The 65,491-nt window shown below is 32.5% G+C and overlaps 1 protein-coding gene across 1 annotated transcript; it reads right to left on the bottom strand.

Annotated features, from left to right (window-relative positions):
* Positions 1-18,779: 18,779 nt before the first annotated feature.
* On the bottom strand, positions 18,780-33,397 carry LOC129000267 (neuroligin-2-like). The gene is made up of 13 exons (XM_054427228.1): positions 32,769-33,397; positions 32,252-32,421; positions 31,967-32,122; positions 30,011-30,193; positions 29,201-29,461; positions 28,085-28,283; positions 27,863-27,983; positions 27,411-27,512; positions 26,112-26,263; positions 21,043-21,152; positions 20,570-20,718; positions 19,627-19,945; positions 18,780-18,814 (listed from the first exon to the last, which is right to left on the bottom strand). Exons 1-13 carry the CDS (start codon positions 33,395-33,397, stop codon positions 18,780-18,782), a joined length of 2,586 nt encoding a protein of 861 aa, XP_054283203.1.
* Between the last annotated feature and the right edge of the window lie 32,094 nt (positions 33,398-65,491).

Here is a 65,491-nt window from a genome sequence, read left to right as displayed (position 1 = left end):
TATATTATAACAAATGGTAAACAATTCATGCACTTACTCAATTATCTTTAAACTTAACTCAATCACAATACAAGCTAAACAATTACAATATTCTGAAAATATCATAAAGCTACACTGACAAAATTCAAAGCTCAATGCAAATTAAAATTAGATTACTCTGTTTGCAATCAAGGAATGCCAATTGTCTTAACAAAGTTTGGAAACGCCTTGACTTTATTTGAATAAAGCTTAGAGGAATTAGCCAGACTCAATAGAGAATACAAATTCTTTTTCCTGAGCAGAAGACTTAAATGCAGCTGATATTTATCTCAATTAATATTCATCACTTCTTAACTCTTTTCCATTTAAATCACCTTGTTCTCCCGTAAATGCATGGATTTTCAGCTGCACGCCGTTTTCCATTGTAATTATATAAGAAGTTGTAATGTTATGTTCAAAAGAGCTTTAAACTTTCCTTTAAAAAGGTGTATTCATTTCTTTTTACAAAGAGTTATTGAAATTATTGAGTTTTATTGAATGCCCTTTACATTTTAAGCTATTTAATAAAATAAAAGACGTGTAAGGTGGTCTATGGTCCCACACAACGGTAAATACAATTAATAAGTCTGATACTAGATAATATAAATGCACACTGGGACATTGCTTGAGTCATAAAATAAGTTTTGGTTACATGGTTGATCATGCGTGATAGCATCTAGAGCAAAATAATTATTTTATAAATCGCTCAGAGGTTTCAAAGGATCGTAAGGATTGTAATAAAACACTGTTACCTTAGTCATATAACTGTAACATATATGTATCTGGGAGACCATAGGGCTCGCCTCGTAATCATAAGGTCTACGGTTAACAAAACCAGCCTAAAGAAAACCTCTGACTTAAGAAACAGCTGATTTCTTATTAGTCCACAAAAAAAGGAGCGAAATTCAATCACAACTTTCTACACAACAAAAAACTAATTTCAGCTTAAAATGTATACAAAAACTACCCTGATTTGTTAGTAAAGTGATGAATTGTTTTCAAGAGGATTCCCACAGTGTTACTTTGGTTTAGTGTACAAGCCATTCAACCTTATAGTAATCAACAAAGATGTTTTACAATCCCCCAGACGTATGAAGCTCATACAAGACTCCAAGACGGTTGTATATACTGTGTTATAAAACATACAAATATAAAATATAAATAATTTACAAATTTACTCAAGAAATTTGAAATAAGGTGGGCCTGTAAGTAGGCCTTTAAAAAATAAACTAATAATTTTTATACGAAACAAATTTGTTATTTGTAACCAGCTCATAAAAAATTATAACATATTGTTTATTCATGTCGCCTTGAAAATGTCTTTAACATTTATGTGGAGATTGAGAATGTGCTTATTATGTTTAACAAACAACTTTACTTTGTTTAAATATAAAGCACGGCACTTATCACAGAATCATTGCTTTTTATCATTTTCAGAGTTGGTTACTTAATTCCATCGTATTATCGTAAATTTTAGATTACGTCCAGAAGCAAACTTTCGTTGGATACAAACCTAACAGTACTTAATTACGTCCAGTAAATCCAGCAATAGAAAAACGTTATGTTTTACCTTTTTTTACCTAAAAATCATTATTTATCAACTTGGTAGGCGGTCATATTGTTAAAAATCTCCACAATGATCAATTTAGGAGAAAGGAACAATCCATACATTGTGCTAAGACAATAAAGAGTATTTTGAAAGAAAACAAACAATGGATGTTTTTCTTGTACACACTGGGTTTGTAGACAAATAGTCTTTGTTTGAGCGGAGATTTTACACGTCCGACAGCTTCAATAATGGTGACAACAATCGATTGCCTGTCATTTCAGTTGAGTTGTATTTATTGCGTAGCCATGCATACAGACTCATGACGCACATGTAATGTGGGATTCAACATTAATCAAATGTGAGGCAAAAGCTGGTGCAACATGTATAATCATTGTTCTGAGTTACGATGAAAATATGAAATCAGTAAAGGACCTACTATAAAACAAACTTGAACCTTTTCCTTCCTCTTTGTATGGTGAAGCAATTAATTAGTAGATTGTAACTAATATTCATACATAGTAGTATTTAACTTTCGTTATAGTACGTGTTCACTTAATTCCAGCGCTGATACTTCAATTTTATTTGATTGATCTTAATTTGATTTAGTTTCATCCATCACTTTGTTTAAATTCTTCTCTATTAGCAGATTATATTACATATATTCAATTAATTACAGTTAATTTTGTATTCATGTTAAGGTCATTTTTTCAATCAAAATTTTTTTTAAGTCGCAAATACAAAGACATTTCCACACGCATACGAACGGTCTTAGTTTTGGTTATGGTGCCTTTGAGCTGTATTATCTTCGACGTGTATTGTATAACAACTACTCGCTTCATAGGGAATTTAAAATGCTAAATAAAAGTGTTCTCGGCATTTTTTCTTAAAACTAGAAGTTTTTGAGTAATTTCAGTTAAAAAAATAAAATTGCCGCCATTTTGGAATTTTTAGTTGATCAAGATTATTTTTTTCTAACATGGGGCTCTTCTACCTTAACCTACATACCAAGTTCAATAAAGGTCGGTTGAAAAAATCCAAAAATAAAAATGTTTATGTAAAAAATACAAAATAGTGGATATCTGGCTAACGAAACGTTTTTGCAAAAAAATTATTCTTGATTTTCTCTTTATTTTGACCCATAGGACCATTTCCCGGAGTTTAGCTGTTTACTTACGGTACAACCTGTATATACTACTATATAATATACAAACTATAGATGGAATACAAAACTAAATTCAACTACACGGTACATATATTTCATTTTGTTCAGTAACAACATAAACTTGCAGTACACAGAGAAACACTAGTTACTGTGACAGTCACGTTTTGCACATAATGTTCTTTCTAAACGTAGCCTTGATTTACGCTGTGACTCGCAAATACCACTGTATTTGTGTCGTTACTGTTTAAAAGAGTCCCCTAATAAAATGCAATGATAAAATATAAAAAAAAATACTTGTACGATTTTAGTTGCAGAATTTTTTCTCACTCAATGTACCTGAACAATTTTGTGTCCGCTGTACAACCTGCGTTGGACTGTCTAGAAAGTGAACGGCTTCGTATTTAATCTGTGATTTTATTTTTTATGTTCTTGTTGTGTCATGCAATTATGAAGACGTATTGTTACATACCAACTGTCTTCAATTCTATGTAAGATTTAATAGTGGGTCACTTTACCCGATACTACTAATCATCTCCTTAATAAGACTGAGCATGGACACAATTCGTAAATTGTCTAATAAAAGTATCTACGCCAATCCAGTATACAAGTTTAGGCAAAATCAAAACCTTACCCACAGAATTCTAAGATCCTGAAAAACATGGTTTTTTGAACAACCATCTATGAATTTGTTAGACTGTAAATTCATACAACCTACTACTACTAAATAAAGCATTGAAGGCCCCCTTTTACTTTTCCCCCTTTTACTTTTCAAAGGTCAAGAACCAAACCATAAAGACAAAAGAGTAATTTATCTACCTTAATCAGGTTGAAGTTATAAAAAAAGTGGCCTATTTATAATCTATTATAATCTACTGTTCCATCTGTATCTTGTTCAATCTAACTGTGGTTAAACTGAAGGATAACCTGCAGCTTGATAACAGTTCATATTAGTCAGTTTTTAAGCACGGTATGTTTGTAAGTGGAATAATTGATACGCAAAAGCGGCAAAGCCCTTAAGGAAATTACCTTTTTCGTTCCCATTCGCACGATCATAAGCTTTAAAATGACTTCAAATAAAATTAGCTCATAACCTCATGAAAATCGGCTAAGTAGGACAGCTGAAAAGAGAATGTTACGTATAAAACCTTTATTCCTAACCTAAAATTCCTAAACGATCAGTCAATTATTTTCTTTAAATGCTTATCACTGCGTATCAGGATAAATTAAAGATGGATAACGTGTACAGAGGGCTGCAAGCTTGTTTATTTGTTTATTTCAATAGCTTAAACCGATATTTTTTTTAATATTTATGGATTTTAACATACTTCTTTTCACAAATTTTTGGATAACCGAATTCATCACAATACTAGAAGCCACTCGTTCTCATAACCACAGTATTATTTTTAACATCATAAATCAAAGTATTTTCTTAAGAATATAAGATGTTGGGGAGGGTTAAATAAACTATTATATATTTTCAATTTAAGATGAATTCCGAGGAATTACACAATAAGCCTTTTCTATGCGAAAATGTAAAAACAATTCGTAGAAAAAAAAGGAAAAATAGCAATTTAAAAAATATTATGAAAAAACATAACGAACTGCGTAATGTTTCAATATAAAAACGTTTAGACAGAGGTTTTAAAATAAATTGGGTTTAAAACCTTATTCTGGACTTGAAACTAAGTTTTCCTCCCTTGTTAGCACTTGACGCGGAAAAACTTGTCTGAAAAGTTACTCAAATTCTGATTTTTCAAGTATCTAATGAGTTTTTTTTATTAAATTCACGTTAACGCGTATTATAGACATTGGAAAACGTTCTGCGTAAGATAAACTGTCAAACAAATTATCACCATTTGTTACAAGTCTGTCTACCTTAGTAATTTTGTATGAAATATTAATCAGCATACAGTTTACTTTTCAAATTGGTTACTTGTTTTTTTTCTTTCTAGAAACAACTCATTTTGGAATTAGGAATTAATTACTCATAAGCTTCAAAGCGGATAAAATTTTATAAAGACATTGACCATAAGTTAATTATACATTGCAGGATTATAATAATATAATTTAATTGTTTCATCTTTACATGACTGACATTTTTGAATATTAAAATAAAAAACATAGTTCAACAAACTGAAATAATACTTCGATGAAAAAAATGTTGTGTGTATATTGTGGGTTGGACTTTGTTTAATCAACGTGTCTACATAGCACAAGATATTGTATACAACACAATGGAGATACAAGGCTAATTTATGACCGCTGTCTTAGACATGAGCGGAACTGACAATTAGTCTCCTTGTAGGCTTACAAAGCACTTAATACACATACAAGTATATATGAATGTATATATATATATATCCATATACATAACCATTTACATTTAAAGTACTCTGACATGGTAATTAATTTAATATGATTTAAAAATATATATTGCAGATGTTCTATAGCCTATACACACTTACAGTAGCCATTAACAGATATGGGGGAACGAGCTGGTCTAGTGGTTAGAGCGCGGGATTTCGGTCCAAGAAGTCCCGGGATCAAATCCCGCTCATCACCAATGGATTTTACCCAAGTGATAATGCCGCAACCCCTAGTTCTAGCTTGAAGTAATATAAATAAAAATCCCAGGCTCGTGCCTAGCGTCCTAGGACAAAAATATGTTTCATATGTTCCAAAGAGAATCGAATGCAGAGTTCAAAACTATTTATGTAGGGTAAAAATATTGAGACCATATATTTTTAAACTGCTTTATTAAACCCCAAACATAAATAACAAAAAATATTAAAGATTTAAGTTTTCAACCAATAAAAAGATGATTTTTTTAATAGGTTATTTATGAGATGTAATATACAAACAGATTACTATAGTTGACTAGTATGTATATTGGCTTTGTAGTTGAGTTGAATAACATAGTTTAGGTTTAAAAACACCACCACTGTCAAATGCTTTTGGTTTAATCTTTAACTTATTGTGTTTATTGCTGGTTCATTTAGTTTCAAACTACTTTAGTTTTGTGATTTGCCTTGATTCGTGTTGATACCAGTGCGGCTAATAACACTGGTGAATCATATTACATGTGAAAATATCAGGTGAACCATGTGAACTATCTAAACCAATAACATTAAAAACTAATGCAAATACTTGTTTAGGCAAAATTGTAGTTTAAAAAATTCCCCGTGCCGTAAAGCTGTTTTTCTGATACATTGAGTTCTTATCTTAATATCAATGGCATGTTTGGAAGATAACTTTTAAAACATACAGTTCCATTGCCTTAAACATCTTACTTTCATTACTGAATCTACCATGTTGACCGGGGGCACATTGTTACAATATCTTTCAGCGGAATGTTATTTATAAATGTGAATTTAAACACATACTAATAGAACAGAAATTGTGAGAACTTATTCCAAAAGAAATATAGTCCCATTTTATGAAATAACAGATCCTAAATATCCTAAATAAATATCAATTTAAATATCCTAAATTGCATTTGAAATGGAAATACTCAAAGATAGATTATACAATACAGCTGGGAAGCTTGGTGAAGTTTGCTGCTGCAGCGATTATTGAGTAATCTAATCAATTAGCACAAACCTTGTAAACAGTTTAAGTTATTAACAGCGTTACTGTATTAACCACGGTCCGGCGTTTCAGGGAAATAATGGTGGAGGTAAAAAGTGTTTTTGATGGTAAAATTTAATGATATATCAATCGTGTAGTTTACCTGCTATGGTTAATTGGTTATTAAATATTTTTGTAGAAGTAAACTAAACATTTAATTGGTCTATTAAGGTGTAAAATGAACATGAATCAACTAGGAATGTTTGGCAGAGTTTGGTCTGACATTCAAGTGATTTATGATCTTTACTGTTTATTCACAAACATCATCCTTCATCTGAAGAATTATGAATATTACAATTTTATTTCACAAAAAAATATAACCCCTTATTACGACTTATTTTCCTAAATCTATCATCATCATTAATGTTGGGATATATTATGCCTACATGGTATGGACCTGAGTAGTCATAATAATATGCTGGTTATATAAATTTTATCAAGATTCTTATTAGTTTACCTCAAAATTTGGTCTAATATTTGAGTATTAAAATAACAGAGCATGATCAAATCTTTGTGGAACTCGTCAAAGGTATTTTTGTTATATTTATAAGACATTTTTAAGTGCCTTACGATGGCATCCAAGACCTCTTTAAAAATAATTTTAATTTCTTATAACTAAGGACATACATACATACAAACCATTGGTCAAATTTATGGCTGTTAGGACGGAAAGGGTAGACTCTAAATATTTATTCGGGCCATAAAGCTTGGTGGCAAATTTAATGTCGGGTTTTTGTCAATTAAACACATATTCACTACATTCTATGGCATTTCATCTACGCTGTTATGTTTTTCTCGCAAACAAAAATAATCTAACTGTTGAAATCATACTCAACTAATATTTTTAACTACAAGAACTTAATTCACATTTTAAATCTTAACAGGGTTATACTCGAGGAAATAGTTATATTTCACGAGTACTAATAATTGTTCAAGTTGGTTATTTCGAAATTAATAGCTTGAGAATTGTCACGTAAATTCAGGGGGGGGGGTGGATAAACTGTATTCTCATAGCAAACTAGGATACTAATCGGGCTAATGAATGCAAGACCATAGTTTTAATTACGGTGGCTACGTTAGTAATTTAACCGATAGCTCAGAGCTATAGAAGCGATAAGGATAATTCAGCAGACGCTCAAATGGAGCAACATTAACTCACTCTTGCAAAAGTGTTTTGATAATTTCGCTTAACTTTTGGAACTACTTTGTAAGTCCGAAGTTTATTCTATCTGACCAACTACTCGTCTTACTCTTCAATGTATCAAGTAAACAGTGCCAAAGGGGGATAATTGCATGGTGGTTTACTGGAAAAAGATATAAAATTATTGGTATTGTTTAGTAGTGCTTACTGCGTTGACACCAATCTTTTAGATACTTTTTTCCTTTATATTTTTCTACTTAAGCTATCTTTAACTCTTTAATTCCTATTGTTAGGGAATAAAACTTATTAAGAGGGCTATTATTCACATTGGTTTAGTTCATTGTTCAAAATTGGGTTTCCTATAGTTTAAAAATCAAACAATCAAAAACATTTATTGGAAAGATAACCTATGCGCCCTCTGTTGTTTGGGGCACATTTGAAAGTTTTGAGTTATTTACCGATAGCCACGACTTATAAATCTAAATGGGTTCAGATAAATGAAGACTGATAGTTGTGCTATCGATAAACGTTTGTTCAATTGACCAATTAGATATTTTTTAGTTAATGTTATCATCTTAACGAATCTATTGTTTTCATTTATTTTTTCAGAAATTAACGATCTGGTATAGTATTATAGTTCTCAAATAAATGCATAACTTACAGGATGGATTTTCGATTGAAATTCCTTGTGTGTGACATGAAAAATACTCTCTTACAGTTAACATCCTTATATAAAAGCTGAAAAGGTGCCACACTATGTTTCTGTCAAATTTATACAAGTGGTGTTTTGTTGTTTACTATGTACCTATATATTTTTATTTTAACAAATTTAAACCTATGTATAGCCAACAATTTGTAAATTGGACATACAAAGTCTTATAAAACAAGACAAACATAGTTTGTCGTTTACAGTGGACTAATACGTAAAAATATGAATGAGTCGTCAAAACAGGCTTCATATTTTACAAAAGGACAATAGGTGTTAAGACTCAAATAAAAGATAATAATTTGATGTTGACACTCTAGAATAAGCTATAAGCATCTCATGAGTAAACATTTTCTTAGATCTATAATTTAATAGGTTTTAGAATTAAAAACTTTATCCCAATCCAAAGATTAGTGTGCTCAATTGATGGATGCCTTCATTGAACCTTTACCACTTTTGGTGAACCAAAGCAGAAAAAAATTATCTGAAAAGGTGAATCTTCTGATACAGAGGAACACAGATTGGCATACTTTTTTGTTAGATTTGTATGTATTTTAAAATTGACGCAACTCACACTACCAACCACTCATAAACATAGCTTACACACCAGTCACTCAAGCCACAATCTGTTTGAAGCCAAAGTTTAGAAAGCAAGACGAGTGAAGTGATAACATCAACCTAACGAGCGTGTCAGGTGAGAATGTGTTAATGAGTTAAACTTTGTTGGAATCAGTTTATCTAATCGTACATGTAGCTAACAGGCTGTCAACAGATGAATACATTATAAGTAAAATATAAATCCCATTCATTTTCAATACGGATAACTAATATGTTTTTATCACTCTGTATACAAAAATTGCTCGTTTTCGTATAGGCGAGCTTCAAACAAATCGTTATCAACAAATATGAATTTGCTTTCCCTAAATATATTTTTACCGTCTTAAATAATAATTTGACTGTCACAAAACATATCCCTTGATTATTTGTCAAAATAAACGAATCAATACAATGGATGCTCCGAAATTGAACACTGTTAGGACTAGGAGTGAAAGATACTATTTAAATAATTGATTTTGAACCAATGATTAAAACTAATATAAAAATTAATTCGAAATAATAACATGTATTAGATAATTTTTCTTCCGTTCGTTTAAAGTTGCAGAATCCCTTTTTCTACCACTAGATACTCCGCATAGTGCATTTCTTACAAGAGAAAGCTGGCTATTTATAATGAATGATTGATGTTTCAAATCTCTAATCGTTTTCCAATAATTTGTTTTTCCAATCCAGAGTGTCTTCTATTTGTTCTTTTACGACTTTTGATTGTTTTGCGATGACTAATAAAAATACTTCACCATTCTGATATAAAAGTCGGGTTTATCCTCGTTGGGGGTTTTTTACTTTCTTCCAAGCATAAATCTTGCACAATGCTAGGCAGATTTCCAAGTGAACACAATAAATATATATTTTAAATAGCCGAGCCAATTTTATCTTTGATTTCTATGTAAATATATTGCCAACACATTTTTTTGAACCCTGATTCAATAGGATCAGGTGCCTTAATATTATTTAAATTGCAGAAACTCATAGGTAATCATCAAACGAATCTTTTCCAAATTAAATATTAAATAACGCTTTATAATAACAATTATTTACAATGACAAATCACAAATTTGTACCTGTAGTTGTAAGATGTAGATCATCAAAAGCCTTCGATGTGAGAACGCAATCTAATTACAGCACTCATGTTGCGTTTTAGACTAGATCGGCGCTTCACTAGTATGACTTTATTTATTCTACTACCTCGTCACTATACATTATCCACATTAGATCATATGGTTGGTTAGCTAAAATAATACAAGTTGACCAAAGATTTATCATTTAGAATTTTGACAGTAATATTTAGTAATGGCAAACCAGATTAATAAATTATTTAATTGTGCTTTGTAATCTGATACTTTCGTGCATTATTATAAAAATGTAAAAAGTAACTATACTTTCATACATCATTATTCATATAACTGTCAATCCAACTAACTATTAAGAGATCACATTTACTTTCAAAAAATGCTAAAGCATACTCGTTTTTTCATCGTTTTACAGATAGAAAAAGTAAATTATATTAAAGTGGCGTGACTTAAGGTCTACACATTTCAGAGACACAATTGGCCCATAATGTCAAAAGACAGTTTACTAATTATTCATTCAGTGTAGCTTAAGATGTTTTTTATTTAGCGTTGTTGTATCAGCAATAGAGTTATACTTTGCTCTAATAATAATTGTTCATAGCACGATTGAACTGTGGGTATTTGAAAGTGGTATGTGCAGTACAGTATAGTTAATTAGGGTAAGCTATTGTGGTTTGGATCTGTCATATTTAACTGGTGAATGGTTGTTCGCTGTACATGCCTGATTTCTGACTGACAGTGACATAATGTATGTTGCACAGTGACCAAAATTGTCTTTTGCTAGAGGATAACCGTTTTTTTTTTTATACAATATAACACATTCAATGAAAATCATAACTCGTGCAAGGATTTTAATGTAATAGCAATATTTGCTTTACTTTGTTTTATAAAAAGACACTGGCGGTTTTTATAGAAGTGGTTGTGTCGTTATTTTAGATTATGATCTTATGTAAAGCGATTAGAAGATTTTCATAAGCGAAAAACTGATAAGGTTTTTTGTCGAAACGAAATACTACACACTTCGTCGAATAACACAATCGTAAGCCACCAATGAAATTCACAATTTTTACCAGAGTTATTTAAAGTAACAGTAGACCTATGCTCAATTACGTCAGGGTATGAGAATATATAACGTCTCAATGGTGCATAGTCAAAGTACATAAAATATTAACTGATATACTTGTCAGTTGTACTCAAAGTAATACTGTACAGGGCAGCGTGCATAATGATAGTTACTCTATGAAGTAACTGTGTCGGTGACTGTAACATACAAAGACAATTATTCACCTCATCATCAATGCATTGAATCCACACTATTTACATACTAATTGTGCAGTTTATCATTTGACCCTGGTAAATTGCATTAAACTGGTTTAACATAAAGTTTCAATTACAAGTTCTGCCAGTTAGACTTTTCTTCTTTCTGCAAACTATTTTGTCATTAACAAAACATATTTTTTAATAAACACATAGGAATAGTATGACATAGTTGATTAAAGATATTCGGTAAAGGAGTTGTATTGATTCCTTTTTTTAAATATGATTTCAAACTCGCCAACCATCATGTTATCAGAAATAGTCTTCGACAACTAAATCAGTTGACTCCGATAGTATTGATGCATTTTTAATAACCTCATTTTTTACCTGGAAACGTATGAATCAATACAATGTTAGATTCATAAATTAATAAAGTTCTCTCATTCATAAAGTGTAAAAGTTCCCTAATTATGGCTCTCAAGTTATATACAGATATTAAATGCTAAGTATGAATTGCTGAGTGAGTGGCGTTTGCTTCAAATCTATAACTACTCAGTGTAATAAAAAAAAACATACAATATATAATATTTAGTTGTTACACTTTCTGTAAAAAAATGTCTATAATATTAACGTAATGAACTATAAATTGCGTTTAACAAATGTTATACTACATGTCGATAAAAAAGGTTATATTTTTTAATATACTACATGAAATGGATTGGCAAAACTTATCACATGCATTAACAGCTAATATAAAGCCATACCATAGTTTACAACTAAGGCTGCAACTGTAGTTTATGCTTAGTATTTCTTGCTGTGGATTGCTTTGCAATTAACTATTCATTATCCAATCAGAGATTTTACCCCTATTCGATTGCAAAGTCAGTTTTGACGATTTTATTACATCCACAAATATTTATATTAAAAATGTACGTGTTCTTAGACTTTGTGACTAGAGAGCACCTATATCGGGATAATTGGGCAATTCGGTCATTTAATAATAAACAAGGGCATCGTGGTGTTTAAAAGAATGACTATTAATAAAACTATCTGTTCATGTTTAAGACTGTTGAAACCATAAGCTTAGTTGACCCAAGCAGCGAGACCCCGTGTACAATATGTCTGTTCCCCAAGGCTTGCTTTTGTATTCATTGCAGCGAGCGACTTTTCCTCTGCTTTTTCCTGTTAAAAGATTGAAAACGGAATACAAAATCAACGTTACCAATGCTACATATCTTGCCATGATGCTTTCTTAGAAGTTTAATTCCAAAGGTTAAAATTCCATTATTACCCGTCTCGTATTTGATAGAAAATGTTTATTAAAATTTTCAAAGTCGATAAGCCTTCATTTACACATAAAATGAGGTTACTAACCTGTCGTCAATCAGTCCTATAGTTTCGGGTAGTATGGGGTTAAATCCCCATTTTCAAATCTTCTCCTCAGTCGTCACATGTCAAACATATTCTCTTACACAAGCCGTCGTCAAAATTACTTCACTTGTTTGACATATGACGACTGAAGAGAAGATTTGAAAATGGGGTTTTAACCCCGAAACTATAGTCATCCACGACAATATAGGACTGATTGACGACAGGTTAGTAACCTCATTTTATGTCAACAAATCAATCCTGGAGGCAAATCATGTATATACTTCATTTACAGTTTGGAAAAACATCATCTTTCTCTGAACACAAATAAAGCCAGTAAAAGGAGGCAAGTTTAACTGCTGCCTTTGTTCAAAGCGATGACAAATACGTCCATTTGCTGGCTTCATATTTGCTATCTTCTTTATGGCCTCCTAAATATACTCGGTTGGTTAGGACTGCAATAAAGAATTTCTTCGTTAACAGTGCTATTGTAGGTATAATTTGTATTTTTTTATATCAATCAAATGTTACTTTTTCATTTTATTATATTGTATTGTTTACATCAAATATCAAAAATAAAATAATGGAATATTCAATGGTACACGGTGTTTCATTTCCTTTATGGGGTTGCATTTTCTTCAAAGAAAGGTTTTAAATTGAAATTATTTTAATTTTTGAAAATCTCACAAGGTGTATTACGGGTTCAGTCGGTAACGCAACGGACTACAAATCCATGATCTTTTATATGTAAAGCTCTCTTTTGTACTGTACCAGTAGCCCCTTACTTTGCTGGACAGGTCTACGTTACGTTCCCGTTCCTTTTGACATACTCGCTTATCTACGCGGGAAAATTCAGGGTTAAAGGAAAATTATTAACCGCTTTTATTTGGAAAATTTTTTTTTTCAATATAATAAGTATACTAATATACTAAGGTAAGTAAAGTTGTTTTTAACCCTTTTGCAGTCTCAAGAATGATGTTACTAATCGAATACAATTTTAAAACAGAATTAAATAAAACCATTATAAATTATAACCATGTACAATCTTGAAAGAATGTAACATAGCAACCTGATCACAAGTGGCCGTATAACACGATTTCGTCTTGTAAATCTATTTACGTTACATTCAGTTAGGACCAAATATAATTCTGACCCTTCCTGACATTCGTACGTGATTCTTCTCTATCTACTTCGTCAACGTTGGGTTTGTCAAAAGTATGAGTAAATATTCTTGAGGCTTTCAGATTCGTAATTACATAAGTGGTGAAGGAATTATAATAAAATGAGGGCTAATCATATATATTCTTTGTCAAACCTACGAATTAATCTTCAAACTAATATACAATTACCAATATACAAACCAATCCAACCGTGATAGTTTAAATAATAATTTACTTAAAAAATATGCATAAAAAACAATCTTGCACGAGGAAATAATAAGAAATATTCTCCACATACTGTACTGTACTGTACTGTATTACTGTAATACAAAATAGACAAAAGCAACGAAGTTTTATCAGCATACAAACTTACATTTTGTTGGTTCTTCAAACAAAATATGGGTTAATGAGCCCTAGCTTATATTGTCTTGAAAACGATTATGGTTGTGTGCTTTGAAAGCAATGAACAGATCGACAAAAACAGCCGCAAAACAATATAATATCATTTTTAAGTGCTATAAGAAGCACATCTCGTCATAAGTGTCTGCTTACAAACGTATCATTGCGTGAAGTACGTATTTAGTTTTTAATAATCATTACTATTTTACAATTTTCCTTTTTTACTACTTTCATAGGATTTAATATTTTTGCTAGTAGTATAAAAGGTTTTGTTGCATTATGAATTTCAATGAAATAAATACATTAAAAATTGGCATTCACACAATCAGTTATTGCACAAGATTGGGTAAACTCTGTACACCAACCAAATCGTAGCCTATTCAAAATCTTTAAAGTGCAACTCTTGTGGATTATACATTCTATTTTAATTGTTTAAATATTATTGGCGTATTCAACAAACATATTTTTAAATAGTCGCTAGAACGTTATAATTTACAGGGGGACGGATGTAGGGAAACGAAGAAAGAAAAGGAGAGAAGAAGGGAAGGACTAGAGGACGGGAATGTCCCTGGTGAAGACTATTCGCTGTAACTGAGTTAACGTTGAATGAAATCAAATCCAAGATCAAATATCATTCGTGTACGGATGTCTATTAGATACGTGCTCTCAAAACTTACAATCTACAGAACAATACTGAATACAATCTTAATTCGTGAGTTCTTCTTGCTTAATTTAACTCAATTATAATACCATATTTTATAAAATTCTCTTTGATATTTGGTGATTTCAATTTTGTATAGACTTATAAAGATAAAAAGTAAATTTGTTAAATTGCATCTGTGTAACAATTAAGAATGTGGTTTACTTCATATTTGTAGCGTGCGACTATGGAGAGGTGCTGACATTGTTCGTGCATTTTTTATAAGTCCGAAACTAGTAAAATACATTTTACTAGGTTGCCATTTGGATTTTCCCATATTAACATGGGATCCTTAAATCAGATATATTTTTATTTGTACGATTGAATATTAGTGTATTAAATTAAAACCAGTTTGTCATTATAACGTATAAAATAAAAACAAAATTAAAAAAAGTATATACACTTTAAAATAAGTTATATATAAAGTCTAAGGTGCAAATTATCTTACCTCTTGGTATGATAAGAACATGTTTGATTTAAGACAGTAGGTTGGCACACCTGTGCTCAATCAGCTGTTGATGATTAATTGTTGGAGAGTCTTACATTACTCTTGATTCCTTTCCAGTCGAGTCTTGACTCTGTTTGTGGAGATCCAATGTGCATTAGTGTAGGCGTTTGGTAAACAGGCAATGGTTGTATTCAGTGACATTATTGCAAGGCTTTGATTAATTTAAAGGGCTAAATTTATTGAAACTTGTATGCCATTGATATTTTTAAAAAGTGTCGTGAAGATAAAAGTTTAATTAATCACAATAATAAACCTCTCATAACCTCTTGTAAAACACATTCAGCTATCAATAAGTCTTACCAAAATGATGTCTTTGTTAAAAAGTAAGTAGAAACTAACTCAACTAATAGTTATTTGATTTTTTCCTACTAAGCGTTTAGACAAACACAATTGTGTTCAAATTTGAATTCACTCATGAGACGCCTGAAATGTAGAATAGGCTACTTTGAAAATCACACTGTTGCGTTTTAAATCTAGCTTTACTTCATACTATTTCATTACTAGTATTTCTAGCTAGGAACGAAGGGAATTGTTACACATTTATGAAATGGAAATACGGATACAAAATATTAAATTTGCTTTTTTAATTTAAGTTAGAACATATCTATTTCGTTCATATATACTGTAAGAAAATACCCATTGTTAATTATCTTTGTATTGGAATTTATCTCATTAGAATTTGTTTGCCATTCGGTTTTCAAAGACTATTTCAGGCATTTAAGTGCCGTTGTTTTCTTCCTGGTTGCACTTCATTCGAGTCTGCCGTGGACATATGACAATTACAAGTGAAATAAATTGGCTACAATGGTAATTTACATTATTTTATATAATTTTAAAGTTGTATACTTCTAAATAAAAATCCTCTTTTTTACGTTAGAACTGTAAGTAGTCCTAGCAATCCCCAAAATTCCAATGCGCCTGAAGATGCAAACATAGTGTGCCTAAATATATCACCTTCATACAAAAAATGTATTTAACACAGAATAATTAGTTTGACAAAAACTGTTTCCTTTTGTTATCGGAAGGAATTAGATAAAAGAGGTCAGCGAAACTTTTGCGTTCAGCGAATATTTTATTATTTCATGGTATAAACCTTACTCAGTAGAATCGTGTATTCAGCAGAACCAATTAAAACTTTTATCTGATTTAATTCAAGCTGTAGCACGTGTCTTTTATTTACTTACATCTGCAATCCAGGGCTTTTTCATTTAAATAGAAACATACATTGTAATACTTGAATTATAACATATTACAAAATAAATCAAGGTTGAGTTTAAACTTTTTGTATAACTACCTATATTAATGAGTTTGACTAAAAGTTAGACAAATGACATATTTTGTAAAGAAAATTATTTTATATACATATTATAATCATTGTTGTGTTTTAATCAGGTTTTATATGATAAAATAATGACATTACAGAAATGTTCGGAAGATTTACATAAAAAAATTGACTTGTTTCACTCCTAGCTTTCCTCAACAAGTTTCCCCAAAAACGTCAATTACTAAAAGCGAATTATAACTTAACTGTGCTTAAAATTTAGGATTAACTAGTTGGTGGAAAAATATAAATTCAATTTGTACACTTTATTAATAAAAATTGTGTTTTTGTACAAATGATAATTATTATGTACATTTCAAATTTCTTATTGCAAACAATGTTAAGTGCATTCTAATTTATTCTATGTTACATAGCACTAGGGCTTATAAACTAAACATGATAACAATCCTCTCAAAAAAGTACTAAATAATTGTCAATTTTTTAGGTTAATTACTTGGAACACATGAATGGATATTTACTAAAACAACTATATTTAAATATAAATTAATAATTTTTTAAACAAAATTCTTCTATAAATTAATACATTTAAATTATTTCCAAAAATTTATTTTTGAGTATGTTAACTCATAAAAATAACAAATCATAATAACAACTGAATTGGGATTTTCACATTCCTAACAGTCGCCTGCTATACTCTCAGTATCTCCTCGTGACCTTGGCCTTGACCTTGGCTCAGATCTGTGATAAGACCATCAGATAACAGGGGCAGTGTCTCGTTGACCCCGGGCGTCTTCGTCTTGGATGTCTTGGGTGGCAGTGGAGGAGCCACATCCGGTATCTCTGGAACTTCCGGTGGTTCCAAAAAGATCTCTGGTGATTCGGGTGTCAGTGGACCTGTTAAATTAAGCATTGTTATATAACAGTTACTCAAAGCATAAGCGACAGGTAATAACGTTGTTCAACATAGTAAGTGCTCTAATTACAAGCTTAGATACATTTTTTGGAGTGCAATTTTTACATACTTAAAACTATGAATGTTTGAAATGAAACATTTTTGCTAACACACAGTCTTATTTATAAACACTGAATTATCTTGAAATATAAGAAAACTATTTGTTTTGATTGAAATAAACATATTAAGTTTTCAGCATGCATGATCTAGAGGTTTTATTATTTCATTGATAATAAATCTTAATTGGTGTTCTGGTATATGTGTCATCAATTTTCGAAACTTTGGAGCAGTAAGTTAGTTTTAATCTTTTGGTATTTGTGTTATGTATAGAACCTTATAATTTCTTATGTGTTGCCACTAAGAACGTCAATAAATCCTCAATATAATGTTTAAACCAAATAAACTCTTGATGGCAACGGATATTGAGTGGTTGACAATATTTGATCACCACTCACCCTGGAATGCTTCAGGCGCTGGGAGAGTGAAGCTTCTCAAGTCTGTGAGAGAATCACTCAGCACGGGAGTGAAGGTGAGTCTGGTCTCTACTGACGACAAGTCTGTAGCACCTGTCACCACAAATGTATTAACAATACCCTGCTGTACCACCAATCACCCTAGGTCAAATAACTATCGAATGCCCATAAGTTGAGGGATATTTTAAATAGTATGTTTTCCTTGCCTGTGAGACTTTATATACTTTCTGTGTAGGTTAACATCCAGCTAAGGTGGACCCAAGTGAACGTTTTTGTGTTTTAGATCTTCACAAACAAATACGATTTGATGCTGATTCACCAATTTTTGTAATTCAGATTGAACGTGGATTAAGATTTAGCTTCCAGGAGTAATGAAATTGTTTGACGGTCTTAATTAATAAGTACGATGTCTGTGGATGGTATCAGTACTTATGGTAGTGAAGGAATGAAAGTGTGTGGTTCTTAGTTGTATTAACACCAAGTTCATTACTTTTAAATACTATAATGTTATTTAATAGGCTAATAGATGCTGTAGCGCTCTTTTGAATAGTAAAAAGAAGATAAAAACGTAAACGTTACAGTACCACATTGATAATCTGTAGCCAGTTACATAAGAACACCAAGTAGAATGAGCAACTCACCGAGTCGTGAGTATGTATACAAGGTGTAAAAAAGTTCTGGGGCAGTTAAATATTTCAAATAATAATGAAGAGAGAGCTACAAAACTTGGTACACGGTAATCGGGCATTTAAACTATTTAAATACATTATTCGGTAATACGCTACCTCCTCAGGGGGACGGCCCACTGGGAGTCAGAAGTAAGTCTTAAATGTAGGCAGAGGTTTATTTGCATATACAATTAAAGGGCTTTGATATTAAAGGACAATGCCGTAAACCCGAACTCAAACGGTCAACCAAGTCAAATGTGACAGCTGTTAAAAGATTTCTTGAATTTTCAAAGCTAGATGAAGAAGGTTCATCCAGCTTCCACTAAAGGTCTGAAGAAAATAATTAGGGTAAGCATAGGTCGATATGCACATCAAATTTAAGGTATTAATTAGTTGAATACAATTCCGAAAATATGAGCTTAAAAGAACAACCGGGTACAAAATGGCAGCTGTTCAAAGATTCAAAATGACAGATTCAAAAAGTCATTGAACGGCTGCCATTTTCGACTGGATTGTCCGTTTGAGTTTAATTTTGTGACATTCTATTTTACAGGTGAATATCTTTAATTAGATGTGCATATGAACCTATGTTTAAATTTAAGATTTTCTTCAGACCTAGCGGAATGTCTCCCTAAGTGGGTAGCGTAGGCCTATCACTGAATTATGTGTTGAAATTATTTTAATCCTAGGTTGCTTCTTAAAAAAGTTGTGTTTGTACCTCTAACTTTATTATTAGTTGAATTTATTAGCTGTTCCGGGGCTTTTATCCATTCTCTATATTTGATTTGCTTGATTAACAATTCAGCCTATTGTGATAGGGGATATGACACGCGTTGTAATAAAAAACAGCATCACATTCTTTCAATGTGTTTGGATATACTTTTGGTCTTCAATAGAATACTGTTAAACAATTAGAAAAGGTAACGTCATTTTCATATTGTCCCCACATTTATTTAACCTAGGCCTACCAGAAGTAACACAGATGGTAGACATTGGTCCGCCATTCTCCATCTTATCGCCAGACGCACTAGAGGAGGATCTTCTCTTGTACTTCACTCCTCGACCTCTGCGGTAGAAGACGAGGAACACGATGATGTTGAGCACCAGCAGAATGCCACCTACGGCGACGGTGGCGCGCAGAGCGGTGGGTGCGGTGAAATGCGAGGGGCGGTGACCTTGGGTGGACCCCTTGGAGGCGGAGGACGCGACCACGACAGGTGGCGGGGAGAGAGGGACGTCGGAGTCACCGGGGGCTGGTGGAGGTCTGGACGGTGGAGGCGTTACAACCTAGGAGACCTCATAAGTTTTAGTTAACTTCATGTTACGGGGGAATTTGTTGTTCGCTCATCCAAATACTGTACCAATGACCTTCAATTTATACCTTACGATGAACTGTTGGATTGACAACACCAACAATCCAACCATAAACAATTTCTCATGTAACTTTTGTTGTACTATTAAGTGGATCACTTAAATATGGGGGTTCCTTTCACTCAAACGTAATGTTTCAGATTATCTACTCATAACTAGAATCCTTTATTATTGTTTCCTTTCATAATTGGTTTTACCCATCACAAAAACCATACCGTTTTTTTATACCATCGCAATCTAGGAAATGATTTATATTTATAGTTTTTAAATATGCTCTTAAAAAGAATTTTTCCATTCACAAAACCAAAAAGATTGTTAAACCTTGAACCTAACCAACTATAACGAATAAAATTTTGTTAACACATCGATTAATCTACATTTACCTTCGTACTATGATCATACCAACATTTGTGATAAATTCACACTGTTTTGTTTTCTAAACTTTAACCCTGAGATTTGACGAGGCAGAAAACGAAAGTAACCCAACGTTATGGGCCATTCCCCAATGATGACATGCAATATTGTGATTACGTAGTTTACCTTGTCCACCAGCCGCGGACGCTCGTCAGGGTCCAGCTGATGATGCGAGTGAGGAACGTCACCTCCAGGTCTGTGTAGATCAGGCACCAAGTTGAGCCAGAACGACAGACGATGCGCGCGGTAGTGGTTCTTCATCTTGGGCTTCATGTCTGGATAAAAGACACTTTTCAGTTACCATATGTTCACCTACTTTATGTGTACATCGGAATTAACAGGACATTTGTTTAAATCATTAAAAATTGTATTGCAATCAAATATTCTAAGGGAGTGGCCTATAAATACTTAGACATCACATTATTTAATGGTTTGAAATTAATCTGCGTAAAATTTATTTACCATTTTTGTTATTAACGTCAACGGGATTGACTGAGGTACGACTGTTTGTAGAGCCCACATCAGGATGTTGTTAACGCTCTAAATTACAGATCATACATCAGTGTATATTTGCACACACTGTTAGTTACAACACTTACCCAAGTTGAGGTACCGCTTGTGGACCTTGTCGTATGTCTGCCACTCTAGCATCTTCCCTCTCTGCCGCTCCAGTCTAGGAACTTCAGTGTCGTGGCCGGTGTTGGGGCTCCTGGACAAGTATTGCTTTTCAATATACAATAGTCGAAACTTTCATAAAGGTCAATGCTAAAAACACCTCCATACAACTTAGTATGGTTAGAACCTACATAAGACAAATTTGTTTGTGACATGGGCTCGGACTGGTTAACCTCTATACAACGAATATTCTTATCACAAAACCTCTACAAGATGATTGCGACCTCTATAAGACGAATTTCTCATGATCTTAACCTCCATAGTAAGTAGTTTTCAAAACAAACAGAAGCTTGTCTCAGCATGAAATCACCACCCATCATTCTTCCTTCTTCAGTCATTTTTGGTACGTGCCTGAGCATAAAGAAACCTTTATAAGACGAATAACGGCAGTATTAAACCTCGATAAAACGAACCTCTTTATTAAGAATACCTCAATAATACGAATTTCCCCTACCCCATGAATCAAATCAAATCAAATCAAATCATTTTTATTCCATAGACACAAATTGTGAAAAGTACAATAGTGTATAGGCTGCGTCAACAATATAATACAACTTAAAACTAATCTAAGGTTGAGGCAAAATAATCTTCTATTTTATAAAAACAGTTTTTTAGAAGAATTCTCTTGATGGCTACTTTAAAAACATTTAATGGTAACTTTTTAACTTTAACTGGTAACTTGTTGTACAATTTGGTAGCGGTACCTATATTTGAAGCTAGCTTGAGTGGTGGCATAAAGGCACTGATCTATTCTTAAATTATTACAATTCCTTGTGGCATACTTGTGCACATCCTTATTATAAAGTAAAATATCACAGTTGTTTTTAACATATAACAGACATTGAAAAATATAAATACAGGTTAAGGGCATCACAGACAATTTCTTAAATATAGGCTTACAATGACTACGTGGGGGAGCATTACTTAACAGTCTAATGGCTCTTTTTTGTAAAACAAACAAGATGTTGGCATGGCTACAATTAGCCCAGAGAATGGCACTATATACTAAATGACAATGAACATAACTAAAATACACAGTTAACAATACATCTGGAGAAACAATTGATTTTAAATTTCTTAAAATAAAAATTCCTTTGGAGAGTTTTGGAGCGATAAAATCAATATGGGAAAACCATTTTAGGTTGCTCTGTATCATCACACCTAAGAATTTGACTGGAGTTTGAGAATTCTTAGAGTTACCATAGGTCATTTCCAGATTTTGAGTTTTGTTTACGTTAAGAGACAGCTTATTGGCCTTACACCAGTCGGACATTGTTTTAACAGACTCAGAAATTACACTGTCCTGCATACACTTAGTAGACTTGATATTCAAACACACGTCGTCTGCATACATAAAACATGAAACATCATTACTTTGGACATTAAAAGGTAAGTCATTAACATAAATAATGAAGAGCAGGGGGCCTAAAATGGACCCTTGTGGCACTCCGTGGGGAGTGTGTTTAAGCTCTGACAGTGAATCCTGGAAATAAACAGCCTGGAATCTGTTGCTCAGATATGACTCAATCAAAGACACGGCATTATCACAAAAACCAAATGACTTTAGTTTGCCTAGCAAAGCACTGTGAGACACAGTGTCGAAGGCCCTTGAGAGATCAAATACTACTACTTACAAAAAAAGAGTTAAAATTTTCTGAGTTTAAAGGTGAATCAACATCTGGTAATATAACATATAGGCGCTCATTTGTTGAGATATTTTTTCTAATAATATTCCACATTACCCTGGGCTTGTTGCAGGCATTAGAAATATACTACTACTAACTGTAATAATACTAATGTAGTAACTACTACATGAGTTATTGAACAATAACTTAGCTTTCCTTTACTTTCTTATTATAGATCTTAGTTAATAACTTGTACCTAACCTTAAAAGCTTCACAACCAGTATCTTTACTTAGATAAAAATAATTCAAACATTCTTCTTTTAACTTCCTAAGTTCACCAGTATACCAATTACCAATGTGTTTGCGTGGTTTAGCAGATCTAGGCCTAACGTAAGGAAAACAACAATTTACAAAAATAATGACTAGATTAAGAAATAACAATATCTTAGTATTTACATAATCTGCGCTGTAGATTTCATTCCAGTTTATATCCTTGATATGATTACAAAAAACCCCAGCGTTAATGTCTGACACCCTGCGCCTGGACTGTGACGCACCCATGGACCTCGGAGGATGTGACTGTGTGGAAGCAGGAGCCAAGTCCAAACACATAGACGAACTTACGATGTAGTGATCAGACGCCGTAGTCGGAATAACAGTAGCCTTCCACCTCGAGGGATGCAAATTGGTTACATAATTGTCAATGCACGAACCATCAAGCATATTTAAAAGGCTGGGTCGAGTTACTTCGTCTCTTAGCATAATGTTGAGCCCAAAACTTGTAATTAAGTTACAAAAATCTTGACAGACGTGAGACGTGAGACACAGAAGTTCGTCTTATATAGGTTCACAAGACAGTTCACTTGCAGAGAGGTTTGGAAGGACGCAATTAATCTATGTGAATAATGCTAATGATGACGAGAAAGGTTAACTGTTTTATTAGTTGGCCTTTTTATGTTTATGATCGGGTGATCGGCGCGTTTCTTGTTGTATAACATTTTCGTCTATAAAGCGTAATAGAAGCTAGTGTACATACTATTTGTAATCAACGGCTTTAGTTTTTTTGGGTATTCACATTGTGTACATTATTTGTACTTTGTAGTGGCCATAGTTGTATTTGATTTGATACCCAACTCGCCTAGTTGTACAATAATAAAAAAAACGTCATATTACATTTACTTTCTTGACGAAAACCTAAATTTACATTATTTTTTTTTTGGTGTTGAATTATTTTTTTTAGTGTTAGTTTATTATATTTCCAAACATAGATACCTATTTATTATTATTGTTTGGATTTCAACTTTTATTATGTTGATTAAATTCCTCGTCAGATCTTTGTAATGCATTAAATGATTTAGACATTTTCAGTAAATATCTATTCCTTTTTTCATCCGGACAAAGACCAGAAAAAAACTTAAAATATACACCACTAGTGAGTTAAAAAAAAATATATTTTTGTTGCATGTGTTTTCTCCAGTTCCCGGCAAATATTTCTCGTTTCTTCACAGTAATTTTATTCGTCATTAGTTCAGAGAGAATCCAGGGTAAATATCGAAATCCCTCAAGTGTATAACACTGACCCACACAGCAGAGTCGTATTTCACACAAGCCGAAAACAGAGCCATTCCAATTATGAGCGGCGGCGGAACGTACATTACAATTTGCCAAACTCACTCTCGGACATTGTTTTTCTCCATTACTGTTGTTGACGTTCCAACTTTCGCTCCGTTGTGGTAGTCACTGCCATGTTGTACTTGATATTGTACAGACATTGATATAGTCTTATAAATACAGTAACAGGATAGACATGTAAATTGATCTCCCTGACAGATATAAGTAATATTAAAAATTTAAGATAACTGAATACCTTAAAGGTTTTTTGAAATGGGTTGAGTAATTTCGTTATGGTGCATAACGAAATTACTAAAAAATTGGTAGAATAAGGTTAAGCTAGTAAGGTTGTACTTAATTTAAATGCCTTATTGAAACAAATCGTGATATTTAGGCTATTTTCCATTCAAACATTTAAACTATGAATACACTAGATTCATAGGACATTTGTAATGCACAATAACAATTGTAATTGCCATTTTTGCTTAGAATCAGCCATTTTTTCATAAATACTAAAATCTCCCGGCATTTTAAATTTAAGAGTTGGACCAAAATAATCTTTTTTTCTACTAGGATTTCTTTTACCTTATACATTTATACATATTAACATACATATTGGTATACATTATTAACATACATACAAAGTTTCATAAAGTAAAGATAGTTTGGTACAATCTAGAGATAAAAATGATTATATAAAAAAATACTCTTGGTTAACAAAGCAATTTTTGGAAAAAAAATTATTCTTGATTTTCTTCTTATTTTGATCCAAGAAATCACTACGTAAATTATGTCCCCATATTTTTTGAACACCCTAACCATGTTATTTAATTTTCACAACATAATTTACAAACCAAAATCAATCATGTTTAAAGAGCATGGTACATAAAAAATATGCTTAACAACCAAACTAAATTAAATAATGACTTATGCATAAACACACACAAATAAACTATAATGTGCTCAACTTGGCAAACCTAGTAGTTCTATCTGTTGTAATGGGATATTGATATTGTATAATCGAGTAACATTCAATGCAAGACCAATACTATGGTAATGTTTCTCAGGTGCAACAGTATCGAATCATAATGGCAATGTATATTGCATGGTTATGCTAAACCTGGGCTATCTAGAGGGATGCAGTCGGCGACAGCTTTAACGGATTATTCAGTTAGATTTTCCTGATTATACCCAAACATCCACATCAAATTTATTGCGATTATTCTTATGACTAATCCTAATTTATTTTCTTGCACAGGTCTCATTCATGACAGTTTCAGGAACAATTTAAATAATTAATATCTTAAGCGTGTAAAAAGAACATAAACACCAGAAAAGTTTTAAGTGGTTATTTTACCTACCTAAAAAACGAGCTTTTGCTCGTTTATGTGCTGTCAAACCCGCAAATACTATTATAGCAGGTGTATCATCAGTTAGGAGGACTATTGTGTCAAAGAATCTTTGATACAACTAAGATTTCTAATACAATAATGTTTTTACTCTGCAGAATTATGTGTTCTATTTTTTACTCAAAATGATTAATCAGTGTTTACGTGTGGTATGGGGAAACAAGAATTCGTAGTTTTAACAGATGCGTTTTGGAAGCTCTTGTCCTTTTTTTCTGCAAATATTCCTCGATACAGGCATTCAAGCTAAAACTACGGCACTATTTTAAACTAAAATTTAGATTTTTATATTAGATAAATTCTCTAAAGAAAAGTTTTATTGAAGTGTTATTTGAATAAATTGGAACCTACCCGGTCTTTATGAAATTGGTCCAGTAGTCCATGGTCATCTCAGCTAGTTGCACTTCAGTTTTGGTGAAGTTCCGAGGGAAGTGCATCATACTGGAGACTAGCGGAGCCCCAAACACGTAGGGAAGTTCCTCTCCATGAACGCAGCCTTGCTTCTGTCACAAATAAGTTACAACGTCTGTAATACTTAGACTCTGAGTTATGTAGTTGACTTTGTACTATGGTTAACATTCCAAAATGACGAGGGTTCTATTTACGTTACAAGTACCATTTGTCAGTAAGTACATGATCATGCCGCTAGCAACAGCGGAAGCAGCACCGGTACAGTTACGTTATAAAACGCAAATTCCTAGGAGAAATTAAATTTTATTCTCAGGAAAGTCTAACGTGATATGGGCAGTATGGCAGGCATTTTAGGATAAGATTGCTGGTACAGTAGCGTTGAAATTTTTCAGCTGCAACACCTGATAATAATTGTATATCCACTAACAGGGCCTGCTAGTCAAGTTAAGTCTTTTGGGGTCTCTTTTAGGCTGATATTTGATTATAATTAGCAGCCTTGGTACAAAAGAAGCGGGGCTTGACAGGAACATAATTGATTAATTATTAAAGATGATGCTGAATTATCCTACTTGTTTCATCCTAGGTGCAAAAGTCCAAAATGAGCTTGGTGATAAGCATAAAATGTCAGGAATTTAATTTATACAAAGATTCGTAGATAATAATTATCTTAATATGTCTTTAGTTTTTACTACAAAGTAACGAGATAGCTGGGAATTTCCGTTTGTAGCCTCATTATACAAGAATAAAGTTAAAATTAACCTTAAAATTACCTAAATAGTATTTATCTCAATTTAACGATCTGTCAAAAATTATCCAAGTTTTAAAAAGAAGCTTTATTACTCGCTCTAAGTAATTTTACTTTAAAACTGTTTGAAAGGGAGGAAAAGAGTTTGGACAAGGTTAACTAACTAACTGGGGGTAATTACCTCTGACGCTTGACCCTTGGATTACGAAATTATTCAACCCAAACCCTCAGGGCATTTCACGGTAATGTGTTCAACTACTTTATTTCATTTGGTTATACATTCTGAATCTATATTTAAAAATCTAAGATTGTACATACAATAAAAAAAAAATTCACATGACAAATTTGTGAAAGTTTTTTATTCATAGGTCTATATTAAATCTAAATTTTCCCATGTAAATTTAACCTATAAAAGTCAGCAAACTAAATTAAGGATTATATTTCAGCAATAGTTTTCGGTTAGGTTTGGTCTATCGACAACTTAAATTATTTACCTGAGGATAGTCGCCCAGCCTAGTCTGATAGTCGAACACATACATGAAAGCCGAGGCTCGACTTGACGAGTGTAGGTCTGCTGTCTGGACAATCGGAGCCACCTGAACACAAAAGTTTTAATTTTGAAAGTAAAACATCAAACTTTATATCGTGTTTCATATAAAATGTAGTTGAGGATAAACGTAGCTGATAGAGAGAAATTCAGTAAGAAATAAGTCAGACTGGGTGTGATATATAACACAGAGTGTAAAATAGGGCGACCCTCCAGAGAACGGATTATTTAAGGAAATAGGTCAAACTTATTGATATCAGAGTGAGATTCAAATATACGGATGTATAATGTAGAATAAATCAATATGTGGCACAAACATGCTTAGAATGATAATCCAGAATATGAATCGGCTTGGAATGTAGATTGAGAGTAATAGAAGTATGTGTTTTATCTACTTACCACCATAGCGTCACTGAGTGCATCCATCGTCTCGTCCCTAATGTTGATGGGATGTTGTACAGGACGTTCCCAGTCCGTGTACTCGTTCATAACAGTAGCTAGGATCTCCGACTGGTGATACCTGAGGTGAAATACGTTTCATCAATGTGTTATTAACTTCAACAGGATTCTGTTAACATAAATAACAGTTCACATGGAAGCTATACCACTAAGGAGACGCACCTGTAAGTGTTCTTGACGAATGTCCTCATCAGCCTCGCCTTCCTGTCAGGCTCGACGCCGTATTGCACGTCGTCAGCTGTGAAGGCGAAGTAGGACTCCAGTCTGACTGTCCCCAGAAGTAGAGGGTACCTGGATAACCTTGCTACCAGGGGGCGTCGCAGCAGGCCCAGGATATGGTGTGGGGCTGGTGACAGGTCTTCTGCAAATCGAGGAAAAGCTCTTCAGTCACTTCGAATTATCACTATCACCTTGTACGATAATTGGTATCACTAAGGGTTCCCGATTAAAACTAGGATTGCTTTGAGAGAAAAGAAAGAAATTTGAACTTAGCAATCACGTTTTATGACATTTCTATAAGGTAAGAAACTCAAACAACATGTGTAGATGAGATAAAGTTAAACCATTTCTTTAATTGAAACCATCAGTTTGTCTCACTGAAGCGTGACACTCACTATCAAATGCGTGACAAGTGTTATAAGTAAAGGTGTAGGAATTACAAATTATTGGTGATTTAATTGTTTTTTTTTTTACCCAAATTAACGTGGAATTAGTAATATTGCTTTCCTAACCAAAATATGTAGAGAGTCTTTCCCCCTGCAACACTTTCTTAAGACTGTTAGGGGAATAGAGTTTTCCTCACCCTTCCTGGATACCTGGGATCTATTTCCAAAATGCTACTTAAGACAATAACTGGCAATATCTTAAAAAAAAAAAAAAAATTTACAAGGATCCATCCATATCTTATGGAGTCAAAGGCCTGCACTGTTAATCTTGACTAAAGAACTATAGGAGCCTTTGTATTTCACCACAAACAAGTTGCAAAATTGGTACTATATGCAAAAACATACTTTTTTCTATTCCCAGATTGAAATGTCGGTGACAAAATTCTTCGTTGGTTAGAGAATATTCAATTATGATCAAATATTCAATTATTATCAAAAATACTCATATATTATGGTAAATATTCAATGGTAGTAATGCCGAATTTTCTGTTACGTTAAAGACCGAGTATGATAGAAATTGATCAAGTTCATCCTGAAGGATAACGAACAGTCCTCCCCTCCCTCCTTCCTCACCTTTTTGTCCTCACAAAAAGTTGTTGGTTTTTGTCCTCACCTTCTCCCTCGTCACTGAGTCTGCCACCAACCACGACACCGTCCACGCTGGGGCCGAACGCGGTGATAAACTGGGGATGGTCAGCTGGAACGGACGTCAGCACCTCTAGCGGCCGCTGACGCAAACACGTCATGAGCTGGCGGTCCCAGGGGCACGCGGCGTGGCGGGAAACTTGCCTCGCAAACTTGAGGGGATCACGGACCAGCGCCCAGGGACACAGGGCGGACCCCGACATGAGTATCACCCGTTGGAATAGTGACCCTGGAACATGTGGGTGGGGATTTATAAGCAAGGTAGAGGCGAAGGGGTAATGCATTATCTAGTTTACCCATAACTAATTAATATATTATTACTTAGTTCAATATTTATCTTTATCTCATCCACTAACAAAATCTCACCCTCAGGGATGGGTTGGATCCCATAAACTTATATTTTATAACTTATTAGTAAGACCATAAGAGCACAAAAGTGCTATTTTTAGTTAATTTTGTTCTTGTTATCCAGAAGATTATGTTTGGTTATAAGTTGATATGTATTTATGCAGTTTATTTTTGTGTTATTAAAGCACTTTTTCTTTTCTTTCTTTCTTCTAAGACAATAAGAGGAACAACAGTTATAATAGGCAATCACCATAGGACCCAACAAGGAAATATGTGAGTTTAAGAATAATTTTTTCTTAGCTATTATTTTTCATCATCGTTATACATTCCAAAAGGCATTATTCTCTTACCAATTGTCTATTTTTCCTAGACTTAAAATTCCTTTTCCATCCCTTTTGTAAACCTCCTCTTCTACCCTCCCCGCACTCACCCTCAGTCACCGCCGTGGTGGTCGCCAGAAGGTGGACACACACTGCCCCAGTGCCGTGCCCCATCACTGTCACATTCCTAGGATCACCACCGAACGAGGCGATGTTCTCTTGAACCCAGTGTAGCGCAGCTATCTGGTCCATCAAACCGAAGTTGGACGGTCCGGAGTTGGTGTTGAGAAACCCTGAAAGAGGATAATTACGTAGAATCCTTAGAGAATATCCTTTAGAATCCTTTTATGAATGACCATAGATATAATAAACGGTTTTTATAAATTTTACTACATGGATTCAATGTTTTCCCAAAATAATACAATAAAAGGCAAATAGATAAATAACATTATTTCTCGGTAGCCTAGGTGGAACAACCGTTATTCCACACATATTATTGATTTATTCCCTTTAACAATTAATTGTATATATTATCTTCATTTAGATGCATATTATTAATATTCATGCTTATGATTCAGTTTTAATAATGGTTTTCCAAATATAAGAATAGATTTGGTGTTAATTTAGTTATTCTTCTGACATTGCTGGTTTTATATTGTTTAGCAATAAAGTCAATACAAACAACATTCAAGAGATAACCCATTTAGCTTCATAATCAAAATCAATTTATTTTGTAAATCATCATTAATCACATAGTAGATTGATATTATTCCACGTAGATTTTTTTTCAAGACTACAGCGTAACACATAACACCTTTAGTATGCAGTTAATGCACTTATATTAAAGTAAATGTATAAAATAACAATCATTTTGAATGCATGTAAATCAATTGCAGCAGGTTGAACAATTAAAAAAATCCCAATCAAAACATTGTAAGATGAGTGCAAATTAAAAATAATTAGCTCTGATTGCAATCAAGGAATGCCAATTGTCTTAACAAAGTTTGGAAACGCCTTGATTTCATTTGAATAAAGCTTAGAGACACTAGCCGGACTCGAGAGAATACCAATTCTCTAAATTACCTGAACAGAAGACTTAAATGCAGCCCGTATTAAACTCAATTAATATTCATTACTTCTTAACTCGTTTCCATTTAAATCACCTTGTTCTCCCGTAATTACCTGGATTAAAAATGCATAGGGATAATATTGTCGTAAAACAATGTTTGAGCACTTTCTTCAAAATAGGGTTAAAAATCATTTTTGTACGAAAATTCCTTACATATTTTCATATTAGAGATTGATTACAAAATGTGTTAGATATGTTTTTATAACATACTTTGCCTTTATATTTTTAAGAGGTTTGTAGTGCCATACTACGTATAAGGGGGTATTATCTCAAACACTGCTGTAAATTGATACTAAAAAACAAAAGTATTCTCAATAAGTCGTTGATCATGAGTGTTTTTCTGGCCAACCCAGGCGAAACACTTGGATAAATCACTCACGGGCTTTAAAGGATCTTAGGTATTGCGATTGGTAACTGTTATAGGACCATATAACTGTAACACAGATAAATAGGCCATTGAATGGTTCAACTGCTAGCAATTGGAAGGTCGCCAGTTTGATCCTGAGTAAAGTCGATTATTTTTGATGGTTTAAAACTAAAACCAGGGGCCCATTTCATAATAAAGTACAAACTAATATTATTAGTAAATCAGCTGATTGCCCAATGCAAATCTAATGGAAATAACAAGTTACAAGTTGTAACTTGTAACTTGCAGTTTATTATGAAATGGGCCCCAGGTGTCTTTTAACAAGTGGTTGTAGAATTAGCTGATCTTAGTCAGTGGTAAACTACACAGTAATTCATTTTACACTACAAAACTACTGTTTGGCTTTAAATAAATACACCAACTAAGCTGCAGTTTCAATCGAGTTACTAAGAGACACTAAGATGAGTTCGTCAATGTTCTTTAGGTTTATTGTATATCCTTATTACGAACAGTTTCCCAAGTAAGTAATAATAAAGATATATCACCTGCCTACCAAAACATTGAGCTTACCTAGGATTCCCAGACGGTAGTTGAGGGTGACGACGACCAGTCCACCATAGCTGGATAGTACGGAGCCATCGTACAGGCTGCCCGCACCCCACATGTAGGAGTCACCGTGGATGTAGACCAAGACTGGGAATAAGGGAACAGGCTCCCGAGGGTCTCCTGGAACAATGGGATAGTTAAAGTGGTGGTAAACACAAGAATCAGAAACACAACTTCAAGGTTGCAAATTAAAAATGTCTTGAAGTATTTTTTTCAGGGAAACCCAAATAAATGAACAATAATGCTTACCCAACACGACATGAGGCACATAAACGTTGAGGTAGAGACAATCTTCACTCTGGTTCCTGAGGTAGGGTATCATCCTCCTGAGGTACTCTAGTCTGCCTCTGGACATCTTCCTGAGAGCAGCCGTGTCGTTGGTGACGTCAGGCAGTGACTGAGGACACACTGGGCTGAACCTTTAAAATTAACATTGATATTGTATTTTATTAATTTACATAGTAGCAATAAATAATATTGTAAAATACAATTTTTACAGTTAACTATGTTTTGAACCTGAAGATGACACACTCCATGGTAAAATAATCGGAGAAAAGAATAAGAATCTCAGTAAGTATTCTTTAGTATTTCTGTATTCTTAAAATTATATTCCAGATGTGCATAGGAAGCATCATCCAACTAATGGGCTCTAGTCTGTACATAGACACCCTTCTTACTAATGAGCAAGTGCAGTAAAAAAATGCACCCCTTCTTAGATTTTGTCCTGTACAGGTGTATTGAGATTAGTTTTTGATGGTTGTCTTACCTGTTAGCCATCTTCACACCCTGCCACATAGCACCACTCACTGGGGGCATGAACCTGAGGCTCCCCACGGGTGGCGTCGCGTACGGTATACCCTTAAACACCTCCACAGCGTCCAGATACCTGTTGTCCGGGGTCACTATCACACCTGACACGTCACCGTACTTGGTCCTCACAGTCCTGCATGACGTCATCAGACACAGCTGAGCTAGTATCACCGCACACAACACAGTTCGCCACCAACCGTGAGTCCTGGTGTGGCACTTGTGCCGTCTGATGACGAACACATCGCACAACAGTTCGTACTTGGTGTCATCAAAGCCCTTCCTTTCTTCAGCTTTTGGGTTTTCAGCCTTGAAATGTTCATAAAACAACTCGTTTTGGGGTTTCCGTTCAGTCTCCGTTGTAAGTAACCCGCTACAACTAAACTTTCTACTGTTCGTGCACACAGTGTCACCCGCGAATATTCTTTGCATTTCCGGATTTGTACAATTCTTGCAGCACATACTGTATTGAGCATTTCCATCCCGGTAGTTTCGTTCGTCGCCATGTTTACTTCCTCCCTCTTCATCACGTGATCCCTCGGCCTGTGACGTCAGCAACTCAGTGTACCGGAGTGTCTGCTGGTCCATCCACCGTCACTGCGGCTACCGCTCCATCGCGACGTGGGCCTGAAACACCCAAACACTGTAAACTGTCATTTACAGAAAAATGCAAATAGCCATTTGAATAAATATCTATAATATTAAAACGAAACAGTGTATTTTAATTTCATGATTCTGAATCAACCACTCGACGGATTTTCATGATTTTTGTGTTGAAAGAAAGATAATTTTGAGAACTAGGGAATGTCAAAGCCATAATTTTAGTTTAGGGTCCCAGTTTTTTTTAGAAATTAAGTTTTAATTTTTAAAAAGTCTAGCAGCCGACGCTAAGATTCTAAACTAGCTTTTGGCATAAAATAATTTGCTTAACATAATAGCTGTAAACATTCAGCTTTTGTGTCACAAAATCAGCATTTGGATAAAAATGTCAAGACATACTTATGGTTGACTTATTTATACTATGTGTAATGCTAATCATTGATCCGTTCAATTCTTCTGTAAAAGAATGACAGATTAATTAAATAAACATAGTAAAATACTAGGATGTTCAAATTATTTTTTTAGCAGTCTTTGTAATCTTCGATTTGTTTTAGAGCAATATAATTTGTTTTAACTAACAGCTGGTTAAATAAAAACTATGGAACTATGAGGTTATTTTATTTACTCTTATTTTGTCATTGATTATAGGAAATAAGTCAGATTAGTAGAGATAATTAGACCACAGTTTAAAATAGTTTAGACCAAAATTAATTAAACCACAGTACAAATCAAGGCTCTGTACACGTGAGTCTTAATAAAAAAGGATAAATGCAAATTATTTTACTGCTCCACTTTTCAAGGAAAGATTAGAAAAATAACAATGTTTACATGTTTTAATTCTTCATGGTAGCTTTCTGTTTACAATTAATGTTTGTCTGCTTTAACTTTGTTTGGATTAGGCCCGGAAATATTGATGTCATAGTAAGAAGATCAAGAATAATTAGGAATCACGATTTTAAATTACCACCACAACCTCAGCCGGGTTTTAGTTTTATACAAAGATAAACAGATGGATGACATAGCTTGAACACAACGTCAACATTGACCTAGGATACTGCAATTAGACAAACCATCCTTTTATGAAATCATGTTCAGTTGTGGTTACGTTTGGGGGTGCCTATATCAGCGCCCCCAAACGTGAAAATATCACTTTTATTTCAACTATGAATATATTGTAGTTTAAATTAACTAATATGGGAAATTACGATGTACATTTATTCAATGAGGGTGGGTAATTATCAAGGATAGAACTGATAACGGTATGGATGATAAACATTGACAATTACGTCATTAGCTTTACTAGCGTGTTTACTTTTTATATTCCTGCTATATGTGACCAGTTCTTTTTCAAATGAATGTTATTTGAACCAAACAGCTGTTTCAAAACAAACTGTTATTGTTTTTACTTTTCTTTGTTTACACTTATTTATTTAGCAATTAATGCAGTGAAATTGATATAAAAGGATAGGTGTGACGATTAGTTTTGATGTTAGGACACCAAAGTTAAATTATGTGTACTATGAATTTTATTGGATATTATCGTTTTATTTTTAGGTCGTTTCTATTCAGACCTACTGGAAATTGTGTATAGTAGTTGTATTGTGGTGATAATAATTATGGAAGAGGCAGGTATGCTATGGAAGGTGGTATCGTTGACTAAGTCTATACACTTCTCAATTGACTATTACTCTCTTTACTGTAGGCTACTTATAATCAGTGTGCGTCTGTGCGAATGTGCTGCAAAATCTCACTTCAACGCTTTTCACATCGTAAAAATTGCAGAATTGCTGTTTTATTGTAAAATTATCTGATTTAAAATGCATATCGTATAGGCCTATGATGGAATAAAAACATATTTGGTCACACAACATTTGTTTACAAGAGGATTTTTCACATGAAAACTGCAAGAAACTTTGTCTTTATATGTGTAAACTAGCTGATCTGAATTGTACACGGTTTTAACTGACTACTGAATTCCCGTACGTAGGACGGGCTAACACCTCGTTATATATAAAAATACAGGTTTTTGGATAGGTAAGCATTAAACAAGTAAAAGCTTAGACAGAGAGTTTTAAAATGTATTTTCTAAAACTACTGAATAGGCAAGTAAATTTTTCCATTCACTAAAGCGGTTTCAAATAATGTATACGATAAAATTATGTAATTTTGCCAGGAATAGAGACCGACCCTTCAAGTGATATCTCATGGTTTATCTATCGTTACCTATAAAATGTCTGTAGTTATTATGTAAATGATAAGTACTTCCCTATTACATATGTTTCACCTTATTAAATATAGAGAACGCCACTCTTAGAACTATCTTTGTTGTCCATCTTACAGAACGATATATTATTCTATCTTCTTATTGTAAATTTTAGATGACGTCCAGAAACAAACGTCCGGTGGATAAAAATGTTACAGTAGCCTACTCTCCGTCCAGTAAAAGGTTGGAAGTATCAATAGAGCAAATTTAAACGTTTACTGAAATCTACAAATTGCCACTATTAAAATGGCGTTACAATCTACATGATTGGGTGTTTGAGGGAGCGAAACAATCCGTATATTGGGCAAAAAAATCCAAGATATATGGTATTCTTTTTGTTCTTCGCAAACAGTTTACAAAAGCATAGATAATGATAAAGGTATTACAAAGGTATGATAAAGGTAAATAATGATTGGCTGGCATTTGTTGAGTTTCATCAATTGTGTGGCACTATATGTATATATGCTCATTTAGCACATATATTGGTAATTTGGATTAGAACATGTAACATGATTATTTATTAGTCTCAGTGTTGATGTTGGGGTAGATTTTCTTAAATGCCAGTAGAGAATTTAAGCTAAACAAAAGATTTTAAATCATTTTTCATATCTTGGACAGATTACTTCAAAATGAGAAAAAAGGTGTTTTACACATCAAGTCAGTTTTCTCACAAATTCTCATAAAACTAAATGTATTACGATTATTAGAAAAAGGGATTTCTAAGACTTTGAAATACTATCTGCTTCATCAATAATAGTGAAGAAAGAAGAGTATGAGATAGAAATATAAGATATAACATATTTTCATCCAGGATTTTGTCATTATACTCCCTAACACCCTTACACATAATATAATAATAATTCTAACATTATAATAATTTTATACGTGGCAACTTAATATAAAACTAGATTCGTGATTAAAGGTAGACAACAGTTTCAAGGAATAATGAAGAAGTATAATGAACTGCGAGATATTTCAATTTAAAAACGTTCAGAAACCGTTGTAAGGGGAAATTGGGTCTAACAATACATTCTGGCCTTTAAACTAAGTTTGTCCTGCTTGTTAAAACTTGATGAGGAAAGACTCGCCTGAAATAATTCTTAAATATTTATTTTGACGTTTCTTCATGAATCATTTTATCATGATTTCCTTAAACATCTATTATTGATAGCTGAAAGTTCCAAAATACGTCAAATAACACTTGTAATAATATATTTACACTTACACTGTTTACTCACAAGACACACGTATAAAATATGTTAAGTGGTGATCGATTATGATTGGACACTCCTATAATCATAATATCCAGTAGGCGAATGACATCTTTTATATGCATTTTTCCTACAGTCGCCAGACAAAGTGGGCTTCCTTGCACTGATTATAGCACAGAAAGCTGCTAATTGATGAATTTACTTACTTTGCTGCACACTTTTTACTTTGTCGCACAATTTGTACTTTATCCCACACCAGTATTCCAACCAAACAACACAAAACAGCGTGTTTTTATTATGTACGTAATCCATGTACGCTTGTAAATAGGTTGGCAACACTTAAAGATACTACGACTACGATCAGCTGTTGCAGTGTTTCCCATTTCGTACAACGCTTGGATTTAACCCAACCTAAAACTTGTTGTTTAGTAGTTTAGTAGTGTTGAAAGAGTAACTATTATAATAATAACTGTAGGAAAAATATAATGTGTAACACGAGTGCAAATTGCCTTTGCTGCACTTGATAAACTTTCCACACTCGCCGTGTGCAGCAAAGTGCCACTTCGCCCACTAGTTACACAAATAACCATACCATCTTGTGAGCAAACATTTTGAGTTTAAATATATTATTAAAGGTGTTGTTTGACGTATTTTTTTAATTATAGGTTAAATAATGACAAGTCATACTATGCTGATCAAAAAGTTAATTATTGACAGCTGAAACATTCTACTGGTTTTTAACCGTCAAACGAATAGTATTAAAAGTATTTTAAAATTACCTTATTCCTGTACCTTGATATGAGTTTTATTTTTTTTTTTATTTGCACATTTTACTTATGGTATTTTCAAAAAAACCTACGTTGAAACTAGGAATCAGTTACTCTTGGGTCAATAACATTTGATTCCAGGCAAATCCGATGGAATCTACAAGAAAACCTGAGGTTCTAGCGTGACATAACTAAATAATAAATTGTATATTACAGAATAAAAAAATAAAAAAATATTTCTAAATTAATCTACTTGGTCAGAAGTGGTTGTTAAAAAAGTTGTTAAAAAAGATAGTCTAACATTGAAAGTATTCTCAGTGTATAAAATGTCATGTTATGTTTACAATGCCATTCCTAAAATATTTAAATAGGTTTGGCTCATCACCTATATGATTGAATTTTGAACAGTTTCTCGTAAACCTATTTCATGGGTTCCAGTAGCTAATTGTCATGGGTGAAATCAATATTTGGAAAACTCACTAGAGGATGCTCACTATTTGGAATGCTACACAGCCTTTGTTTGAAATAAAGTTTAACAAACGGTGCATCAGCGACCACAGGCTTATTATAAAAGTAATTTCGTGCATTCCGAAATGTAAAACGCTTTGTTAAATAAACTAGTTTGCTCAAATAATATACGTTAATCTGTATCAACCTATCCACTCCACAGCACTATTTGAACTTATACGTAAGATTTACTGGATTGACTTCAATACAGTATTTTGATACAAACTTACTTGTAAAAAAAAAATAAATAAAAATTTTTTTTAGATTTATGACTTCAAATTTTTACATATTTATAAGCCATTGAATCTATTCAAGATTTACCGCGTTTTATATTTTTATTCGTGTGGATAATATTTAAAACAAAAAATGTTTATAGTTTTTGTATGTTAAACCCCACACTATGTGTAGTTGTAATACTATACTATCAAATTATCTTTAGCTTAGTTAACCTTTAAAAGATTTTATGTTAGTACTCTGTAATACTAGAGTTTATTTTTTATGTTAAGTGTTTGTTTCTAATGGTATTCTGGTAGCCATGGTTCTTGTATATTTATACATGTAATCTAGAAAATACCTAAACATCGATGTTCACTAAATATGCTTCAAAGCTTCTTAACATTTAACAAAAGCAAAATTTCTTTACAAAAGCATAATGCTGTATCAGGACTATATCATTGATGCAATTTTGAACGAACTTAAGATAATATTTCCTTGGATGTTAAAATAGGTTTCATAATAGCAATTTAATAATCTTATGTTACTCACATATAGTCAAAAAGTTTACATTACCTTACAGGTTCACATCCAAATCAATCCCTGAAACAAATAAATGCAAAAATAAGTTTAAAATTTGTGATGCAATTAAATGTAATTCACAAGTTTATTACATGGTTGGAAAAAGGTCATGATGAATGAGGTTGTTACATAAAAATCTGAAAAATTATAATTACAATTATTATCATGAATACTTAAAAGCAGCAACGTAAATCCATCGATAAAATCAAGGTGCGCACTTTGAGGTGAATGGAGTCAGATGATCTGTGTAGCTTTGTTACTGATCACGATCAGCTGATTTTACCGACGATTCTTTCTTGGGTTTAGTTTCATACAATCTAAGAGCTAGAAACTTTTCTCAGGATCTGACTGGCAACCTTTTGATTGCTTTCCCTATACCATTCAACAATAAAACTATTTTTCTATGTTATACTGTATTTTTATAACACGACCTTAAAAATCTTATACAACACTTTCAATTTAGTAAAATATTTAAATTATGGCTATTAAGATGGTATATGTTTATTAACTGCTCAATTTATAGACACTAATTGACTCTATACTGTATTAAGCCAACTTATTTTCATATTTCACAGCTAAATTTCAATATAGACTCAATAATATTTCAAAAATCTTATAAGTAGCCTAGTTGCCATAATTATTATGCTTTTCAAGTGTGACAAATCCTAGTCTCCTATAGTTATAGAAATCAGTTAGTGAATTGTTAATGATTGAAATAATTTTATCTCTTTTTCGTATAGGTTTATTCATGAATCAAATATCAAATATAATGGCAGGACATTAGAGTAGAAAAGTACGAAAATATGACTATGCTGAAGAATTTCTCATGGTTTTTCTCTGGTAAATATCGTCTACTGTAAAGAAGAACCAACTAAGATCATAAATCACCCAAATGTCAAACCAGACTTGGCAAACATTCCTCTGTAAACACATTTGTGGTCTCAACACAACATGAAAATAAACACGAACATGGGTCTTAAACATCTGATAGGTGTATACGTTTAAAATACATATTAAATACAATTAATTTAACTCTTTTACGAATTCATGCATTTTTGATTATTGACGCTTCATAACTAAATAAGTGTTGTGGGCTTATGGAGATATTTTTTATAGCTTTTTGCTTAAGGGCTTATTCAAAATACTAGTACAGTTCTTAAGACCTACAAGTCTTATCATTTTGTTTTCTTGATGGATCGATTACAGAAACAAAGAAGTCCGGTGAAAAGTTCATTATCCTATGCTTAAGAGTCGTGAGGGTCGAAATTTTCAAGTTATTTCTTTAGGTGTAAGCTGCTCGCTTGGCAGACCTGTTTCTTTATCAGCCAATTCCCAAATCTATATTATATTCTAACTAAGCTATTCTCTTCAATGTTATGATACAAATTTATTAGTTAAACATAATTAACAGTTGACATAATTAAAGTAATGTCTTTGTCATAAAGTAGATAGGACCCTTTTTAGAAATCAGAAATTATCTCCGGCTTAAGCTGCACCTTTACAGCTTTAGTGTGAACATCATATATGTATTTGTTTGGATCATTAACAATGTATAAAAGTGAAGATATTTTCTATTTTAAAACTTATAAATTAGATAACAAAGACGAATTTTAGGCCTAAATACGGCCGGTACTTCTTTCAATGATTCAATGTATTAAATTTCACTTGCTGGTTTCCAATTTTTCAAATATCAAACTACACGAATCTACACGAACGTAGTACACGAGCCTTAAACTATCTTACCTATAACAAAGAAAAATCTTTTATTTCTACAGAAGGTAAGGTAAAGAAACCATTTGCATATTTTTGGGATCTGACAACAAAGAGAAGTTCCGATTTCCTTTTGAATACTTTCCTTTAATCCTGGCAAATAGGTTTCCGATAGTAAATGTACAATACATTCTCTTTGTAAACTGTAGAAGCATTTCATTATGTAAATTTAATAAAAGTACATTATGTTTATCATCTTAAAATTGTATTGTTATGATTAGTTGTGATAGCTACTTGTCATTAATAATACGTTTTAAATACATATATTTTCACTATCATTACAATCTTTACTGCAAGTGTGCTTAAAATAGTTTTCTTTAGTACAAGCATATGATTTGAACTACTGTACCAATTTAACAGTTTCAGCTGGATTATTGAACAACTTCATACTTTTGAGCAATTTTGCTTTAAACCACTTTATGGTTCAGTTTACTCTAAACTCCATTGCCCAAGTTTTTGCGATTTTCCACTAAAGCAAAATGTTTCAAACTGTCCTAAAAGTGTTATTTGAGTGCATCCTGATAAAAAGGATTATTTTTTAACTTTTTTCCTAGGACGCTAGGCACTAGCCCGGAATTGTTTTTCACATTACTTCGGGCTGGACCTAGTGGTTGTGGCATTATCACTTGGTCAAATCCATTGGCGATTTATTGGGATTTAAACCGGGGCCTCTCGAACCAAAGTTCCACGCTCTGACCACTAGACTAGCTCACTCCCCTTGATGAAAATGTATTCCTTAACCTTATGCCAATTAAATTTGTAAAATATCTCTTAAGTTTAGAATATTGTAGTAACGCGTTATACTGCATTTCACGGGGTTTAATTAACTCCAGTTTCTTATATAATACTTTATAATTATATATAACTTGAAACATGTCTAGTTTTTTTTAAAAACGGTATTCGTATTTTAATTTATTAAATGAATATCGCGGGAAAACGAGTTAAAAATACCAATAAGCATTAACTTCCACAATTAAAATCTACTAGTAAAAATAATATTTATAAAATGTTATAACAAATTTTGTATTCCAACTTTTTAAAATTATTGGAAAACTCTTAAGTTATTCTGAATGAGCCTTCACAAGTCGTCACCCTTTCTTTGTGAAAAACCTAAGATAAAGAATAGCATTTTAATATTCTGGCGAACTGAGATGGAGAAGTAGGTCAAGATATTTGAACGGTGAACTTTGCACGGATCATTGTGGTTGAGATACTCTGTACAAAATTTAAAATTACATTTAGTCTTATTCCTGTGCTTATACCACTTAGGGCCGCTTTCCCCAAATCAAGTTTAACTCTGATCGTGGTTTAAACTCTAGTTTAACCTCAGATCCACTTTCCCCAAAATAATTTTTCCGTTTAAACTAGGTTTAAGTTAACCCTCCGGGTGGGGCTGGTTTAACTGGCGATTCATGGGTTAAACCAGAAGAGAAGAAGAATAGCTTGATTTTGATTGGCTCTTGGCTGACTAGTTACGTTCGGCAGACGGCAATGACAAATATCCTTGTTTGACAAACATAACCTAAAATAAACTGAACTGGAAATAAATTAAGAAATAGCAAACCAGAACCCATGTAGACAATTAATTCATGACTATTTCAAATTTAAAAGATATAAGGCTACAGATATACAGTAATGGTTTTAAGGTTTTTAAATGCGTAGAGTAGGCCTAAATTATTATATTTTCGGTAGGTAGTATCGTAGTTGTGTATAATCGATAGGATACCTTGTCCACAGCAACGCAACAGTGGTTGGTAAGTTTGCTCATAAGAAGCCTTTTGGTTAGATTTTATTTTAACACAGAGTCCTACATTACACAAAAGTAAATATTAGTTAACATTCGAGCCTAACCACTAGCCTATTATCATGTGTAAATTAACAACTACTGTAGTAGGCCTAAAATTAAAATTTAATTTAGAAACATTGATCGAACGTGTCTAATGCTGAGTAGCCTAGGCCTGCCATTTACAAAAGGATAGGCTCTAGTTTTTAATCCACAAACATTAATTTTGCGTCTTTCCCAACATTTTATTTTCCCATTTCATTTTATAAATAAGCATCAGTACAATTTATCAGCCTGCAAATAAAAATGTTTCTTTTTAATGTCAACAATTGGAGACAATGACACGAAACTTCATACAAATAAACCAAAACACGAGAAAAATTAATGACAGATAAAATGTCGTAGTGGGGAGTTAAACAGATAATATTGCAGACAAAATTGCATAACAGTGTTGCCAACATTGTTGCTTGCAAAGAAAAGCTAGGTTAAACTAAACTGCCATGACAAAATAGTGGGGAAAGCCATCCTAAGTTTAACCCGCCGATTTAAGTTAACCGAGATTAAGTTAAACTTGATTTGGGGAAAGCGGCCCTTATACATTTAGTATAGTGTGATCTAATACATGCCTGGAATCACATTCTGTATTGATTAGGAAATAAAAAAAAGTTAAGTCTTAAAAAAAGCATATCCAAGACTTCGGTAATCAATTTGTGATAACATTGATTTCTTATTGTTTAAAATATCATGGAAATTATATGCAGTTTTGTTTATTCCTCAACATACTATGCTTATAATTCATAATCGTGTGTATTAAAAACACCAAACTATAGCTTAGCTCAAAGAATGGTTCATGTTTCCTAAATCAATATCTAAACTAGCGAAATCAACACATAAAGCTCAATGGAGGACTGTTTTCGTCAACCATATCAAATTACGTTTTCACTTAATTATATCATTGCATTATTTAAATCATTTATATAACATCAATTATACAAGTTAGAATATAACTATCGGAGTTATCATTAACTATTATAATGATAACTCCGATGTTACCAATTAAAAACATAATTCAAACATGCATCGTGTATGACATTGACATAATGATACTTTTCTTTACACAAAGGTGTTTGTGGGAAGGACTATGTATAATCAAGTGCCTAGATATTGTATACAACACAATGGATATGCGAGCCTAATTTATGACCGCTGTCTTAGACATGAGCGGAACTGACAAATGACTCTCCTTACGATTAATTTTGGGCTTACAATTAAACATACTAATAGAATTCCAAATCATGCGTTCTGTATGGTGGGAAAGGTATTACAAAACAAATCTCATTACGTACATAATGGAATAGACGAACATCATATGGAGTTTGCGCGTTTGTATATTGGCTTGGATATCGGCTCTAGTGGGATCACACAGTTTAGGTCCAATAAAATCACCACAGTCGATGCTTTGGTGTATTTAGCTTATTGCGTCTAGAGCGGCGCTAGCTGTTGTGACGTTATAGGCTCAAAATCAAACCAGTGTAGATATCGGCTTTAACACTGATGACGTACACCACATGTTATATTATTAGGTAAAATCAAATGTAAATTTAAACCAAAAAGAAAATTCCAAACTGTATATTTTTTTTCGAGAAAAGAACATTTTAAAAACGACGCTTCTTGCTTTTAAGTTTTTTCTGATGCACTAAATCCTTTTATTGATTTTTTTAGGGTGATCTCCAATATATATATATAGTTCTCCTTAACTCATATATTCCTCACATATAGAACACACACCTCACATATAGAAATTTCTTTAATATCTTTCTATCATGTTGATGTTACGTAAGGTCTTTGGGTCATGGAATAATCACCTATCAGATTGTCCTTCGTGATTGGCGGGATTTGAACCCTAGCACGTAAACACTAGATAACATCACTAGATCAATCTCGCTTCATTTTACTGTATGATATAAGTGGTAAGGTAACTAAAATAGTAACATGGTAATACAATCTTTAACATGAATTTTAATTTTCAAGTAAAATTTACAGCTCGTGTGAGATAATGCAGCTAGAAAGTAGGACGAAGTTTGCTCCTGCAAACTTACAGTTATTATAGTTATTAGTTATGTTATATTATTGGGTAATCTAATTAATTAGTGCAAATCTTGTTAACAGTTTAACGTGTTAAAAACAGCATAGCCGTATTTGGGATGATAAAAATTAAGGAAAGCGAAAAAGTTTGTCTTAGAAGTAAATATGTTTGGTTTTCCTACTATGCGTTATTGGTTGTCAAAATACTTTTAAAATATAATGAAACATTGTGATTGGTCGGTATAAAGCATCAACATGAACCAGCTAGGAATGTTTGCCAGAGTTTGGTCTGACATTCAGGTGATTTATGATCTTTACTGTTTATCCACAAACATCATCCCTCATACGAAGTATTATGAATAATATTATCCACTCGGACCATAGACACCTAGTTTTTATAGGCCAACTATGTCAAACATGTCATTCAAGTAACAATTATCTAGTCCTTTGTTGGCTCATCTTATGAATTAAATTTAAAATGTTTAAAATGTATATATTTATGGTATAAAACATAGTTTTTTAAACAATTGTTCGATTCAGTATCCTGTTTAATCAATTTAACATGGTTTAAACAAAAATCTTATTAATGTAACACATTTCGTGATTTCGGAAAACAACTAAAGGTATGATATGAAGATATGATTTCGGTTTTTTTAAGTATATTAGTTAGGAATACAAACTGTTTTGTTATTTTGAGGAGCAAAAATTCTTGAATATCATGTACCAAAAAATCCATTTAAAATCATATGTTGTGTAAAAACTGTATCGTAACCACTGCAGATGTAGCCTAGAGCACAGCAGGACAATGTTGCCGCTATCCTATGCGTGTTGTTGTGATGTCATTGTTGTAACATGACGTCACTGCTGGGGATACACGAACAGCTGATATGGTTGTTCAACACGAGGTACAACTATAATGCAAACTGTACAATAATTATTTCTTATATATTGTTTTATATCTATTTACAGTGTATGTATTGTCAATTATATTACAACGTCAAGCGTTTTCAGATACGCGTCAGATCATTCTACAGAAAATATTATTTGTACTGGACTTCGAAAAATTTATAAATGCAATATTGTTTTACAGTTCTGCATAAATTTCAGTGCATAGTTACCAAAGGATCATTAGATCAGAAATTAAATAATTTTAATATAATTCTTATAAATCAGAACTTTAAATACCTTTCATTTACATATTTTGTTCATCAAACACATTTTTCTTTTCTATTCCGTGGTTTATTTTGTACAAAATTCTAACGATTTTAGTCATACATTTTGTAAAATATAAATTTAGTTTCATTACAAGTAAATCTTATTTACAAATACAAATTATAAATTAAAAAAAAATATTTTGATTTTTATAATTCTAATTTTTTTATATTAATTTCTAATATCACTTACATACAAAATATTAGTAAATCTTTAAACAATATAACATATTATTTACGTTAGTTTTTTTTTTTATGAAAGGCATAGGTACAGGCAAAAATCGGATTAACATATTAAGGTGACCTCTTACTTGGTCTGGAAAATTAGGAGCCAAGAGTTTTTCCTTATTAAGATCGAACAAACAAACAAACGTCGATTAATGATTTAAATTTATTTTCAATGTTCAATAATTAGTTTTATTATGAACTATAGTTTTGTTATAAAAACATTCATATTAATAAGTATTTTCTTACTCTTAACTTGTATTTTTTCGCCATCAATATCTGTATGGTTATAAAACAGGCTCCAGTTAAAAAAGGGCATCCTCTGTGACTTATCAAAAAAATATAGAGGAATTATGTACATTACTGAAACAAGATTCATACTTTGAACTAATTCAAAAATACAATATGCACTTTTAAAATGTTTAAATATTTTTAATTTAAACCAACAATTGATTTTATAAGCATCAGCTGCGTGAAACAACAAGTTTCAATTCAATTTTAATCTTGGATTCACCCTTTTAATTTAAACCCTAGAATTAGATGAAAAAGTTTGATTATTTAACGGATGATAATTTAAATGGACTTTTCTTATGATTGAAAAATCAAATAATCGAGGCAAAGATATTGGATGGATAACCTGAGCGCCTTCTGTTGTTGGATTGCTAAAATATGCAAATACTTTCTTTATCTTAGCCTTCGCCAGAATGAAAGAGTGCGAGATGTTTACCGACAACTGAGACTCATCTCAATGGATTCCATTAAATAAAGTTAGTTTTTAATCAATAAAATGTTTGTTTGGTTATTCAAACAACGATTTTTACGTTAATATTTAATTAATAGCTATTTTTCAGCGTTTTAGTTAGGTATTTAAGTAATCTCCAATTTAGTGTAGTTTTTTTAAGTAAAAAACATCAAATACTGACGAATACATAACTCAATAATTGATATCTTACTTAAGTTGAATGTTTTATAGTTTTAGTTTCCGTTTAAAATATAGCATGTTTTTTTACTATGGAAAATAACAGTTAAACAACTGGGAACCTAAAAATATATAACAATGTAAACATAATCAAATAAGATTTTCTAAAAATAAGATAGAAACATTTTATTGTTTTTAGCTGACATATACAAATGGAAGTGACCTACACTATAAAAAGTCAATGAGAAACTCTTTAAGCTCTGTAAATAGGTATTACAAGAACAAACTTACCTACAACTGCCATTTCATTCATTTCAGGATTAAGAAAATTCATCTGAATCTAAAAAGGGTTACTTTCAACAAGTCTACGATAGTTGCTTGCCTATATTGTAAGTCTAGGTCTAGTTTCCTAAGTTCTAGTGATTTAAGCAAAAAAAAAAAAAAAAAAAAAACAATCCGTATTTTAAAATTTTACTCTTCTAGATACAAAGAAACACACAAAGGCTAGGTCTACTCTTTGTTTAGCCGTTTGTATATTTTAAGACTTACATAGCTCGCACACAACCACACAGGGCTGAAATTGACTTGTGTAGCCAAAGTTGATAAAGTAGTACAAGTGAAGATAACAGCAACCTAACGAGCGACGCAGGTGAGAATGTGTTAATGAGTTAAACTTTGTTGGAATCAGTTTATCTAATCGTACATGTAGCTAACAGGCTGTCAACAGATTAATAAACCATTATTTAATGAATAATTATCATTAAATCTAGTTTCTTTAGTACTTAAATGAAAAATAATAATATATTTTTGTGATTTTAAAACATAAGGTTTCTGAGACCAATACATAAAACGCAATTAAAACTAAATCAATGCAAAATTATAAAACTCACTTATTATTATTTTTTCAGTAATGGTAGGCCTACTTTTAGTCATAATATTAAGTTACTTGACAGACTGAATGTCTTGCCAGAGAAGGCTGGGGACTTATAATGAATGATTGATCCTTCAAAACTCTAATCTTTTTCCAATAATTTGTTGGTCCAAGCCTGAGTTTTTTCAATTGTTCTTTTACGACTTTGTTTTGTGAAAACTTACAAAAATATTCCACCATTCTGCCATTAAAGTGGGGTTTACCTTATCATTTTCTACAGGAACACAATAAACATGTATTTTAAATAGTCAAGGCTAGTCACAAAAGATATATTTTGCCAATACATGATTCAAAAATCTGATTGAATTGAAATACGGTAATGGAATTTAAGTAATAAATTGTTTATAAATAAATCAAAATAAATTGTTTATTACATTTTAAACTGCGTAATACAATACTGTTTATTATAATTACTTGCGATGACAAGTCACAAAGTGTATGCCTTAAATTAAAAAATTTAGTTAGATATTTAATTTGACATGAGATAGCAATTCAATATAATCACTCGAATTGCGTTTTAGATGAGACCGACGAAACCCATTGTTTGTGTTTTAATGATACAATAATCATAATAATCACAGATCTCGTAAAATAATTGGCTTAGTTTGCAATATTATATTTTATTACAATTACCGAAAATGGAATTTTCCAGTGCGCTCTCATGTTTTATAATGAGGGAAAGCCGAACAAAAGAAAACCTGATTTTCGTCTTAGGCAGAGCAAACATAAGAGTAAGTAAGTTTCTAAAAACTAAAACTATGCAGAAACACAGAAAATGAAGCATACCGGTATAAGTAATTTTGTATACTTAGATAGCTAAACAGAAAAACGATTAAAACAATTGTTAAAGGCATACTAGCGTATGTAGTGGCCAAATTGAGAACTGATTGAAAGCAAGGTAAAGTAATCATAGCAAGGACAAATCTGCAAATAGTTTTCCCTTGTTCCAAATTAGAACTTGAGAAACAATTATTTTCTTTGGCATCAGCTATCGTCAACAATAACTTCTGTACGGAATAATGATAATAATAGTACATGCAACACTACTCAATGATTAGCTGTTGGTTATGGTATTCAAGTACAATAGATGTATTGTTAATTATCAAGTAATATTATACAGCTTCTTTCTATTTCAAAATTAGTCTGACAATAGTCCAGTCAATGAATGCTCAAAAGGGGGGTGTAGAGGACATGGAGAGGGGGAAATTTTTTTTCTGCGGGAATGTGTTCGGGATAGTTAGAAGATAAAAATACCAAAAGTCCCTGCCCCTGGCCCTGCTGCTTCAGCGGTGGGAGGGGGGGAAAGACCCCATTTTTTAGTTTTTTACTTCTACGCTGAAAACCGTGCATCGTACGGAAAAAATTTAAATTATAAAAAGAAAGATGATGAAATTCTCTACAAGAATGGTCATATTCATTTCTTCCGTATATGCATTGGTTTAAAAGATATTCTCAAAATAATATAAAAATTCTTAAAAAAATTGATTTTTCATGCGTTTTTTGTCAAATAAGTTTATATAATCCATTAGCCTGTTGTTTTTTCACATCAATCAGGATAGAAAACAGGTTTTTTAACACTAACCTATATAATATAATATATCAATCGTATATATTGTGTTAAAATAGTTTATATAAATTTAAATAAGTTATGTATATTTGTCATGGAAACAAGTAATTTTGGCATAATTATTACTCTAAAAATTAAAAAGATTATAGTTGTAGCTATATTTGTCCAGGTTTATTCATATCAATTACCGAAACTAAGACTTAATACTATTGTTCATGGTCTGGCTCACTTGGGACGAGAGGGTCCGACTTCTGTCCCAATAACTGGTGCCATCTGGAACTGAAAACCACCATCTAAGACATCTCCATCCAGTGAGAATTCGGTGTAGGCCTATATATTCTTCATCTTCCTCATTCATCAGAATGGCCATTTCATGTAAAAAGTTCCCTTAGCAGTTCTGGCATAACAGAGAACAATTATTGGACATTTTCTTGCATGCACAAATTGCACATCTGGCACTGTTATAATCTTTAGTACATTTGCAAAATACTTGGTTAAGGGATTAACTGTTCCTGGTTACTATAATTTTGGTGTCTATGTTCAAATGAATATCTACTGACCAGTGACGGTCCCTTGGGGGGGGGGGGTCTATCCTCTCCGAAATATTTTATTAGCTAACATAAATACTATTAGCTTGAAGATATTTTAGAGCTCAAATGCATATCAAAATACGTTTGTATACGTTTGCATATCAAGTACGTTAAATTGTGCTTTAAATTCCACATTTTTCCGGGGGGGGGGGGGTTAATCACCGGAGGCTCCCCCCAGAAATTTTTTCATTTTTTTTCATTTTTAATTTCATTTAATTTTTAACTGATTTTTTCAATCTGTAGCGTCTTTCTTGGTCTGCCATCTTCATGCTGTTTTATAGGTATCCACGTACCTCACGTATCAATCACATATCGCAGACATTGAAGATCCCCTTTGCCATATAACCTTATGCGTGAGAAATAGCCCATCGATAACCAAATTAAAAGTCGTTAAAACCGTTGTTGGTTGGTTAAAAAGAACTTGAACAGTGCAGGCATTTTTGGTCTTTACTCATACCACTATCATTAAATAAAGGGAAATTTAGCAAGTTCAAATCGTTAACAATCCTTTAAATCTTGATAACCTTTTTTAACTTATACAAATCCTTTGAAACAGAATTAAAGGTTTTGCTGCAACGTTTTAATCATTGATATCGATGGTTGAACTCACAGAGGACAAAGGGAGAGCCATATTTCCCCGTGACAGCCTGATGACTGCAAATGATTACAATTTGATTAATTACTCGCAGACTACGTAATACAGCATCGTAACAGTTAACGGATTCATCTCCTACAACCCCAGATGCTATTGACATGATGTCTTGAGTTTCAGGGAAGAGTGGGTGATTTTCAAACATTGCTGTCAGTTTAGAAATATTTGATATTTCATTATTTGTATCATTTAATCAAGGACAACTCTGTTTGGAAAACCAACTAACCTCATAAATGTGGGATTGGGAGCGCAAAAAAGGTAATCTATTCCCAGTTTTAACCAATGAACCACCTAACCCACGAGAAATATTGGTCTTGTTTTTTGCAAATATACTAAAGATTGTAGCAATGAAAGATGTACACGCAATGAAATGTCCATTAAATGTTCCTCGTTGGCCGTTATGCCAGAACTGCTAAGGGGCCGTTTAAATAGAATGTCAATTCTGATAAATGAGGATGATGAAGAATATATACACTGCACTCTCACATCGATAGCAGATATTGAGTCTAATTAACTAGAATTGGATTATGGAGAGACCATGAACAATAGTATTAAGTCTTGGTTTCGGTAATTGATATGAATAAACCTGGACAAATATAGCTACAACTATAATCTTTTTAATTTTTAGAGTAATAATTATGCCAAAATTACTTGTTTCCATGACAAATATACATAACTTATTTAAATTTATATAAACTATTTTAACACAATATATACGATTGATATATTATATTATATAGGTTAGTGTTAAAAAACCTGTTTTCTATCCTGATTGATGTGAAAAAACAACAGGCTAATGGATTATATAAACTTATTTGACAAAAAACGCATGAAAAATCAATTTTTTTAAGAATTTTTATATTATTTTGAGAATATCTTTTAAACCAATGCATATACGGAAGAAATGAATATGACCATTCTTGTAGATAATTTTATCATCTTTCTTTTTATAATTTACATTTTTTCCGTACGATGCTTGGTTTTCAGTGTAGAAGTAAAAAACTAAAAAATGGGGTCTTTCCCCCCCTCCCCCCGCTGAAGCAGCAGGGCCAGGGGCGGGGACTTTTGGTATTTTTATCTTCTAACTACCCCGAACACATTCCCGCAGAAAAAAAAATTCCCCCTCTCCATGTCCTCTACAATCCCTTTATTGACTGGACTAAAACAATCTGGGATTGAATGAATTCCCATTTCCATTTCGGTTGTTTGGAGGAACTATCAAAAATCTGTTAGTAAACAAGGCTATAGTCAATTTGAATTTGGATTTGTACTTACTTCACTACCTTGTTAACGCATGCTACAGTACGCGGATAAAAGAACCAGTCACTATACATTATCCATATTAGATTACCTTAAAAGGTCCAATAATATAAATTGACCAGAGATCTTTCCTTTGGAGCTTTTACTGTAATAAGGTTATATTTTGCATTAAGGTTACTGGGTTTTCTTATACATTTTCAATTACTCGATGGATTTTTGGAACATTTTTTAAAAATAATTTTCCTCGCTAATGGTAAATGTAACGAAATAAGTTCTATATTTTGTTTGCTATGTTTCTTTTACGTTTTAGTACAAAAAACAAATACAGTTGTAGGGACTACTCCATTCGTTGGAATTTTAACTAATCTTTATTAATTGTACAACAAAATTAACACCAGCTATTTCTTATAACTTCTTTCTATTGTGTTTTCATTGATATGGGAAATATCACCCTTTAATAAAAATAGTTTTAAAATAAATGACTTAAAATATTTTAAAACTATTATTAAATAACTAATTAACTAATTTTATTTTAGTTTCTTATTAGTTCACACAAAACTAAAACTCCAGCAGCTCTGAAAAAAGATGGTTTAGATGGGATAAGAAAAATAACATTTCGATAACATGGCATTTATATGTCATGTATAAAGTACATCATATACATTTCTCAATTTATCTAAAATTCCTATGCCGACCAATTATTTAATTTGGGGTATTTTGCAAAAAGGAATGTCAAAGAGTGTTTTTTTTCTCTAACTCCTTTATTGTCCATGACTGGGAAATGTTTCGATGTTGGGTATTAAATGACAAATATTGTTATTTAACCTATAATATTTGTTTGAGTTTATAAAACGTTAAACATAATTAATGATCCAATCCACATTTGTACAACTTGTACTTTAAATTAAACTGACGAGAGTGGTAAGAATAATCAGTCTCACCAACCATATAGCTCAGACACCTTTTACACAATGAAGGCAATTGTGTCATATAATTAATTTTACCAACGAATAAACAAAGGTATACTATGTAGAATCCTTAACTTATTATTACTTTATCACTATCCATATAACAATCTCTCTTTAGACAACTGAGTTACTGGTCTTTGACAGTGAAGGGTGCAGTACAACATTGTTATGCAGGGTAACTATTGCGGTCTATCTGTCATCTTTGACTGGTGAATAGTTGTGTGCGTTGCACTTGTCTGACTTCTGACTGACACAGACATAAAATGTATACAGTGTTGTATATTACTACTAAAACTGAATTCTCTGATGGTAAAAACTAGATTTTCATCTATAAAATATACTCAGTGAAATAAAATTAACCCACAACTAAAGGGTTGCAATCAATATTAGGTAGCAGCTGTTTATTTGAAACTGAATAAAATTAGAAATTTAATTCTCATGCTAAGTCTTACCAGCATTATAGCTTAAATAAGGAAGGTTGGTATTAGACAACAGCAGTGTTCTATGATGTCATTTCTTTTTTACGTGTTGACTGAATTTTCTACCACGTTTAATTGCAAGAAAAACTTCGTACATGTCTATGATGTATGCGAATTCGGTACCATAACTTAGAGCCCTGGTGAAAAACATAATCATTCAACAAGATATTACTGCAGAAAACCAAGTTGTAGACTTGTAATAATGATATATTCATTTAATTTATCCAACCATCTCTGGAAATGTAAGATAGGTAGAATATAACAGTGAGTTAAACTTCCGACAGAAGGTGTTTGCACAGGGGCTCGCCAAACACTGTATAAGAGGATAAGGTTTGTGTGAGTCAGATCTTGCCAGGCACATAATCCTATAATACCCCAAGAAGACCTATTATTTCAATATATTTAGTTGATGGGGAGAAAACGCCACGAAGGGTCTTGAATTATGAACGTATTGAAATTGCCTGAAAATGCTTACGTTCGCCAAAGCAGCTTCGGTTTTTTTCTGTATAAAATAGTGACATTTTTAATCTTTTTTGTTTCATTTTTTATGGCAAAAATATTGTATAATGATCAATAAACCTCATACATTTATGTTCATTTTTACAATTTAGACCCCTATTCTATACATTTACGAACACTTTAAGTAAATACAAGTATTTAGATTTTTTACATTTATAACAACATGATTCACATAGTTATTTAAAATGTACTTTACCAATATAGACTGCTGGGAGATACATGAAACATTCACATATCTACCCTTGCATTTTAAATATTATTTGCGTTTAAATTACCCTTTGTTAGTGGTTTTGAAAGGATTTTTTTAAGTTGTGAGGAATACAAGAATAAAGGGGCTATAAATAAAGTTAAAGTGGTGTGACTTAGAAGATTCCATATATTTTCGAGGTCTAATTCGCTCATAAATACAAGAAGACAGGAGACGATTTACGCATTTATTCCCCCTTAAATCACAACAAGAATTTTCCCTTGCCCTTTTTTTCAAATGTAATAATCTTTGCCATTCGTGTTAAACTGTGGAAATGATGACGTCACTACAACGTTGACAGCTCTATTACGTCATTGACAGAGAACTGTAATTAGTGATATATTCGTCTTCCAAGACTTCCTCTCTAAAAACATTTGACACAATTCTCAAGAAATAAAACGATTCTTCTTTCTATAAAGAAATCAGGTAACTTCCAATGGATGATATTATTTAAATAAGCTAACTAATACTAATAAACTAGCTGACACTAAATGAGAAATTTGTTGTTATGTACAGTATTCCCGTAAAGCACACCAGGGGTTAGTGTGAAAAGCTTGTTTAAGCAATTGAATTGACAGGTTAACAAACACAAATTATTGATTTGGATAATATAGCTAAAAGTATGATTCAAGTTATTAGTTACTATAATCGTGCATTGTTGTCACTTTTAGCAGTAGTTATTGTCTGTAAATATAGGAACCCACTACCCTTTTACTGTTTAAACAAAACCGCACCATATATATCCAGTAAGATAATGGTATAATGCCACTGGCAAACTAACAATATATTCAATTTTTGATAGCAACAGGAATAATAATTTTTTTTTTGCTTGGATTTAATTGTTTTGATTGCTATTAATGATATAACGGTGTATATAGTTTCTAATTTAATTGCAATTTAAATTTTGTTTGAAACATGCATAGTTTTTATACACGTTTTGTATAAGTAACATATTTTGCTCCATCTAAAAAACCAAATTTCTAAATTTCGATTAATTGTAGCGTCTTTAATTTGATGTTTCAAACATTCTTCGTGTTGGGAGTTCTAAGGGTACTAATTATTTCACACATTCACTCATTTCGAAACGCCTCATACATTCAAGTGCGGTTACAGCTCAAGTTTATTTAATTCTCGAGTGAGTTCAAGTTAAAAGCTTTCACGCAAGATGTGTAATGCAGTATACGAAGATTTCTCTCAAGAGATTCGGTTCGATGCGAGAAAAAATGTCTTAACTTGTATCAGCAAGTCAGGTGTTGATATGTATAACCAAGTGTAAGTCTCGATATCAACTGTTCACTTAGGTGATTTTTTATTCTTTACTTATACGCGTATACAATAATTTAAATAATTAAATGTTTTAGAAACTATTTTAATTTCAACTGTTCAAAGATTTGGACTTGCTTTGAATAAATTTTTATTATTAAAACTTACACATGCAAAACATTTAATTTTAGAAAGATAAATGGTTAGGATTTTAAAAATAATCGTTTCTTTTAATCTTTGAAAAGCTTTTACCACCGTTTTCACTTTTAAATCTCTCAGTGTATCAAATAATTTTTAACTTGACGCAAGGTAAGTAGGACAACGAGGTAAATCTTATTACATGTAATTTGTGAAATTCGTTATCATGTCTTTTGACTAGTATAACACACATTTTCATACGTAGATAGAAATGAGGCAATCTTTAATGGATTTATATTAAATATAACGCAAGTATGATTATATAAATACAAAATGTTGTCTAATGAAAACAGACATTCTTTCTGCATTATAATCGTATGAGTAGTAGGGAACAATGCCAGCCATACAAACGTAATATCCTGCAAATAGAAACAAAACCTAAAACGACAATGCTTTCTTAGAGGCAAGGAGATATTTCTCTTCTAGACCTGATATTGCTTTAAACCGTAATAAAAGTTTGGTCTAAAGGAGGGATATTATTATAGATTTCTTTCCTCACATTTGTTTCCTTATACGAAGGTACGTACCTTACCAAGCTAGTAAGTTATTGGGATGTTTCGGCTAGCCATTTGATTTATAAAATGGCAAATGTATATCCGGCCTAGGGATAGTCCTGTTTGTTTTTTAATTTATTTTTTATTTTTCGTGAAGATCAACGTAGGTGACTAAAAAGAGCTTGTCAACAAAATGATTTCTCGTATTTATCTATTTAGATTTTTAAAAAGTTAGTCATGTGGACTATCGACAAAGTATAATTGTTCACCGAGCGTTGGTGGGACCTTTATTTCTAAAATTAAACTTTATGTTTAGTTCAAATTAAAATATATATAAAATTAAACTTTTCATACAGGTTTTAACCACTTTTCAGTCGGAAATTGTTGTGATTATATTATAATTTTTGGTATCTCAAATACATCTATCATTCAGAATTTAAACGTGTATCGGTAAAAGATTTCCTTAGAGCTCAAAGACATCATGTATGTAGTGACTTGGAAAAACGTGGTTCTCTAAAACAACTACAGGCTGTAAAAGTACAAATGAAAGAAAACCCTTGCTTGGACAGACAAATTATTGGAAAACGATTACAGCTTCGAAGGATCAATCATTCATTATAAGTCCCCAGACTTTTATTGTAAGCAATGCACTCTGTCAAGTACAGTATTTTAATACTCGTAGTAAGACTAGAAATGTGGTTATTTTTATACTATGGAAACTATAGCTCTGTTCATGTATTTGTGGTATTAACAAAAAATGTACATAAACACGAACGTAGACCTATTTCAAGATTATTTATTTTTTCTACAGAAAATCAACATGAGCTGTGAGATTTTTTCAACATATTTTTAACAGTTCCGTAAATAACAAAATTGAATCAACTGATTTGTTAAAAATTCCCCATGGACAATGTTTCATTCTCGATTGTACTCACCAGTGTTCCAGTACTTAGCACCAGTGTGTGTACTCACCTTCTAAGGGTTTAAAGCTAAAAAAAATACCTTTACTTTTAGTAAAGAAAAATAAATACAGCAATATTATGTTCAGCTTTTAATTTATTCATATGTTAATTAACTCCCTCTTAGCTACACAGAAATAATTACATGCATGGTTAGATAAAGTGATTTTAACAAAGTTCAACTCGTTAACACGTCGTCACCTGAGTCGTTCATTAGGTTATCACTTTACTTGCCTTACTTCACAGCTTGGCTACACAAAACATTTCAATATATGGCCAGATTTGGTAGAGTGGTTTATGTAATTTAAAAAATATATATTCAAGACTATAAGGTTTTATTAAATTATTTACAAATACCTTTTGATATAAACATTGAGTTAATATTATAAAGATGTGTACACGTTTACCCGTAAGGCGCTTAAAGTATACTTCACAGCGTTAAGTGCCGACGTTAGTTGTGAATATTGCAAGGACAATATACATCCTTTCGTTTATCTTGTCCAAAACTGATGCATATTTTTAGTTGTGCTTCACCTTGATGACACTTGCATGAGTTGAAAACGACTAATATTTCTTAATTGTTTTCTGGAGGTTAAACTTACTAAACTTATTTTTGCCAAAATGGATGTCAAATTAAAAACATCTGCTATATAAACCTGGCAGAAAGATTTTTCAGTAGATTATATACGGATTTAATCTTGTTACTAAAATTGATTTAAATTGTAATCTCTTTCGTACAATAAACTTACAGTAAATTGAGCAAACAATTCAACTAGTTTTTATGTAATGTGTAAATTAAGTATGGAAACAAATCTGCTTGAACCAAAATAGATAGAAATATTTTGTGTGTAGTATTGATTATTATCAAAGGTTCCCTAATTTTTACATCAAAAATATTTTTTAACTACCCTAACAAGATAACTCTATAGGGGTTGCTATTTGGACTATATAGGTCACCCTATACCCCCTACTCTGTTAGGGGGGTAAACAATATTTTTGACTTCAAATATCGTGGAACCTTTGTTAACAATCAATGCCGCAAACATAATATTTCTATCTATAAAAAAAAGATTTGTCTTACTTAATTTACAAACTGTACAATACGTGACCGGCAATTACTTAAAATACCTAAAAGTATAAAACATCTATGATATCTTATTTTAGAGAAAAATTTTATACAATTAATCCGATAAATGTTGTATCTATAAAACAAACGAAAAAGGACGATCTTCAGAACCGATTGAGAGTTATTAGACTGGGCTGTCGGTAAATAGCCTCCACTCTTTCATCCCAGCGAAGGCTAAGGATAAAGAAGGTGTTTGCATATTTTTGCGATCTAACAACTCAGAAGGCGCTCAGGATATCTTTCTAATATGTTTAGCTTAACTTTACAGTAAAATTATGAAAATTTCCAATTTCAATAATGGCCATTCATTTTTCTTTATTAAATAGTCTTAGCTAACATTTTTTAAAGGCAGATTTACACAAAAATTACATATATTGATGGTATTAAAGGCTATAGATGCTTCTTAACGTAACCATTTTCGGGTTTTCATCTTTAACAGTAATGTAGAAAAGATGTATTTTTACTATTACCATGTATTAAACGTGTTTGGATAGCTTCTACTATTCCATTTTAAAAGTATATTTCTAATTCACCACTTAATATATTTTTTCAATATATTGGAAAACAGGAAGCTTATTTTACAATCAATCAGGGGGTATCGTAAAAAAATAGTGAACATCAGCGTTTCTATTATTTAATGCTGTAAAACAGATCCGTTATTGATGTTTCAATTAATTTTTCACCTGGAAAGTTCACATTTTATATAATTTTTCGTAGGTCAGTCAATAGAATAGTTTCAATCAAATCCATAACACAGAGACTTTTTTTATACACTCTTCAAGTTTTAATCTCTGTATACCCTAGAAAAAAAAACTGTAAAAACATGAACCATTCCAAAACAAAGGATTATTTAATCGTTGACGTTAACGTTCTGTTCAGTGTTGTTTAACAACCATATCAGCTGTTCGTGTATCCCCAGCAGTGACGTCATGTAACAACAATGACATCACAACAACACGCATGGGATAGCGGCAACATTGTCGTGCTGTGCGGTACATCTGCAGTGGTTACGATAACGGTGTTTAAACTCACTATGTGATTTTAACTAGAACTTTAGTAACATAAAATTGAATGGAAGTGTTTAGTTCTCTACAATGCTAAAATCGTTTTATATCATTACTAAATCTGTAGCTTATCAATGTGTATCATCTGACTATATTCAACTGCTCAAAGAGGTGGCGGTTTGATTCTGAATTTAGTATTTTATTTAATAAACTGTTACCCAACTTATAAAGTTAATCATGCAGTTATTCATTTTGGAGCAGTTGTACTTGAAGAACAACCTTTTAAATAGATTGCAGATATTGATTGCTTTCAGGTTTTTACGTGCCATGAAGTTATAATGCCAAGCATTGTCGTATAAATTGTCTCATTGAATCTTGTTGTGATTCACACTGTTCTAGACAAACACTGATAATATGCAATGCTATAGATTGCTGTGCTAAACCATATCTAACTATAGAACATCTTCGGATTAGCCCAACTGTTTGTTCAATGTTCATCTCTAAGCTAAACACACTTTCCGAGATTCATTGTAGACTTTACAAAGCCCTAATAAATGGTTAGGTTACTCAGTTACTGTTCCAGAAGAAAACGTAGAATACTTTTTCAATTTCTTAGTAATCCACATTTGTAGGATAAAAGAGGCATATCCATATAATAAAGTCTGCCATGTAAAATAGAATTTCGGAATTGCTGGTTCAAATAAAACCAATCTATAAATATTTATAAAAAGTATAGTTGTGACAAAAAAAGGAAAAAAGTTGTGTCAAAATAGTTACATTTTTAATGTGCATATTTTGTGAGAGGGTGGTTTAGTCGGTAGCCAACCTGAGTCTAAAACCAACGAGTGGTTATAGTTCTTGTGGTAATCTGGCTTACTTCATTTTTAGACATAAATGCTACATGGGAGGAATAAATATGCTGCGATGTCATAAATCTAATAAATGGACCAGACTTCAGTAATGAGTCAATAGCGGTTAAACCACAGAGCGTTTATGAACGGAGGGATTTTATTGAAACCAAACCGCATGATCCACCCAGGTTAATCAAGAGCTTAAAACACAACGCACTACACTAGCGTTATATTGGTTTCTATCTTTACACCCGTCATTAAACCAAAACATATATTGCTTGATATTATTGTTAGCGCGTTTGTGACGGGAACCGGTGTGGAAGTGTGAAAAAACTTAAAATTGCATCCGTATCCTTTATATTTTTTCCGTTAAGGAATACTTATGAGCGTCAACTCTCATTGAGCTTGGAACTTGTAAAGATCAACGATTTTGGAAAAAAAAACAAGTTGAGCTTTGTCTGCTTAAAAAAATCATTAAAATAGCTTATAGCGTAAAAAATTCCTTTAGTTATTTTGTGAAGCAAGGATCAAGAGTGCACCGTGGTCCAAGTAAATATTTAAGTGGTCTTTCAATTTAACTATTTTACATATTTACCTCATTGTTTGAATTGACCTTAATGTATTTGACGGTTGTACGTTTCAGTAATGCAGGTTCTGGAAACATTAGTAACAGATAAATCGTCGGAAAATCGCTCTTAGAAATAAATGAAATTAACAAAATAGCCAATCAATTGTAAATAACGATAACTCGTGAAACAAGCAAGGGCACCGTTTACATTGTCGTCAGTGCGTAGCAAAGATCAGCGGAACGGTTGTGTTTTGTAGTGTTGTAAACCATCAAAAGATCGTTTCTAAAGGATACATCAACAAGTCACACGTGGCGCTACACGCGGTTACGAGGCTATCAGGGATATACAGAAACAAGCCACACGTGGCGCTACACGCGGTTACGAGGCTATCAGGGATATACAGAAACAAGCCACAAATTGCAACTGGGTGAAAATATATACATCGGTTATTAACACTCAAAAGTAATAAATATTTTTTTCCTACAGTTACCTAACAATGTACATGTTCTCTCACTGATTTGAGAAAGCAAAGTGGCCAATTGGCTCATCAGTGAGACAATGTTAACATTGTCTCACTCTAATTACTTTGTCTCACTCCAGATTTGCAACGTGAAGGCACGAAATAGTGAGCGCGTAACATGCAGGCAACGTCGTATGCACGCGAAATACGTTGGCAGCACTGGCTGTAAATCAGCTGGTCAGCTGTTGTACTGTTGTATTTGTCACTTCACATTAAATGTTATATTAAAAGTTCACTTCTGTGTCAAAATAGGTTATGTTTCTTCACCAATTTATTTGTTTTATGGTAACTGTAGGAAAAGTATAATGTGCAACTCGAGTTCAAAGTACAATTGCCTCACTCGAGAAACCATTCCTCACTCGCCTACGGCTCGTGAGTAAGGATTTCTCTCAAGTGAGTCAATTGCTCACTTTTCTCACTAGTTGCACAAATAACTATAACTCGTACATTTGAATTTAAAACATACAATTTTTGAAATCTTTAACGTTGCTTTAGATAGCTTATATTGAGTTCCGCTAAAGATACCACAAATCAGTGGGGTAAAACTTGTAAACGTCGTTCGTCCAGTTTTGTGTGATAATGTAAAGTGTATTTATAGCATGAGATCTTCACTAGAACATTGATAAAGAGCTAACTAGTAAGAATAAGTATAGGTTTATCCTTTTCCAGTAGGGAACTTGTTGTAGTGTGTACGACTTGAAATAAAATCGTACATGCTTTTGTCAGAAGGACTACATGTTTTTAGCGAAAAGATTTTAGTGTTCTCAAAAAAAAAAAACTATAAAAAACTATCAGTAAGCGTGGTTTATTGCTCTGTTTGACTAAAAGTGTAGTAGAGTTTAATTCTTTTAAATATCCATCACGCTCTGGCTGAGTTAGGTGAAGTTAGATGTATATTTACTGACAGTAATTTCATTCCCGCAACGTGCCAGAGTAATTTATAAACAGTTTTTTTACCTCATGGATTACATTTTGCATCACTCATTTTCTACAAAGTGTTTAGTACCATGAATTTACTTGATACATACTCAAGTAAATCGTTTTAAGATACATAATGTGAACAATTGTTCTCACAAAGGTTTTATTTTTTCTACGATATGAATTAGGTTGCATAACCTATAATGAAAAAGTATCGTAAGTACCCTGCATACCCATTTATTTTTTTTTTATTTTTTACGCCAGTGGCATTTCACGAGAGAGTTATACGAGATAAATGCCTCCATGATCCCTACCTTTGTCAAGGATATTTAACACAAAGGGATGCAGCTTGATAGCATGCTGTGACGTGACGGTGGTAATCGATAAAATAGACTGACCTCCATGACCCCTACCTTTGTCCAGGGTATTATTTTGTTTTATTTTAATTATATTATTTTGGCTAAAATTTGTATGTGTTTATTCTTCCGATTAATTCTATTAGCTGGAAAAACATGACTTTGGGCATAAAACTGTCAAAAAATTTACTAAGTGAGTTTGTGTTAAATTGTCTCTAAAAAGCAAACATATAAAATTTTCCACTAAGCTTTATTGCTCGAGTAAAAACGCCGAGCCTACCCGTTCCGCTTTAACAGCCATGAATACGACCAATGGTCTGTGTAACTCTGTTTATTGTTGTAAGTATCTACAGAAGATCAAAAACATATATTTTGACTGCGATTCTAAAGCTCATGAAGATTTAGGATTCTTATATTCCTTAAAGGTAAGCATTTAATAAATATTTAGTAGTTTACATACTTTGTGCAAGAATAAATGTCATTAATGGACGAATAACATTCATTTTGATAGTAAATTACTTATTAGAATCACAGTTTGTTTAATACTACATCACATTTTACGTATTACGTAGATGACAATGTACATTGTACATTAACTATTGTATATTATAAATTGTAATAACCATTGAAAAATGGCGTAAAACTGTTTGGTTTTCAATACAAAAATAAACCAACACAGTATTGGACGAAGCCGAAAGAGTAAAAAATAAATTTTCCGTTCTTTAAAGGGGGATTTGACACACTAACAATACAACTAACTGTCTAGGTGGTTATAGTGCTCGTTTAACAACCAAAAGGTCGCCGGGATAAAAGTACCTACTATCTCGTTGAGAAAAGTCAGTAGCTTTTCGATTGTTCTGGACCCAGCTGTTCCTGATCATTGGGCTTACCATCATCGATTAAGCTACATAATTCCTTTGTGTTCAATGCTGGGTAAGGTGTTTCATTGTCAAGGTAGGGGTCGTGGAGGCCAGTTTGTATAATCGATTATTACCGTGACGTCACAACTTGCTATCAAGCTGCATCACTTTGTGTTACATATCCTGGACAAAGGTAGGGGCCATGGAGGTCAGTGTCTATAATCGTTTACCACCGTGACGTCACAGCATGCTATCAAGCCTGGGCAACGGTATGGGTCATGGAGGTCAGTCTATTTTATCAATTACCACCGTGACGTCACAACTTGCTATCAAGCTGCATCCCTTTGTGTTACATATCCTTGACAAAGGTAGGGGTCATGGAGGTCAGTGTCTATGATCGTTTACCACTGTGACGTCACAGCATGGGCAATGTTAAGGGTCATGGAGGTCAGTCTATTCTATCGATACCACCGTGACGTCACAACATGCTATCAAGCTGCATCCCTTTGTGTTACATATCCTTGACAAAGGTAGGGGTCATGGAGGTCAGTGTCTATGATCGTTTACCACTGTGACGTCACAGCATGGGCGATGTTAAGGGTCATGAAGGTCAGTCTATTCTATCGATACCACCGTGACGTCACAACATGCTATCAAGCTGCATCCCTTTGTGTTGCATATCCTGGGCAAAGTGTTTCAATGTTAAGGTAGGGATCGTTGATGACGTTGAAATCACTAAGATGGCATGCAACGGTTCACTGGGTTCTTAATATTTCAATAAATACAACTGACGTATTGACTAATTACGTCAAAAGTACCCTTCCACTTAATATTTGCACTTTTTACTGTTGAAGTAAATTGATATTGATAGTTTATATTATTATGGACATTACAAAATAATATTATTCATAATACTTCACATAAAGGATGATGTTTGTGGATAAACAGTAAAGATCATAAATCACCTGAATGTCAGACCAAACTCTGGCAAACATTCCTAGCTGGTTCATGTTGAGGTTGATGCTTTATACCGTCCAAACACAATGATTCACTATCGATTGCAAGTATTTTAGTAGCTCAATTCATACAAAGCAAAAGACAATATTTTGTTACTACCACTAAAATTTACCATCAAAGTGAAATTTATCGCCGTCTTTATTTTCGTCAAACGCCTTTGATAATGTTCTAATGTAGTAATGCAGTTAGTAACATATTCAACTCTTTACAAGGTTTAAACTAGTTAATTCATATACTCAATAACTGCAGGCGTAGCAAACTTCCCCCAGCTTTCCAGCTCCATTATTTAATTTATCATTTTAAAAGCAAGCTTACATATGAAGGGGCGAGAAACCTATACTCATTGTATCTTTACTTTTTCGCTCTTGCTTAAAATCAGCAAATTAGCACGGATCTACCCTGTATTGGATTACCCCAAGAAGAGCCTATGGTTCACATTGGTAAAAAAAATAGCTTTCTCTAGGTAAAGGGGGCTATTTGACATGTATTTTTTTACCTTATATGCCCTATATAAGTTTTCTATAAAATTAAACGCAGCCTAATATATTTGAAAGCAATATTTCAGATTTATACAAAAAATACATCTGTACCTTTTTTTGTTGTAGGACGCTAGGCACGACCGATTGCGGCATTATCACCTGGATAAAATCCATTGGTGATTTAGCGGGATTTGATCCCGGGACCCCAGTAACCAAAATCCCGCACTCCAACCACTAGACTAGCTCGCGCCCCAATACATCTATTACCCAGTGTTCAACTATATTAACTCATTGTTTCCAATGTTTAGCCGACTATGAAAAATATAATTTTATATATTATATATATTATATTATATTATATATTTTATAAATTTACAAACACGTCAAATGCACTGTATAACATATTTTAGGTTTGAATACCAAACTGTAAGAAAAGTTGCTGTATCAATGCAAAATAATGGTTTGAATAATTTAAACCCTGAAGTTTTATAAACATTCATAGACTTCTTAAAGCCATATTTTACAATTAAACTGGACTATAATTAAAGTGCAAGAGATTTTTTACTTAGTTTTTTTTTATTACAACCAACCTATAGCAATGACTCATCATGTTTGTATAAAACATAAAAAAAATAAATAAGAAATATTTTTATGATATTTCAAACATAATAGAACGAATGATATTAAAGGGGTCTTAAAGTAATAAAATATAAAACAAC

Source organism: Macrosteles quadrilineatus, unplaced genomic scaffold, assembly GCF_028750875.1.
Source record: "Macrosteles quadrilineatus isolate MER2022 unplaced genomic scaffold, UCM_ALF_1.0 Scaffold_8__2_contigs__length_117827958, whole genome shotgun sequence".
Classification (NCBI taxonomy): Eukaryota; Metazoa; Arthropoda; class Insecta; order Hemiptera; family Cicadellidae; genus Macrosteles; species Macrosteles quadrilineatus.
Note: the sequence above shows the minus strand (reverse complement) of the source record. Positions and strands in the feature narration are given on the sequence as shown.

Coding starts and splice junctions, on each gene's coding strand:
- LOC129000267 (XM_054427228.1), bottom strand. CDS start 33,397: ATGGACCAGCAGACACTCCGGTACACTGAGTTGCTGACGTCACAGGCC. Junction 30,194..31,966: donor CTACCGTCTGGGAATCCTAG/GTAAGCTCAATG, acceptor ATCCTCTTTCAG/GGTTTCTCAACACCAACTCC. Junction 28,284..29,200: donor ACTCAGTGACGAGGGAGAAG/GTGAGGACAAAA, acceptor CTCGATTTGCAG/AAGACCTGTCACCAGCCCCA.